The sequence below is a fragment of the Podarcis filfolensis genome (genome assembly GCF_964270895.1).
Source record: "Podarcis filfolensis genome assembly, chromosome: 1".
NCBI classification, from domain to species: domain Eukaryota; kingdom Metazoa; phylum Chordata; class Lepidosauria; order Squamata; family Lacertidae; genus Podarcis; species Podarcis filfolensis.
The window spans coordinates 115878558-115939505 of record NC_139604.1 but is presented as its reverse complement, the minus strand read 5'-3'; the positions used below and the strand labels follow the sequence as shown (position 1 = coordinate 115939505).

Sequence of the window (60948 nt, the reverse complement as noted above, 5' to 3'; positions counted from 1 at the left end):
GCAAGTCAAACTGAATGGTGGCAGATTCAGGGCAGAGCACATAGTCAAACTACAGCAATGCTTCCCAATAACTGCTGCTGGATGGAACAGGGTCCCGCTTGCGGGTTTTCCATCAGGGCTTCCCTTGCGCTCCCCTCATTAAGCCAGCGCTCTCGCAACCCGGCACCGCAGCCATCAGCGCACGCGAGCTTCTGCCCAAGCGAAGCCCCGCCCCCTGCCCGTTTACGCTGCCTCCCGCCACCCGATTGGTCCGCCCCTCCACCTTTCACCTCTCACCCGGCCCTCCTCTCCAATCGCGCCCGCCGTTTCATCGGCGCAAACTGAGGCGAGTGTGGTTTCTCTCCTTCTCCCTCTCTCCTGTGCGCTGGTCTACGTATAGCGAAGGCGGCGGCGAGTTCCGGATTCTCAGAACGCTTCTGCGCCAGCAGCGCAGAGTCGGGCCCTATAGGCGGAGGAGGGTGGAGCTCCTTTTGCGTAGGCAGGGGCGGGGAGGAGGCTTGTCCTAACCGGGCCCAGGTGAATGGAGGAGCCTGACAGTTAAAAGAGGCGGAGGCGGCGAAATGGCGGCGGCGGGGGAAGGAGCGGCAGCGGCATAATGAGGCGACGCCTGTAACCGGGGCAGCTCCAGGCTGGGTCCCGCCTGGCAGGTAGGAGGCTCCACCCGGCCCTTCTCCTTCCCTCACAACCCGCTCGCCTCCTGCGCTTGGCTGCTCCTCAACGGGCCTGCCCTGGAGCCCAGCACTTGCCGGGGGGGGGCTTCCCTTTCTTTCTCCCCTCAGCGGAGCTGTGGGCCGCCGCCGGGTGGGAGGAGGAGGAGGAGGAGGAGGAAGGGCGCCTTTGTCTTCCTCTCAGCCTCGCTTTCGCCCTCCCGGTGTCTGTCTTATGTCTCGCCCAGGCGGCGCGGTCGGGGCCTCCGCTCAGCTTAATCCGCCTCCTTTCCGTTTCCCTAAAGGGGGTGGGCGGCCGTGTCGCCTTTATTTCGCTTTATTTCCTCCTCCCCACGCGCAGCAAGCTTCCTCCCGCTGCTCTTTGTCTCCCCGGGGATATCCCGCTTTCTTCAGTTTGGCGAACTCCCAGGGGGGAAGTGGGGTTCAGAATTCCAACGTTTTCTCTATTTATTTATTTTTTAATCAAATGCTCTTCCCTCTCCGGCCACCCGCCCATGAATCTGAAATGCATCCCCCTTAAGGCTGCGTTCCTTCTCAAGAGTAGATCCACTGGTATTAACGGGGCCCATGTGAGCCATGTGCGCTGAGCGTGATGAACGTTGGATGCGGCTTATAAGTTTCACCCAGCAGTTCCGAGAAAGCACCCGTGCTACTGGCACATTTATGTCTTAAACACCCGCAGTAATGCCAAATAAAACATCCTGTGTCTTTATTGTTTTAAAAAGAATGGTGGTGCTCGATAAAGCATTTGCTTCCTGTGGAGACAAGTCTTGTTGGAGTCTGTGAGACTCTCTTTCTCTCTCTCCATTTTCTTTTTTTAAAAATGAGGTATGGATCAGGCTGTGGAGGGAAGGGATGTTCAGCGCCCATGTGTTCCTACGGGTATAATTCATGAGGCTGCCACACTTTGCATTAAGAGAGCAGCTAGATGTGCTTCCTTGTCTCCCACCTCAGCCAATTGTGTGGGCCATAGCAGGGCAGCAGCAGCAGAAATGGGCTTTCGCAGGCATGTTCTTTTTTCCTCCCAGTTCCTTGTCCTACTTCATCCATTGTCCTTTAGGATTACCAGAACACAATGTCCCAAGAAATAAGGGGTCTCACTATAACACTGTGGGCTTACAGGGGTTTGAATTGAAGTGACTGCCATTGATCCATGTCAACGAGGCTAGAATAAATAAGAGATGTCTGGTAACCTCGATTTTTCCTGTGCACGCTGCTGCCTCACGTCTGTTCCGGCTGTCTGTCTCTGGCATTGTTGGGATAACAGGAGGGTTCTTTCTTTTACACACACACACACACACACACACACTTTAAATTAACTCAGTTTTCTTGGAATAAATACATTTTCCCTTCTCATCCCTCTGTTTGCAACTGAGCAAAAGATGTGAATTTTATTCACTGCTGCTTCTAATGTTTCCCTCATGGCTCCATGAGAAGATTGGAATTGTAACTTCATAGTAAGGGCAAGGTGGTGGTGGGGATTTGTTTACTGTATCAATCAAGCTTTAAGCAACACCAAATAATAAACTGGATGTTTTACTGTGGTAGAGTAATCTTTTGAAAGGCATGATTTTTAAAGCAGAATTCCCTTGATGTATTGTAGCAAATTTTTTGCTCTTGATGAGCGTAAGAAGACACTAATCACATGATGCAGAGGTAGTATTTTATATTCTGTATAATCTTGGCCCATTACCGTCTCAGTAATGGGAAGAAGCTAGCTCTCTTCATGCTCATTATATTTGGGCTGTGCGTTCAATAGTTTGCTATGGAACAGTGATCCTACAGTTTATCCAGTAACATTTCATGAGGTTCTTTGTTCATCCAAGCAACAATAAAGCAATTTTGCCCCTTGGTAACACTCTACAAGTATTATCCTGATTCACTGCTAATTGTATGTTATGCATTCTCTTCAATATACAGTACCAGCTATCACCTTTAAAGAACTTAAGGGATAAGTGAAATTTCACAGCTTTAACAAAAGTGCCCATTGCTACTGCTGGGGAAGAGGAATTAATTCTTCAGGGGGTTGGACTAGATGATCCTCAGGGTCCCTTCCAACTCTACAGTTCTGATTCCCGTTAACTACAGTTTCTGACACTTGTTGCTGCTTCAAGACCTTTGTCTTTTCACCCTTTGCCTGATAAGAATCTCTGCACCATTATTTCTGCTGCTGCCACCCTGTATTCTTTTCCCATGGGGAAAAGAAGCTTGATTGGTGAGGCAATTTTGGGAAGGCAAAATTACTAGCAGAGAAAGGGTTAATTAATCCCCTTCTTTTTTCCTAACTGCAATTTCAAATGCTATGTTTGTTACAAAGGAAAGGAAAAAGTTGCAGGCAACTCTGTAAAGCAGTCATGGGGAACAGATGATCCTCCAGAAGTTGTTTGATTTCATCTTCCATCATCCTTGACTATTGACCATGCCAAGTGAAACTGATGGAAATGAGTCTGACAATATATTCAGGGCCACAGGTTCACCACTCTTGATGTTATGTGTAATTGGTCCCTCAGAGTACAGTGGTACCTCGGGTTACATACGCTTCAGGTTACAGACTCCGCTAACCCAGAAATAGTTCTTCAGGTTAAGAACTTTGCTTCAGGATTAGAACAGAAGTCGTGCTTCAGCGGCGCGGCAGCAGCAGGAGGCCCCATTAGCTAAAGTGGTGCTTCAGGTTAAGAGCAGTTTCAGGTTAAGAACAGACCTCCGGAACGAATGAAGTACGTAACCTGAGGTACTACTGTACAATTCTACACCTTGAAGGGCAAGTTGTGAAGGTTGGAAGAGGTTATAAAGCTTCTTTTTGAGGAAACTATCCAGAAGCCTACTTTCTATGCTGATATAATGCCCTGTCACTAGAACTGGCAACCCCATAAGAGCCATAGTATTTGAATGTAAACTGCAGAGAAGTGGATGTAATTGCTAGTGCTATGAATTGGTGGAGGTGGACAGGTGCTGTCAGGACTACAGTCAGAACTATCTATCAGGACTGTGTGATTGTATCCTCCCCAAATTGAAATAAGCCTTTTAGCATTTACTGAAAATATATTAAATGGAAGCTGATTCTTCAACAAGTCAAACTCTAAAACCATCAGAGATCAGTTATGACACTGCCACAATGTTAAGAATGCCAAAAGAATAATTGCTGAGCTGACTTCACAACCAGAAATGATTAGTCCTTTTAACTATTTCTTTGAACTCTGGTTTCTCTTCAGATCGTATAATTTTTTCACCTTTTATTAACTGTGTACCTTAGTTAGAAAGTTTGGGTATGAGAGTCAAATAATTTTTTTATTTTAAAAATCTGTATTCTACTTTTCTTCTGGAAGGAACTCAAGGCGACTCACAATGAAATAGGATATCTACTAGAAATTCAGTTACAACAAAAAGTATACCTGACACCAGAGAGCTTCAATATTCTAAGGGCTAGAACACTTGACCCATCTTATGACTATTATTTATTAAATTCATACCCTGCCCTTCCTTTGAATGAGCCCATAAATTATTTTGTGCTTTGAGCTACTTCCTGTGTATCTGAGAGTCCCTAGCTAGATTGGGGTGCATATTTATGGAAAATTACCTGAAATCTTGAGACTTTTATAACATTAGGGATTCTGACCATCTTCTTGTTCTAGGTATTGTGCAAGTTTTTCTTCGTTGCTGTTAAGTTATCGCTTATCCAAACCTTATTTTTATGCAGCACAGGGGATTCCACAATACTTTGGGCAATATATCCAACATCACTAGAATAATCAATATCCTGATATCTAAATAGCAGTTCTAATGCAACCTAGAACTACTTGTCTTCATGCTAATATTTTTAATATAACTTCCTTCGAGGGCATGTGCCCTCAGCCTTTTCACATGTTTCATCCAAAAAATTGATCATCCTTCCAGTTACGTTGTAATTTATAGGTATTATTCAGTTCTCTCCACTCCCTATGTCTTTATCTGAAAGGTTGATGAGATGAGGTGAGGCTGAACTGTTCAAACTTTGCCCTCACCTGCCATTCTTGACTGGAGGCAACTTCAGTTGGCCATCCCTTTCTCTGTAAGAGTGGCTCCTACTGCTCTGGGGAATCATGTGCAGCAGTTTCCCTGTCCATGCATTCAGTTTCCCCTCCAGCTTAGGATATGCATGAATATACCTGCTTCTCTGTCTGTATAGTCCCTTGCTGAATTGGGCACATGTTGCAAAGGATATCATTAAAAAAATAGTAATGCCTCAGAATGGCATATTAGACTTGATACAATTCTTTCTGATTGTTGATGCTCCTAGCCAAGAAGTATTCGCAGCAGTAGTAACTTGGTGAACATTACCATAGTCCTGTGATTAGTTTTAACTGTTTTTAATACTGAATTTTAAATAGTTGTAACCTGCACTGAGTCTTGGTGGTGAAGGGCAGGTAATAAATGTAATAATAAATGTAATCATTTATATAATAATCATACTGTCAAAGCAGGCATTTTTTTTAAAGGCAGGGATGGGGAACATGTGGCCCTCCATATGTTGCTGGTCTACACCCCCATCATCTTGGACCATTGGCCATGTTGGCTGTGACTGATGGAAGTCCAACAGCATATGGAGGGTCACAGGCTCCCCATTCCTCTTTCAAGGGGAAGTTAGAAATTCCACAAGATTGATCCTGTCACGAAGTGGACAGATCAATAAATTACGGTGGTGGTTTTAGAAGATGCTTTTATCTGAAGCAAAACAATGAATGTCATGACAAGTTCATGAACTCTGGTGGTTGCAATCTAGAACCCAAGAGATATATTGGAGAGAAGCAGAGAGCTAGTCAGTGTTTCCAAATTAGGAGTATTATTCACATGCTTCTAACCTTAGCTGAAACTACTTGAGTGGGTGATGGCAATGCAAAATTGGTATTCTGCATCCTGTATTTGGTTTCTGATAGTTTAGCTGTAAGTGGGCCCAGCTAAACTAAATCCGTGAGAGTGAGCTCGCTCTCTTCAATCATATGTAACCTTTACAGGGCAAGAGCCATTTAATACATTTCTTTTCTGATCTTGCTTAATTAGGCATGTGGAATAAACCTCCATCCAGTAATTGGAAGTGCTACAACAAACTTTCTGTATTCAAAGAAATTGTTTTAACAGCCTATAAGAGCACAGCTAGGAGTGCTTGAGAGGTATATAAAGTGAACGATGTGATTGCAACTGGAACCTAACAACACACATTTTCTTGAAACTAGGCTCTGGACTATAACTATTACATCAGTTCCAGCCAGGTTGGTAAAGGCTGCTTTAAATGCTACAGTTGAAACAAAAGTCTTCCCCTGTACCTTGAAAATTAACAACAGAATGGCCTGGCACCAAATATGCCAAACGTTGCTTTCACACATAAATGTATATAATTATATATAAATAATATAATTAATGCACTGGCAAAATTTCTGTAGGAAAGAAAATGTGGGGAAATAAACTTTAAAGCACATTTCCTTCAAATTGGCGCAAGGAAATGAACAGAGGTCTGAAGTCTATCCAACCATTTGGATAGATCTCCTGGATATGGAAAAAGGCTTCCACATGTAGACTGACCGTCCTTTCATGCAAGAAGTTTTCATGACTTATGCTCTTAAGGAGCATGCTGAACTCAGTTTTCAAATGTAAATGTATATGCTAAGGAGTTTAACAATAAAGTAGAGTGTTTTGAAAACTGAAGTAATATTTTTATTGTCAACATCAAATTAAACATGTATTAACAATTTCTGCTAAAAATGTGTGTTATCAATGTGTCACTTATGTGAAATGTGTATGAGTTCATGCTTATCAAAATAAGAAATAAAGTGTTGCTGACCTGCCCCCCTAGTGGCGACTAGACTGTTTTGGTGTTTCTATCCTAGTTTCTAGCACTTCACCATTTTATCTCAGGGAATGAATGACCGAGACACCATTGCTGCCCTGATATAACCAGTAGAATGGGAAATGGTGACAATATCTTTAGTCTCCAGACAAGATATGATTATAGCTCCTTTACGGTAAACTTTTGAAGTGCCTTATAAAATTGGGAGCCTTATGAGAATTACTCTAGTGACCCATGTGCTATATGTATGTTATTTCAGGCCTCAACAGTGGATATTGTTTCCCCTGTACAAGAAGATAATTTATAAGTTGCCTTTGGCCTCCAGAAGTTGCTAGATTTGCTCACATTAGCTGCCCAAGTGAGTTCACTCAGGGGAATTCTTCAGCATCCAGATTGCAGTTGATACAAGCTTCTCCAGCTATATGCAGAAGACTCTTGGTTTGAGCAGGAAACATCCATGAGCTATAACTGGCTTGATCTCTTGGAGGTTGTTCTGGAGCTGGAAGCTTTCCAGTTGGTGTAGGGGAGGGGTACTGTGTTCGGGGGGGGGGGGAGCTTCCTAAGTTTCAAGACCCATGCCATTCTACAGGTCTGGGACATTTAAGCCCATGTTTAAGAAAATTAGTTAGGGCTGATGATGTCTGCATAGAAAGTGCTTGTTTAAAGGGCTTCCTTGGTGAGAAATGTGGCACAGCCATTCCTTAATGAGTTGAACACACATTTCCTTTGAATAGTTTGGCAGTTTGCCAGCTCCAACTCAGTAGTGTAGAAAAGAGAAGTATATGATTTACATTTATGCAAATCTTGTGTCTGGAAACCACACATAGGCAGCTGCTATGCTCCCATGAAGTAAAAAATGGTTGAGGCTCTGAAAAGACCCCAGCTCTACTATTTGCCTTTAGTGTTGTTATGGAAAAGGAAGCTTATATCAGTGAGTCCTAAGTTTATAAAGTATGGAAAAAACTGACTCTGCAGACCTGACTGCAAGATTAGTCTCAGTTTGGTTTATCACCTTTTTTTTTTCTTAAGTGAATGATTTAGCAGTTGGAGGGAAAGTGTTAAAAGGTATTTCTAGATAGTTTTTGTGTTCAAAATCTCATATTTCGCATTATTATTTGAAAGTAATTGCATCCTGAAAAATCCGGTGCATTTTTTAAAAAAGCTTTTAATGTTAAACTTTGATAGCTTTGGAATTCTAAAATTTAAGTAGGTTTCATTATACTTCAAACTAAGGAGTTGCCAAATTTCAGTGTCTGCATTTTAAAAGACCAGCACTAAGAAGCAATATGGAGCCTTTAACTTTTACAATATTCTTAGAGCATAGGACTTAGTATTATTGGGCATGTATGCTAGGATTAAACTAGCAGTTGCACAAATAAAAACACATTTACATGACACACATGGCTTTGTACGTACTGTGGTCACACAATCTTTCTCCTTGCATAAAGAACTAAAATGGAAAACAGCATGCTCCGTACTTAGCACATATTCCTTTTCCTTACATTGGATCTTTATCTGTAAAGTAAATTTACTGGTGAGTGGTGCTGCTTTAGGACCAGGAGTATTCCTTCTGTGAGGCTATGCTTCCTGGCAAATGGTATATGACTTTGACCATCAAACAGAAGCTGGCTGGCTGCCTGCCTGCCTGCCTGCCTGCCTGCTGCAACAGGCCTTTTGTCCAGAGGAGAGCACCAACACAATCGACATGGTAATATGATGTAAGCTTGCACTTTCCTACTAGAACTTGGCTCAGTCTTTTGCATGAAGCCTGTCTAGCAGTATGTTAGCTTAGGAACTGAAAGGGCCTGCTGCACCGAGGGCAGCAGTATCCAGTTTATATTTTTCTGTCAGCTACACTTCTACTCTTCTGTTTACACCACTTTTGAGGAAAACTAATGGCCTCCATCTTAATCTTAAATATTTTGGCGATTGAAGTGATGAGTTACCAGTGTCAAGGTGGGATAGACCAATGAAATGTTTCTGTTCAAACAAATGTTCTGATTGTAATGAAAGGCAGCATTACCTTTTATCTTGCCAGGGAAGACTAAATTCTGTTTTAATTCAGTGAAATTTTACAGGATTGAAAGCAACCGCAGAGGTTCTGTGGAAAAAGGAAGCAGGTTTGTGTTCCTTGGCATAACCATACCTATTTATTACAGAAACATTGGGCAGAAACTACAGCTGAGATTCCTGTGGTTTCGCCATGGTTTTAGCAAGGGCAGCCATCTGCTGCAAACTTTTCAAGGTCTGGTATCTTTACTTGGTTTGCAGTGTGGAATAATCAGTTGTCCCACACAATCAGCATAGGATTAATCAGGATGGCAAATCTGTGGTCCTGCAGATATGGTTGGACTGTCATTTCCACGGTGGCTGGAGATGATGGGAGCTGGAGTCAAACAACATCTGGAGGGCCACAGGTTCCCCATCCTGCTTTAGCGGGAAGGGTATAATAAATTTATGAGGAAAGAAGATGGTGTAGTCTGACACAAAATAGTGTGTTATGCTGTGTGCTGAATTTCTGTCGCATATGGGGGATATGTTCATTGCAGAAGGACCATCTAAATTGTAATGGTGTTCCATGCCACCCCTTGGTCTGGGTTACAGCTGATAGGAAGATTAACAGTTCTGGCTGGATATTTTGTTTTGGTACTTTCCCAATGTGAACCTGAATACCCACACCCCAAAGCTGCTGTTGATAATAGCCTCAATATTCTTCACTGATAGTGAACTGCTTTTTCAACTCCTGTGGATGAATTTTGTCTTGCTCTTTGCTAAATAGGCTGTTTTTGGACTACACAGACTAGAAGCATGCTGTTAAGAATTTGATTTCACTTGGCTAAAATGCATGGGAAATAGAACAGTTAAACTGAAAAGCCTATTAACATTTAATTTTTAAAACCAATAAGTGTCCATTAATTTCTGCACCGTTCTCGTAGTGAAATGGGAAAAGGGTTGTTGATACACTGCCTTGTTTTACATGAAGACACACAAATGGGCAATGAGGACACACAAATGGGCAATGGTTATCTGTTTCACCATTTTTCTCAGTATGTATAATAAATAATGTGGTAGTTGTGTTTGAAATTTGCAATAAAATGGATGCCAGTCACTTCTGCCCTATAGCATAGGGCTGTTTTCAACTAATGAATCCCGTCAGTGGAATCCCTGCACAAGGAACTCGGCTTGCGTATCAGGGCCCCCCCCCGTGCCCCCCAAATGGCTTCGGTGGGTCAGGAGAAACCCCAGAACAGCAGATAGCGTGAAGTGGGGAAGACAGTAGGAATCGTTCTGTCTGGCAGAAGGATTGCCTTAGCACAACTTTGAATTCCTCCAAAGTGAATATTAAGTTTCCCTAAGATTTCATTTTCATAGTGACAGCAAGTGAAGTAGAACCAGTTGTAAGCCTAAGTGATGTTAGTGAACAATTATTTTAACAGGTAAAGTAGAAAATAAGCAAATATGTTCAGGCCCTTAAGCTGATCTTTCAGACACTCACTGTCTGCATCCTTGGCCAAAAAGGACTTTTGAAGGGTAATGTGCTGTTCCCCAGAGCTAAACATTAAAATGCAAGGATGAAGAGTATCACATGGTGTGGTTGGGTTTTATTAGTGTTTTTGAAAATGTGCTCTTTTTATTGCCTTCTAGGATATCTAGGTTTGAAACAAAGTTACAGTCTTGGAAACTCTGGATAAGCTCAATATCAAGATTCAAGGTAGAAAAATGCTAACGTGTGCTCCTTAATGCTATGGTGTTCCTTAACTTTTCAATGCTACTTGGGGTAGAAGTTCTCATTAAGATTGTTTCCTTTTATTCTGACCTAGTTTTAACTTTTAAAAATGACCTGCTATCAGCATACTATCCCCCCCCCCGAACAGTTCATTAGGAGTAGGAAATTGTCTTTCATTCAATACATAAAACGTAAAACTTTGACTCTATATTGTGGTTACCAAATCCTTGATGATTTTTACCAGTATGGATTTTATGTTTATTTTTTTACATTTATAATGTAATGTGGCATGCTGATCTTATTAAATTCTCAAGGATAATTATTTTAAAATGGCATCCATATTTTAGAAAATGATTATATGTATCTCCTACAATGGCTGGGAACCTTGCTGCTGTAGTCATTTTGATAAGTATAAATATACACGTTCTTATTCAACCTGTAGAAAGAGTGGAAGCCATCATCCCTGCTGCTTCATATGTAAAAAGAACTCTCTTTTAAAATTAATATTTGTCTTTATTTAATGAAGAATTATTATGCTGGTTTATTGTTGTATATTGGCCAGGTTCACCATTTTTGTATTACTCAATTTATTAACATTATAAAATAAAGCTTGAAGAGTTTATCCTTTTAATAACAACATTTTTCATTTTTATTGGGGTGGTGGAGGAAATATTTTTTCAGGAACTTCTATTATCCCAGGTTCTAGATACAAGGGATTTGTGGTGTAACACAGGGCTTACCCTGATAATTTTCTTTACTTAGCTTTAAAGCCCTCAAATCTAGCAAAAACTATTTAGGGTCAATATGGTCACTTAATGCATTATTTCCTCCCCTTCCTGCATATGTGGCTCCTTATACAGGAGTTCCTTTGGGTCTTTCCATCCTCTACCTTGTCAGCCCTCTCAAAAAATGACATTTTGGGTTGCAGGGACGGCTGGCACATCCAAAGATGGATTGAACTAACTCTTTTCTCTCCACCCCTTATTGTTTTTATAACGCTTTATTTCAAATTTAATTACACAGTTTATGTACACCAGTTATCTGAGTATCATAAATTGTTTGTTCTAAAGAGAAACTACAAATAGAAATCCACTTTTGACTGAAATCTTGAATGGAATCTTATTCTTAATATTTGTAACAGTATTTTAGCTCTTCACTAACAATTTTCTTATATTGAGCAGGAGCTGAGCAGCAATGTGGTTAGCCTCGAAGCAGATATAATGGTGTCAAAATGCAGTTCAGAGAACATATACTTAGAGGGCACAGAAACTAATATGGTAAGTCTGTATCTAATTCAATCAGAAATCACTATCTTTTTAAATAGTCTACGTAATGCCGGCATTTCTTTGGAAGAAAACTTCAAATCACATTGCTCAATTTCTCTTACGACTATTGGGAGGGATTCACCATTGGGCTCTTCTGATTGTTCCATCAGCACAAACATTTCAGCTTGCCATCAGAACCAGAGGCGTCGCTCAACAGCAGTAGCGAGTAGACCCCCATCGCACCCGTGCCTCCATCCCCTCAAGCTTCCAAACCCTTTTATGGGATCGTTTGCCTTTGGGGAGATATGCCAGGGGTGCCGCTGAGTCCCCAGCACCCAAAACTTCCTTTTGGGGTTTTTTTCCGGAGCTCACAGCACCTTTGTGAAGCCCAATCTCCTGTTGAGCTCGGATTTCCCCGGAGAGGTTAAATCCGCGTACGAAATGGCCCATGCAGCACCCATATTTTTTGGAATTGCTGTATATTGCTAATAATTCTAAAACAAAACTTTTTGGGTTTATGAAAAAGCAATCTATATTGTGTTAAATTGAGGAGTTTAGTTTTGAAACTTTATATACGACTTATTATTAAAGTGGTGATAGTACTTTTTGTGGTTATGTTTATTGGTTCATAGCTTTTTCATTATCTAGGTTTTCTTTTCTGTACAGAGGAAACTGGTATAATTAAGTACTTGCAACATACTTGTTTGGAGTTAATGCCCCCTTAAAATAAAATCAAAACCGGTATAGAGAGAATTGAACTAATGCAAAGCACAAAATATATGTATGACTTTATATTGAGCTTTGTCCATGAACTCTATTCTTGTGGCAGCTGGAAGTTAATATCACTATTTACCAGTGTGTGGCCTATATCTTAACAATGGTTAAGGGATCAGGTAGGGTAAAGCAATTGCAAACTATCTTCCCCTGTCAAGCATTATTTCTCTCAATACCTTCACATAGAATTTGCACTCTAGGCAGAGATTGGATAAGGTGGTGATGTGGCTTATCCTGCAATTTCACCAATGCAGTTAGAGGTGATACCTATTTTGATCTTGTTTGTGGACATTTCTATTTAAAATAAGTTCTCAAATCACTTCACAATTGTTTAGTTATTGTTTGACATTAATAATAGTAACTACTTATAGCAGTGGTTCCCAATCAGCTAAGTACTGTGGACCCCCTGTTTTTCAAAAACCAAGTCGTGGAACCACGACTTTTGAAAATGTTGATATCTCTGTGGTGGTTTTTGTTATGTTAATTTTGCCACACACCTCCTGGGTGGGTAATGCAGAGCCTCTGAGGTCCGCAGACCACCAGTTGGGAATCACTGGCTTATAGCATTAGTATCTTTTCAAAGTGCAATTAAATGGAGGCTATCCCCCCACACCGCCCATAGCAATCTACAGTGAGAACGTAGTGGAATAATTGCTGTTAAGTGCTATAGGTTGAGAGAACATTCCAGTTTAATTTGGAGAATAACAAGGACAGGTATAACTCAGGATTACAAGTATTTTCATCATCTGAGTTCCTCTTCATTTAACTTCACTGAATGAGCATATTATAGGGAAAGTGGGTACTGCCTTGTTTGCTGGGTATATCTGTGGTGCTTTCCATTACTTGTTTGGTCTCAATTTTCCAACCATGGCATGTGGAAATAAACTTTCAATTATTTACGGATTTTTAAAAACGTTATATGATATTCTTTGGTGTACTGCACAAGACCATAAGGAGGTAGGTATGCAAAATTCAAGTTGAAAGTCCATGAAATATAGTTGAGTTAGTCCTTAAGTGATTAATATAATCTATCCAGGATGGAGAGCTCATATAATGTAGTGGTGAAAGAGCAATGATCTGGAAGGTTGCCAGTTTAATCTTATATTTGCTACTAACTCCCTAAGTTACTTTAGGCAAGCCACTTTTAGGCATTACCTAGTGCCCATTTGCACTACTTACATAGCTGTTGTGAGTATTTACATAGCACTTGCAGTGAGATATGATTTATATGACTCGTTTTGAACATTGAGAACAATGCAGATACTCCTTTTATTCTATTATTACTACTGATAGCATTCCTGCCTGTATTCAGCTGAATTTTATCATACGTTAAGTCTGGAATATTGCCTGTAGTTTGTCTTTAAAGATTCCATGGGCATATTTAAAAATGTAAAACCTGAGTGGAAAAGTCATACTGTAAAAGTTGTAATTTTTATTTTGTAAGATATGATTAGTAACTGGTTTTAACGCTCTTTCCCCCCGTCACAGTAAGCTGTGTTGGAACAAAAATGCAATGAAAGAAACACTGGATGAATGAATGAAAAGCCCTGCTTTGCAGTTCCTCAGCATGGCAGGACTACAACTCATGACCCCGGCTTCCTCACCAATGGGTCCTTTTTTTGGACTTCCATGGCAACAAGAAGCAATTCATGATAATATTTACACACCAAGAAAATACCAGGTACTAATGACAATGTTAATATTCGTTAAGCAAAATGAAATCTGGCTGCTTCCTGGAGACTGACCATGAGGCTGGTATCCGTCTTACATGCATTTCCATTAGAATGAACCACAGTGAAAAGAGACCCTTTTCTCTTCTTCGCTAACACTAGAAGCAGTGAAGATATCAGCACTAGCGTCTTTGGCTTACTGAGATAATTTATTATAGCGCCAGCAATTAGCTTGTCACACTTGAGGGATATTTGACTAAACAGAAGAGTATTTGATTAAAGTGCTCATGGTCTTACCATGAAGTTGCTACTTTGATGAAGATTAAATAAATAAGAGTGAATAAAAAAATGTGAGGAAACATCCGTGACAATCAGCAGTCTTCCTCTTTGCATAAATGAAACTGCTTTCTTTTCTATTATCATTGTTATTTGTCACCTATGTCTTGCCTTTGTCATGGGCTGAATGATTCCAGCTGCTCAGCCCCTCCCCTGCCTCAGAGGACTTCTCTGGTCTCTACTGCCTAGTAGACAGGGACTATGTGGAAACACCAAGAAAAAACAAAGATGAGCGTAGGAAATGCCACTTGTATAATCCTGCCATCATATAATGTTTCTGTTCCTGATATCAGACTTAAGTATGTTTTTTATTTTGCAAGTCTTAAAATAACTTTGAGAGCCTCTAAGGCAGGCATTCCCAAACTCGGCCCTCTAGATGTTTTGGGACTACAACTCCAAACATCCCTAGCTTACAGGACCAGTGGTCAGGGATGATGGGGATATATGGGGATATAAAGTGGAACATAAGCATTCTAAATAAATAAGAGCTCTGTAAAACTTTCAGAACTGCATGTTTCAAGAACACTGCTCTGCATTTTAAAGTGATTCTGGCAAATTACAACTTTTATGAAAAATTCACACAACGTCAGTTGTTTTAAAGGTTTGAATACTAAATATTTTAGAGCTGATTTAGGTAAGCCATTTGTTGCTCATACTGAAATCTTTATGTAACTACTCCTGTAAGCTCATCCATGCAACAAAGTTATATTAGAATAGGATTTCAGGGGATAAGGATCTTAAGGTCCTGATGAAAACTTTACATGACAGTTTGCTGTACTGCAACTATTCCATGTGTAAAGCGTTCACAGAAAAATTCCAAAAGGTATATCACAGGGTGGAAGGAGAAATGTCAGATAGACTTTTAGATGTTTTAGGTATGCAGTTCATTGACTTTCTTTGGCTGATACATCAGAGAGACATCTATGTCTTGGATTGTCTTTCATTGAGTCAGCTGAAACCTGTCTACATGTAATTTTAAGGATTCTTTTTTTTAAAAAAAAAAAAACGTTTTGTATTTGCCAATACAGGTTGAACTGCTGGAAGCAGCTCTGGATCATAATACAATAGTCTGTTTAAACACTGGCTCAGGGAAGACTTTTATTGCAGTACTACTCATTAAAGAACTGTCTTACCAGATCAGGGGAGATTTTAACAAAAATGGAAAAAGAACAGTATTCTTGGTCAACTCTGGTAAGGAAGTAATACACATTTTTGTACGGGACATAATTGATAAGGATTGGATAAGTGTTCAAACTGTACCATAAAATTTGTGGGCAATACTACTAACATTTTCAAATTAAGTAGTACCATAATTTTATAATGTTAATTTTGTATTAAGGTGTTATAGTGCTATACTACAGTTAACACTGTACTACAGGAATGTTAACCAGTTTCTTTAATTAAAAAAAGAAAGCATGGCCACCTAGCACTAATTAAAAGCTTGTTTAACACCCCCCCCATGCCAAAACTTTCTTTTGAAAGTAAAATGTTTTGTTGGGTAAAAATAGAAGAATTACAGAGAAAATAAAGATGACAATGATTGGTTGACTGCATTTTATGGATGCTCAGTAAAATGTGAGTGAATGAAGCATGACAATCCCACACTAAATGCTTGCTATGGAATCACCCCTATGATTGCATGTACACAGTTAGAATCCCATTACAAAGTAGTTGCTTTGCTGCCTAAATTCCACTTTTTCTTTCCTATACAGCAAACCAAGTTGCTCAGCAAGTGTCAACTGTTAGGACGCATTCAGATCTCAAAGTGGGAGAGTATTCAAGTTTGGAAATAACTGAAGCATGGACAAAAGAGAAATGGAACCAAGAATTTGCTAAGTATCAGGTAATGCAAATTAATATACCATGTTGTTGTTGTTGTTCAGTCATTTAGTCATGTCCAACTCTTCCACTGCCTCCCGCAGTTTGGTCAAACTTATGCTGGTAGCTTCGAGAACACTGTCCAACCATCTCGTTCTCTGTCGTCCCCTTCTCCTTGTGCCCTCAATCTTTCCCAACATCAGGGTCTTTTCCAGGGAGTCTTCTCTTCTCATGAGGTGGCCAAAGCATTGGAGCCTCAGCTTCAGGATCTGTACTTCCAGTGAGCACTCAGGGCTGATTTCCTTAAGAATGGATCGGTTTGATCTTCTTGCAGTCCATGGGACTCTCAAGAGCTCCTCCAGCACCATAATTCAAAAGCATCAATTCTTCGACGATCAGCCTTCTTTATGGTCTAGCTCTCACTTCCATACATCACTACAGGGAAAACCATAGCTTTAATATATCATAAGCCCCTGCAAATTATAATCATAGTTTAAGGTTTTATTGTTTTTAGGATGATTTGCAAAGTCTCCACCCCCATCGTTCTGCCTGGACACTGAGGTCCAGCACCGAGGGCCTTCTGGTGGTTCCCTCGCTGCAAGAAGCCAAGTTACAGGGAACCAGGCAGAGGACCTTCTCAGTAGTGGCACCTGCCCTGTGGAATGCCCTCCCCCCAGATGTCAAAGAGAAAAACAACTACCAGACTTTTAGAAGACATCTGAAGGCAGCCCTGTTTAGGGAATCTTTTAATGTTTAACAGACCACTGTATTTTAATATTTTGTTGGACGCTGCCCAGAGTGGCTGGGGAAACCCAGCCAGATGGGCGGGGTATAAAATGCTATGGAGGTCATCTGTAGGCATTTCATACCTATATTCCAGTACTACCCCAGCCCACTAAAAGATGAGCACAACAGTAGAGACTACTTAACCACTAAAAACCTGGGTAGATAAAAATGTTTAGCATGGCTCCTAAAAACCAGTACCAGATGTGTTTTCCTGGGGAGAGCATTCCACAGATGGGGAGTCACTACTGAGCAGCATGCTCAAAAGATTTATACCCCACTCTTTAGCCATAAAAGCTCCCGGAGAGGCTTTGGAAATGGTCCCGGAGAGTAGATGGAAATGGAATATTTTATTTCAGTTGAGTGGCCTTTGGGCAGAATTAAAATGCACTTCACTTAATGTTGTCTCAGGTACAAGTGAATGGTCAATTGTTTGTTTTAACCTACATTTTGTATAGAGGGAAGAATGAATGCTTAATTTTTATTAATGCTGATTAAAAATCTTATAAAATAACATTCAGTTTTTTTCTTGCATCTCTTCATATTTCAGGTTCTGGTAATGACCTGTCGTGTCGCTTTGAATATTTTAAAAAATGACCATTTATCCCTGTCAAACATTAATCTTCTTATTTTTGATGAGTGCCATCTTGCAATTCAGGATCACCCCTATCGAGAAATTATGCAGGTAGGTTGTGACCCATCTATATAGCTTTAACCACTGACAAAACAAATAAGTAGGCAAACTGAAGAGTTTGCATATTACACATTAATATTTAACTTGGCATTTATTTTGATCTGTTTTTGGACTGGCCTTCAGATTACTCTCTTAATTGGGGATATCCACCTCCGCCTTGTTTCTAGAATAAATGAACAGACCATAATAGGCAGCGCTGGTTGAAATGTGTGCTTTCCTGTCGCCTTGACTTGCATTCCTACCCCCATGTGGGCACTGTGGCTCACTCAGTGTGCACCAAGCCTCCTTCTCTGTATTTCTCTCATTCTCGTGCCAGCTGCTTTCCCTTGAGGAAATAGTTCTCCCACTTGCCAAGGATTGGGGTGGAGGGATTGCATTTCTTTGCTCATCAGATGCTGCAAAGTGACTGGGAAAGGAAAGGAACGGAGCCAGTGCAGCCAGAATGGTCAATAATAAACTATTTTTGTCCTCAGTGTTCAAGGATAGTTGTGCCTGTTACATTTCGAAGTTCTCTTCAGTCACCGCCGACTGTAATGGTTAACAGAGTCAGAAGCCTGCTCCATGTTTTGGGAGGCTAATGAAGGTGGAAATGGCCTGATTAAACATGTTCCATCAAGGAGGTCTAACAGTGGAGTGCTAGATGCTGTTTTAAATGTTGGCAGCCTTCCTTGAAACTATCCAGTGAACGAGTTGGCAGAAAATTTGTGGTGACCTCTCATTGCCAAATGTTAAATCAGAAACATCAGGAGAGCTTACTAAGTAGCCATTACATTGCACAAATCAATGAACCTGGGCTTGCACCTGATTCTGCAGAGTTCTTGGGCTTCCTCCTTTGGAAGCATGCAGTTGAGGGATTGAAGCTACATTAATATTATTATTAAGCATCACATGACCTATAGGACTTCAAAACTGTTACCCTACTGCACTAACTTGAAAAGTTGTTGTTTAAAACAAAAGTCCTGTTACTTTTAAATATCAAAATATTAGAAGGATCAATTCCACTTCTGGGGTCAGCAGGTTTATGTGTGTGAGGCATGAACTCTTTTTTCCATCCCCTCTGCAGGAGTTCAGTAAGCCTCTTCTCTCTTTCATTCTGCTCCTCTAGGATTTGTGTCATGCTGGAAAAGAAGGTGCAGAACGCCACTGTTCGCCACTGGGATCCTTTTCTTGATTTGGATCCCTCCCACCCTACTTAAGAGCAAACTTAACCTTGTGGGTTATTCTGGTTTATTTTTCAGCTTTGTGAGAGTTGTCCATCATGCCCCCGGATTTTAGGATTAACAGCTTCCATTTTAAATGGGAAATGTGATCCAGCAGAGTTGGAAGAGAAGATTCAGAAATTGGAGAACATTCTAAAGAGTAGTGCGGAAACTGCAACTGATTTAGTGGTTTTGGACAGGTACATTTTGTTATTTTTGAATTTTGTGTTAAATACCATTCATAAAAAAATTACATTGGAAGAGGTGACTTGATATCTACATGCTTGGTGTGCTGCTGTTGTTGTTTTAAATAAAAATCTAAACACTCAATGGCATTCTTTAAACCTATTTCGATAAAGTAAGGCCAGGTTGAATTTGTATTCTGCTGTGCAGCCCATATAACTTTTTAGAATTGCCAAATCTGTAATTGTGCCATTTAAACAGCAGTTTAAAATGTGGCTGACAAGCTTGTTTGTTTGTGTTAAAGGTATACTTCTCAGCCTTGTGAGATTGTGGTAGATTGTGGACCATATGCTGACAAAAGTGGGCTCTATGAAAGGTTGTTAACGGAGCTGGATGATGCACTTCACTTTCTGAATGATTGCAACATATCTGTACTGTGTAGAGAGAGAGATTCTACCTTAATTTCTAAACAGGTATGGGCACATGATTTATCACTGTTCCTGCATTGCTTAACTGCAGTTTGGTGTAGCCTCTTAATAGAAATATTTACTGCTTTCTTCCAGAAATACTGCCACTTTTAAATTATTCGTACTCATTATTAAGACAACCAGTTTGGCAAGGTAGCATACATTTTCAGCTACTTCTCCAGAAGATCAGACTTTAGTACTTCAGCCAAGTATGGGAAAGAAAGTGCACTTCAAATAATGACCAAGTGATAGGCAGGGGACTGAGGTCACTCTTGAAGCTAATTTGCTCAGTACCACAAAATTTTACATGTCTCAGAATCTGTCCCTTGTTTTACCTAGTCTGAGATTATTTTATGACATCTGAACAAATATACAGTAGAAACTGCAAGATTTCCCCTACAAGCAGCTTGTACTTGAGCGAGAAAAAATAGTTCAGACAGTGATCTGTTTCAGTCATGAACTTGCTTTATGGACTTGTATACTTCTAATCTACACACCATCCCGGGTGTTCCAATTCCCTCCCTCACATCCTTGTTCATGGTAACTACAGTTTTCCTTGGCATATTGAACCAGTGTGACACAATGAGTTTCTGGTTCTGTTATGGAGGCATGCTATAGTTTGCAGTAATGATAATTTGTGCAGTTTGGACATCAAGACAAATTACGGTTAGCGCATAATATCCTTAGATCATACTGCAGGTATACTGATTTGTTTTATCCCACTTCACCCACATGGTGTTTCCACAATATTGCTTACGAAACTAACAAAATTGTGAAAGCTATTTTTAACTAGCAAAGTGAAAACACAGGGGAACAAATTTAAGAATCTAGATGAACCCTCCTTTGTGTGTCTTACCTAGAACTGCAGGTTCTTCACAAAGTATGGTAACAAGTATAGATGCACAATTCTGTAATTGGTGCCATGTCTCTCTGCTAAACCTTTAGCATTCAGAATCTGGTCAGCTATCAAACCAGACCAGTGTGTGATTTTAAAAAACAAAACCCCGGGAAAATGTAGCTGAGCAGTTCATTCCCTTCCTTTGTTGCCTTCTGAAATGATACTTATTTGGAACAGTAATCCCTTTACAGTGGTACCTCGGGTTAAGAACTTAATTCGTTCTGGAGGTCCGTTCTTAACCTGAAACTGTTCTTAACCTGAAGCACCACTTTAGCTAATGGGGCCTCCTGCTGCCGCTGCGCCACCAGAGCACGGTTTCTGTTCTCATCCTGAAGCAAAGTTCTTAACCCGAGGTACTATTTCTGGGTTAGCGGAGTCTGTAACCTGAAGCATATGTAACCCGAGGTACCACTGTATATATCATTAGTTTATCTACAAAGAAGCAAATGTGCATTGCGGTTCTCCCCCCACCCTCTAAATCAGAGGTTGGCAACCTAAGGCCCATGGGCTGGTTCCAAACTATGAGTTTCCTGGCGTGGGGATTCTGTGCCATTTTTTTTCTTGCCGTGGGGACCGACTTCTGGGTTGGAAGAGCGCTGGAAATATCGTGTGCACATGTGCACAGGCGCTTCTCTGTCCCGGAAGTGCACCGGAAATAGCGAGTGCGCACTCGCACAGGTGCTCCTCACCCGGAGGAGTGCCCATATACGTTATTTCCGGCTCACTTCCGGGACGGAGGAGCGCCTGTGCACATGCGCACACTCTATTTCCAGTGCTCTTCCAACCCAGAAAAGCACTGGAGATAGCTTGGGCGCGGGCATGGATGCTCCAGCCCACCAAGAGGTCTGCCGGGGAGTGGACCGGACTGGCCTCAAAGTTGCCGATCCCTGCTCTAAATAATGGTTTGCGGGCTCAGTGTAAGCTGTGTCGACTGCTACAGTGCCACACCAAACTGATGAATTTAATTTGTTTGCAGATACTGTCAGACTGCCGAGCAGTGTTGCTTGTTCTGGGACCCTGGTGTGCTGATAAAGTAGCTGGGATGATGGTGAGAGAGCTACAGAAGTACATAAAGCACGAGCAAGAGGAGCTGCACAGGAAATTTTTATTGTTTACAGATACTTTCCTAAGGAAAATACATGCACTCTGTGAAGAGCACTTCTCACCTGCCTCACTTGACCTGAAATTTGTAACCCCAAAAGTAATAAAACTGCTTGAAATTTTGCGTAAATACAAGCCCTATGAACGGCAACAGTTTGAAAGTGTTGAGTGGTATAATAATCGGAATCAGGATAATTATGTGTCCTGGAGTGATTCTGAAGATGAGGACGAAGATGAAGAAATAGAGGAGAAAGAGAAAACGGAAACTAATTTTCCTTCTCCCTTTACTAATATTTTATGTGGAATTATTTTTGTGGAAAGAAGATACACAGCAGTTGTTTTGAACAGGTATGATTTCTTTAAAAAAATAATAATTGTGAATTGCAAAAGAGCTAATTGAATGCTAATCCGGAATTATTATAGAAGAAATACGTCCAAATGCTCATGAAGCCTGCTAGTTTTTGCAAATCTCTGCAAACCACACTTCATAAAAAAAGAGAAGAAGATGGTTGATATTAGCCACAACATCACATAAAAACCCTTAAGAATTAGCAAAAACAACTTCTAAATATATTTAAATGATTTAAATGTAGTAAGGCTATGTGGAATATGCAGTTATCAACTGTTTAAAAGCTTAGGATAATTTTTTAATCGAATTCAGAAGTTTTTTTTACCACAAATACCAGGCACACAAGCAAAGGTGATAATATACAGAGTAATAAGAGAAAGGCACTAATATATGGATGGATGGATGGATGGATGGATATAGAGATAAAATAACTTCCCCTTTTCTGTTTAAAAGTATCCTGACTAGTTTTGTGTATTGCCACAATTCATGTCCTCTTTTCTTTCATTCTTGAACCAAAGGCCACTGCAAGGGAGAAAAAAGAGCAGTAGAAAATTCCACTGTGTGTGTGGGGGGGGGGGTAGGAATGACAAACTTTTCATTTAGCAGCTCTGTTTTAGCAATCGCTTCTTATAAAATGCTTCTCAAGATATGAGGATTCCATATTATATACATGCATACATGCCATCTTTATAGACATACAAAGCCATCTGATTGGCTATATAGCAAACCATGTGACCGTATGTGTTCTGGTACTTCCCAGTGAGGGAGAAAATTAGTTGCTGGCAGAGAGAGCAAGAAAGGAAAACACTTGTAATTTCCTTGATTTCTCTGCCAAAGAAAAGAGAAGCACTGCTGTGAGTGAATATACAGCAGCAGTCTCCTTCATAGAAATGTAGGGCAGGGCAAGGTCTGGCCATGGCTACTTGTAGAGGCTGTTAGAACCGCAGGCCACTTAAAGCATGAGGGATTTTAAAACATAATCTTCCCTTGTCAAGTGGGTAATGTGTAAATTAAGCCAGTGGAAGCTTATCATCGGAATGACTAAATCCATGAACAGGTTTCCAAAAAATAGGAATTTCCTATGGATTGCTTTTCTCAGAAATAAGAACCTTGGTTTTGCTGCATGGTGGGGTTATGTGATGATCAGTCCCTACTAAATTGGCATTCACTATTGGGACTTGTTAGATATAATATTTTCTATTCTAGACTTTGAGACCATTAAGAATACATGAACTAAATGTTCTTGATGTTCTTTTATTCTTCAAAAGTAATGCTGTCTTTCTCTGTGTCGGGTATAGAACCACTGGAGGAATTTATTTTAAGAATTTTAAATGCAAATGCCACCTTGATATCAAGAAGATGATTAGCTTACATTTTCTCAACTATTCTCTCAACTACTTCCAAAATGTGTATAATGTGTTTAGGTTGATAAAAGAAGCTGGCAAACAAGACCCAGAGCTGGCTTACATCAGCAGCAATTTTATAACTGGACATGGCATTGGAAAGAATCAACCCCGTAGTAAACAGATGGAAGTAGAATTCCGAAAGCAGGAAGAGGTAACTTTAATGAAAATAATTGTACAAAAATGCTGTATAGTTGCTTAACCTTTAGAACCTTTGCAAAGTCCAGAGATTCTGCATCTTACAAATTCTGTATAGTTCTTATAGATCAATATGTAGAAGCACACAAGTTTCTGAAGCAAACCTGAATTTTAAAACAAAAATGACAAACAACAGCTGGCTGAAATTGTACTGCTTATGAGCTAAGGTTTATGTTGAAAATACTACAGAATGAAAAATTTTATTCCTGGTTTAAAACTTTAGCTATTTTTCAAAATGTTACTTTGATATCAGATTTGCAGTCTCCGTGAAGGCACTGTAAATGCCCTGTTTCTGAAATACTGATACAGTTTTAGTTCTTTTTGTGTGAGTGACACACACAAAATGAAATGCAAAGAAAAATGCAACTTTTTAAACAAAATCATTTTTTTTCCTAAAAGCAGCGATAAAATTTAACAGACTGGGTCCCTCCTCCCCAGAAAAATATAACGGGCTTTAGTTTTACACTTTGGCAAAAGTGTGCCAGCCTGCTTTCAAAGGTGAATAATACCTTTTTTTAAGAAGGAATAGAACAGCACATCATCATGGAATTCTTTGGTGTCCCCCACCTCCGTAAGACCATAGTCGCTGTGTGATCTGATTTCCATTGTCTGCATCAAAGACTTCAAAACCAGTGGGTTTCTATCAAAGGCCTCTTTGGTGATAAAAATAGTGCTTTGCTTATAGAGCTGTTATAATATTTACCTTGTTAGTATGAAGAAGAGCTGAAAGTATTCAAATCCCCCTTTTTTCTAGTAAGCTGTTTTTGTAATTACAAAATTATTTTCTGGTTAAAACCTGTCTTTGCTAACTGATGGCTTGTGAACGAATTTGTACACTTGATTATTGAATTCTGAAGTATGTATTAAACTTTTGTCAAGCTAATGATTTAATAACTGATTGGTCTTAGATATGTATCTTCTTGGTTGCTTTTGTAGGTACTTAGAAAATTTCGAGCACACGAGACCAACTTACTAATTGCAACTAGTATTGTAGAAGAGGGTGTTGACATACCAAAATGCAATTTGGTGGTTCGTTTTGATTTGCCCACAGAATATCGTTCCTATGTGCAGTCCAAAGGAAGGGCCAGGGCACCTATCTCGAATTACATCATGTTAGCAGATTCAGACAAAATCAAATGTTTTGAAGAAGATCTTAAAACATACAAGGCAATTGAGAAGGTATGTGGCAAAAGAGAATGAGTAACAAAAATAAAAATTGCTAGACACTCAAGCAGGAAAAAAAAATGGGGGAAAGGGTCCTTGGCCCCAATCAAAACACTGTTCTTAGAAGAAATATGGTGAACCTGGGCTGAAGCAGATTTAAGGGCTGGAGACTGGGGAATCCAAGCTTAATTGAAAATTATGCCTTGAAAAATGATAGGAGGAAGTGACTAGGGCAGAAGGTTTGAATATCAATTGTTTGGAAGGGGAAGCTTCAGGAAGGACTATGTAGGGCCTAGTGAGTAAAGTGGGAGGGGTGGGTTAAATAAAAATTCAGTCCCTGGGTGCCTCAGGGTCTGAAAAAGGATCTGGCCCGCCTTTCCCCCCAGGCCTACTACATAGCAGATGAGTAAAAGGATGGAAGACTTTCCCCCCCTCTTTCCTTAATTTAGACAAATATTCCAGGTATGAATATTCATTTGAGACTCCCACCTCCATTTCTGTTTTCACTACACCCTGTAACAGGTTGCAAACTTCCTACAAAATGTACTGTTGGCCAATACTGATTCAGCCCCTTCCATTTGTGATGCCCAGGGCAAGTGCCCTCTTTAAAGGTGGTGGGGGTAGCTAAAAGTGGCAAATCAGTTATTGGAGCTAGTCAGAAGATACAGTATGAGGAGGTTGTAACATAGGCTAGGGCTTAGCCGCAGCTGCTTAATACAGCTCTAGGTAGTTTCTCTCTTCATTTCCCCACATTCTTATACTTATTTATTTAAGTGTCTGGAAAAAAATCATTGCAGTTTTGAAAGGTTTAGTCTGCCATCTTGATTCAAAGTCATGTCTAATTGTATAGACAGAATCCAGCTTCTTGATATTGGGAACCCATTGATATTGCAAAATTTGGCTATATTATAAGAGGTATCGAAATGCATGGAGAACAGGAAAAAAGAGACATTAAACTTTGCAAAATACATAGATCAGTTCTGAGTTGCATAGAATTATCATTCTGTCATATGTATATTTTAAAGATCCTGAGGAACAAATGTTCAAAGTCTGTGGATACTAGTGAAACCGAAAATGAACCCATTATAGATGACGATGATATATTTCCACCATATGTGCTAAGACCAGAAGACGGCGGTCCAAGAGTCACAATAAACACTGCTATTGGGCACATTAATAGGTATGAAATCTATTGGTGTTTCAGTTTTGACACAATTTGCTGAATTTCTAAGACAGCCTGCTTTAGCCTGAGGGGAACTGTCTTTAGATCTGAGGAAATTGTTCTGGTAGTGCTATGGATTCCCTTTATTAAAAAAACATAAGGCAATCAAATCTTTAAAAATATTGATTTCTATCATCATTAGGATACTCGTGCAGAAGAATGTTTTAATGGTACAGAAGAATCTGCTTATGTTTTAAATCCCCCTATAAGGATAAACAAGTATTGTTCCATGAACTTGAAATTGTTCCCCTGAGGGAAGCAACTAATCATACCAGTTACCAGTTACCCTGCTCTCTTGCTATGTAATCCTCCACTCAGCGTGGCTCACTGGCATAAATAAATGCTGACCAGTGTGTGTCTTACACAGCAATCCAAAACCCCTTTGTGCTGGGTTGGAGTTAGAGCCAAGCACTGGTGGGTGGAAGTTCTGCTGGCAGGATCCTTTTTGGCTGCAGACAGTGGACAGACCTCAAATTTGATTAATCACCGCATTTCACCCACCTTACCCATGCATGGTGCTCCCTTACAGTTAAAGGTAAAGGGACCCCTGACCATTAGGTCCAGTCGTGGCTGACTGGGGTTGCGGTGCTCATCTCGCTTTATTGGCTGAGGGAGCCGGCGTACAGCTTCCGGGTCATGTGGCCAACATGACTAAGCCACTTCTGACAAACCAGAGCAGCACACGGAAACGCTGTTTACCTTCCCGCTGGAGCAGTATCTATTTATCTACTTGCACTTTGACGTGCTTTTGAACTGCTAGGTTGGCAGGAGCAGGGACTGAGCAATGGGAGCTCACCCCGTTGCGGGGATTCGAACCGCTGACCTTCTGATCGGCAAGTCTTAGGCTCTGTGGTTTAACCCACAGCGCCACCTGCGCCCCCCTTACTCTTAGGACACTGTTTATTTCTGTAACACTTTCTGGTGTACAAATGTTCTACTAAATCTCATTTTTAACTGAAATTGTAAGCAGAGAATCCAGTTTAATTCCTTTGTTAAAGCTAAAGTAATTGTTCTCACTGTGTATTAGAACTTCTCTGCCCTTAAGCTCAATTTGTTCCCACTCGATGGCTGTCAGATAGTTAATTACTGTTCATCCTTAACAGCAATTCCAGTTGAGGACTCTGAGCCTTGACTTTTAAAATATTGGCTCCTCCTTCCCCATTCATTTCTAGTGTCTGATTTTAAAAATGTCCACTCAATCCCTGACCTTTCCTTGTTTAGCAAGAAGGTCTGAAAGGGGCTTATAAGTACATTCAGCCTCAATTGTGTTCAGCTGAACATTCAGGTTTCCTGTAGACTTTTCAAGAAGATCAGAGGTGGAGCAGCTGCAGGGATGTTGGAAGCAGGGCTAGCATGAGATGCTCACTTTCCCCTTCCCAGAGTAAGCCCAATGCATTATTTTAAATTCTTCAGTGGCATGGCTCTTTCCTAGAATAACTTAATTATCTTTAATCTTGTGTTACATAGGTACTGTGCTAGACTGCCAAGTGACCCGTTTACTCATCTAGCTCCCAAGTGTAAAACTAGAGAACTCCCTGATAACACATTTTATTCAACTCTTTATCTACCTATCAATTCTCCTCTACGAGCATCAATAGTTGTAAGTATTTCAGTTTATTTAGGTTACTTTATGCTTGGAATATGTTCAAAGTTCTACTTTTTTCCATTGGCACTGGTTTAAGATAACGTTTTGCTGTAGTGCTTATTTTGCAGCCCTGCTCTGCTTGGCAGCTTGATCCCATGGATTTGCCATAAGCTCGATAATTGGTGCAAGCAGCGAATTATGCTGCATCAGCTAAAACTATCAAATGGGGCACAGTTGACTGTTCTAAACACTGTAGAGCATAGAGCCCAAAATAGGAAGTGAGAGAAGATAATCTTAATCTTTCTCATCATCCTGACTAGACTAGCATATTAAGACTTGAATGAACTCATTGGAAATTGCATAGGAAGTGCTTCATTGAGCTGGGTCTGGGCCCAGTTTCTGTTAGCAGCTGTCTCAGCACAGAGCTTTTGGAATCTAAAGGAAAATATATTATTCCTTCATGTTCAGTGTTCACTTGAAATAATCATCTGTGGTTTGGTATTTATTATACAGTAAGATCCCATGTATCTTATTTGCTGCTGCATGAGAAAAAAATTAACAACTTGTGCTGGTAATCAAATTTTTATCTATTCTATTTAGGGCTATGTGTTTTTAATGTGATTTCATTATTATTTAAAGTGTCCTTTGCATAGGAGCTGTTCTTGTGTGTGACTTGTGCACGCACACACACACACACAAACACGTATGAGAACATATTCTTCCTTTAATATAATTGGTTCAAATTTTATTTCTAGGGTCCTCCAATGAATTGTACAAGATTGGCAGAGAGAGTTGTTGCTCTAATTTGCTGTGAAAAATTGCATAAGATTGGTAAGCATATTTGAAAGCGAGGAACATTTATTTAGTCATGAAAACCTAAAGGATACAATTTTATACTTTTTTATTGATATGCTTGTCAATGCCTACATATTTGCTGCCAAAAACATTTCATGCAATTGTGGAAAGCTACATCATTGGCTGCAGGGAAATAGGATTTGGAGCCAAAAACATGTGAGTGGAAGTCCACTCATACAATGCTGGTTTCCCACCTCCTCCTTTATGCAGTCCCCATGTGCCCACCCCTAACTCCTGAGGGTTACTTGTAAGGTATCTCAGCTTGATTTTCCGCAATTCTTTCCACCAGTTGAAACTCCTCTCATCTCACCCCCGCTGTTACGGAGATCCTCTGCAGCTTTTTTGTTGTTGTAGTAAATATTTTTTATTGATTTTCATAGATGTCACTACATTTTTAATATATACAACTAAACATAATTATAACTCTTCTACCCTACCCCATTTTTGCCAGCTGTTGCAGCTTTTTTGAGACTATTGGGGTTATCGTCAAGACGAGAGGCCATGCCATTTGCATGAGTGGACTTCCACCTTTACAAGTCTGGATCCCAGTCAATATGTTTGGGAATAATGCAAACATGTGTATTGGAAATAAAGCCCAATGAACTTGGTGGGACTTCGTTCTGAGTAAACATGAATAGGATCATGCTGAATATATTACTTTTAGATGCTTAGCGTTATAGATTGGTCTCTAAACAATAGCATTTAACAAAAATAGTGTAGCATCTGAGAACGTTTAAAAGCTTTTTGTCGGTTATTTAAATTTAGGCAGCTTTCACCAAGCCATTGGTGCAGGAAATTAAGTTCTCTGTCACTTCCAACAAAGGATTATTTTTAATTTTTTTGCATGTACTTGGAAAGGTTTTTAAAAAAGCAACCAAAAAACTACATTGCCTTAAACGAATGAGGAATTTAAGGCCTTTCATTGGCAAAGAATATAAGGTGCACGTGGACTGACTGCTGATGCTTTGTTACTGAGTTCACTGAAATGTCACAGTTCCTCAACATTTTTATCATAGGTCTTATAAAAGTTCCCCCGGCCCCAAAGGGATAGATATTTCCACATTTTATGAAATATAATTGGATTTATAACTTGTTCTTTATCAATGCATTTTAGGTGAACTGGATGATCACTTGATGCCTGTTGGGAAAGAGACAGTGAAATATGAGGAGGAACTTGATTTGCATGATGAAGAAGAAACCAGTGTTCCAGGAAGGCCAGGCTCTACAAAACGAAGGCAATGCTACCCTAAAGCTGTTAGTATAGTTCTGTGCCCTCACTATGTGTGACTGTGCTGTGGTGTTGAACCATGTTTGCTTAAGATTCTTCTAAGTTGCATAGCAGAGGCAGGATATGAATAGACTAACCCCAAGGTCCTACAGGAATGTTTTGCAAACAATAATTCCCATATGTTTGGGGAAAGGAGTCTTGATACTCTACCATGGAGTAATGGATACTATGATCACATAGGCTCAGACAGACTTTTTCCATTCAGATCTGGGGGGTGGCGGGTGGAGAAGGAGATTGAGGGAGGAAATAATTTTGTATAAAGTTTTGTGTTGTGGACGCTAATCTGACATTGTGGAAAATTAATACTTTTTGCTTCATTTAAGAATGTATAGTACTTTTTATATTTAAACGACAGCAGAGTAACTAAAGGCAGGCTGCTACTTCAGGTTTTTGCTTGTGTGATTCAAGACAGGGTTTGATGGCACATGTTGGAGCCTCCTCATTTAAGCCAAGTAGATGTAGGACTAATTAGTGCCTGTGTGAAAGTCTGCAGAAAGCCAGAGAATGAAGCTCTGACTTCTGGCGTGCAAAATACGTGCTTTAGCACTGTGCTACAGCCCTACCCATAAGTTTTATGATGTAGTAAAGTCATGTAGCCTTTAATGCTTAACAAGTCCATCTTTTAAATGGCTGCTAATGAACTTCTTTATTACAAGAACAAATGTATTCATACACTGCTTTTTATGCCCCCGTGTGCAGCTAGAGTCCTTGCAAAGACTCACCAGTTGTTTGGATCATGTTCATTTTGCATGAACATGCAAAATGCCTAGAGTTCATTCCATGAGTTATTTGTTCCATTCTGCTGCGGTTTATTTGCAGATTTATTATTTTACTGTTGTTGTGGCAGAACACTTGTAAGGGTAGAAATTATGCACGTTGTGGAGCAGAGATGTCTGATCTTCTTGTTTTGCTTAAACTCAGGATGCAGACTGAAATGTCCTAATGTCTTTTCCATTTTAAACTACTTGTGTACAAAGATAAATTTATAAGTAAAAAAATAAGTACAAAAGTAATTCATAAGGGAACTTTTGATTTGAAAATAAATTCAATTTATTCTATACCTATAGATTCCAGAATGTTTGACGGATAGTTATCCCAAACCTGACCAACCCTGTTACCTTTATGTAATTGGAATGGTATTAACTACCCCTCTACCTGATGAGCTCAACTTCAGGCGGCGAAAGCTATATCCTCCTGAAGATACTGCAAGATGTTTTGGAATACTGACAGCCAAACCTATACCTCAGGTAGTAAACTTGTGCTTGTAGTCTATCTAGTCTGCTTTGAGATGTTGCAGATTTGGAAGCAGGTCATTGTGTCACATAACACATTCATATTCATGAAACAAACTTAATCATTTCAGTTTAGTTCACTACAAATAGTTTCCTCAATCATTCCAGCATAATTTATCCTTTCAAAGCAGTAGCTCAGAGCTTTTTGGTATCTGTGGCTTTGCATGTCGCAATCCAGTGGCTTATAAAAATGACTTGGAAATAGACAGTAGTGGATTTATTAAAGGTAAAGAACCCCTGGATGGTTAAGTACAGTCAAAGGCGACTGGGGTGTGGTGCTCATCTCGCTTTTCAGACCAAGGGAGCTAGTATTTGTCCACAGACAGTTTTCCAGGTCATGTGGCCAGCATGACTAAACCGTTTTTCGCACAACAAGACACCATGACGAGTGGCAGAGTGCACGGAAACGCCGTTTACCTTCCCTCTGCAGTGGTACCTATTTATCTACTTGCACTGGTGTGCTTTCAAACTGCTAGGTTGGCAGAAGCTGGGACAGAGCAACGGGAGCTCATCCCATTGCACAGATTCAAACTGCTGACCTTCCGATCGGCAAGCCCAAGAGGCTCAGTGGTTTAGACCACAGAGCCACCCACATTCCAGGTGGTGGATTTATAGGTATGCTCTACTGAGCCTCCCCGCCCCCAACTTATTTAGTTTATATTGTTAGCTGAGAGGATACCTTTGAAACATGACTACAAGCAATTAATGGTGCTCAATGAATTTTGGTATTTTAGCTTGTTGCATTATTTCCACTCTTCATTTCTCCTACTTAATGATTAAAGTCAGTGGAGGCTGGTCCATTAGGTAGCCAGGGCATAGCCCTACAAGTGATATGCCAAGCAATTAAAAAAAAAGTTTTCCCCAAAATCTCAAAGCCACACATACCCTTCCATAATCCATTTGAATTTAGAGATGCTTGGAGAGACATTTCTGTCCATCAGTTCTCTGCACCACTTGTCTTCGGGTAGAAAAACTATGCATAAATAGTTGCACATTAGCACTTTGGCCAGTTCTTTGTTGGAACAATCTCATATTGACTTGTCTCCCCCCCCCCCTTTCTTCACTCAGATTCCTCACTTTCCTGTGTATACCCGCTCGGGAGAAGTGACCATATCTATTGAGCTAAAGAAATCAGGATTCACTTTGTCTTTACAAATGCTTGAGTTGATCACAAGACTTCACCAGTACATTTTCTCTCACATTCTTCGGCTTGAGAAACCTGCACTAGAATTCAGACCTACCGATGCTGATTCAGCCTATTGTGTTCTACCTCTTAATGTTGGTGAGGAGAAGACTGTTGCAAATATTAATTTGCTATTATCCTTTTTGTCATTATTATGCATCCCAGAAGATCCCATGGAAATTTAAAAATCATTATTAAAAACAGTTAAAACAAATTATACTCAGAGGAATTGGGTGGGTCTTGAAAACACACACCTCAGGTATCAAAGGACAGGGTAAAGAAGTATGTTTTGAGAGTTCATTGAAAGCTGTATAGTGAAGGTGCTTGGCGCACCTCTAAGGGTAGGGAATTCCACAACTAGGGTTTTTTATATGTATATACAATGGGTTGGATCCATCTGCATGCAGAAGGGGTTTTCTGCTCAAGTGAGGGGCATTGTACAAGAAAAATGAAATAAATCCAGCTTTGTTCTTCCACTTGCACTTAAAAACAGGATATTTAGAACTTTTGTAGAAGCTACCCCTTACATCACTTCAGGCACTCCTTTGCAGAATCTTGTGCATATGTTTGCATTGGCTAATTTCTATTCATTCTTCTTTGTATCCAGTGAATTGTTCTGTTTATTTTAGATTCACAGTTTGAGAAAAGGGTAATGGTTATAGCAGGGATAACCAGCTTGGTGCTCTCTTAGAAGTTGTGGGCTGCAGAATGCCCTCCAGATGCTGTGGATTACAACTATAGTTCAGCAAGAGTCCTGCGATACTAACAGATCTATTGCAGCATTAAGACTTAGTAGGTTTTGCTACAATAGGTAAATGGATGATGTTTGGGAATGTACACAAGGGGGTTTGTTTTTTTAAAAAAATCTGTTTTGACAGCTAAAACAAATATTTTTTTCTTTCTTTCAAGTTGATGGCTCCAGCACTTTGGACATTGATTTTAAATTTATGGAAGATATTGAAAAATCTGAAGCACGTACAGGCATTCCCAGTACACAGTATACAAAAGAGACACCTTTTATTTTCAAATTAGAAGATTACCAGGATGCAGTTATCATTCCAAGGTGATTATACTGTGTGTGAGAGAGAAACCAGTATTTGTCAGCTGCTAATATTTCATAGATATAAACATGGTTAAAGATGCGTAACCCTGGCTTACAGGAGCTCACCTCCTGATATGCAGGAGAGTCTACAAGTAAAAAATAATATGGTTAATGAAATAATAAAATAAAATTAAAACCAATAAAATTCTCATTGGCACAGATTACTGGATGTGCCCAGAGTAGCCTTTGTGTCCTGGCCAGTGCTTAACTATTTTGATAAATCCAGTTATTCCACTCAGCATTAATGGAAATAACTTACATTTTATTTTGGACTTGCTTGTGGTTGCATAGTAGGACTTCTTTTCTAATGTGTAACTTCAGGTCATGTTAGGGAACCTGTTCAGCAGAACATTTGACATTGCAACCCAAATATCTGCTTCTGTCTAGGTATCGAAATTTTGATCAGCCTCATCGATTTTATGTTGCTGATGTCTACACAGATCTTACTCCACTGAGCAAATTTCCTTCCCCAGAATATGAAACTTTTGCTGAATATTATAAAACCAAGTATAACCTTGACCTGACCAATCTCAACCAGCCATTGCTGGATGTGGACCACACATCTTCAAGGTAAAGAGGGTTTTGATAGCTTAAAATAGTTCTACTTTGTATTGTTTCAATATAGTCAACGTGGGATCTCCCAAGGTTTGCAGAAGTGGAAAAAATTGGCTGCAGAATGCCATATGTTTGAGAGAGGGTGGGGAGAGAGAGAGATGGGCTGGAAAATGGGAAGGGGAAGAATAGAATGTAATGCTTGGAATCCAGAACAGCTGCTCTCCGTGCTGCAATATTTTGCTGCAGGCCCCACTTGTTAAATAAAATTGAAATTACTTTTTGCCTGAAATGCATTTGGTGGTTCCTGCTCAGGAGAAACATCTGGGGAATTTCAAGGGAAACAAAAATAATTTCTCTTAAGTCTGGTAACATATCTAATATTATTTTCCCACATCCCTGGTTTTGACATCTTTTAATCAAGCTTTTCCTCGCACCACCTTCCAGGGTGAAATGCAAAGTTATACTGCATATTTTAAAGAACAGCCCTTCCCATTTTCTCTTTAGACTTAATCTTTTGACTCCTCGTCATCTGAATCAGAAGGGGAAAGCTCTCCCATTGAGTAGTGCTGAGAAGAGGAAAGCTAAGTGGGAAAGTCTACAGAACAAGCAGGTAATGATGAATTTCCTATTTTATGGTGTTCAGCACCTCTTTAGTACCCTAAAATGGGCTGACTAACCACTTTTGGTCTGAGGACAGTATTCACTTTCGCTCCAACCCTCTGGAAGCTGCATCTCACGCATGCTTTTGCACGTCCCGCCTCCCCCCCCCCCCCAGCCAAGGTATGCACTCTTCCACTTAGATTATCTGAAGAGAGGCTGTTTCCCACTCCAGACTCATCAAATGTTCGATCTGATGAGTGGAGGGTGGAGTGGGAGTCTGCAACTCTATCAAGGTGTTGGGCTTTTATCCTTCCCAGTGCTGTATATTCTCCCTTTTTTCCTTTCCCTTTTGGCTGCTGTTGTCAAAATTAGTTTGGTCTTGGGGAAGGGGGTAGGAAAAAAACCTTGGTGGGAAATCAGGCCCTCGAACTGTGGGTTGCAACCTGTGCTCTGAAATATTGAGAGACTAAAGGCAAATTTTATTCTTTATTAAAGATTCTGGTTCCAGAACTCTGTGCTATCCATCCTATTCCAGCATCACTGTGGAGAAAAGCAGTTTGCCTCCCCAGCATTCTTTATCGTCTTCACTGCCTTTTGACAGCCGAGGAACTCAGATCCCAAACCGCCATTGATGCTGGTGTAGGAGTTAAGTCACTTCCTTCAGATTTCAGGTATTGGAATACTATAGTTTATCTCTATAAAGTTATGTTGCATAGTAGTCTGATATTTTGCCGTTGCAATGTCCTCTGGTAGCTTCTCATTTGCCAAAGGTGTGCCTTCCATATGTAGAAACCATCTTCTGTTCTTGGAAGGGCTATTAATACACTTCGCACCAAATATGTTGTGCAATAATTGAAGCTAAATTCAAACATAATGCTCTCCATGCGCAAGCATGAGATGTATTATATAGCATGCCTCTTATAGCACTATGCAAACTCTTCCTCTGTAGTTGTGTCTTTGAAGGATTTTTATCCCATGCATCCACCAAAAAAGTATTCCAGAGCAGCTTACCAGGATCAATAAAAAGGCTATTCCTAATCCCAGGCTTTATCATCCATCTAAAAGGCATGGCAGAAGGAAAAGGAATTGGGTGGCAGGGAACTAACTTAGGCACTTAGTTTCAGAATTCTTATAGTAGCATGTGGCTCACGTATTTGTAGAACAGTGCAAGCAACTATATTGTTCCACTTGTGGTTCTTTGGATTTTATAATCAGCATCTATCAAAAAATGTAGATACCAAACTGTTATACTATGGCCACTGACCAGCATAATGAAGTGTTACAGCAGGATCAGGGGTGCCAACTTGAATAAAAAATTGGGGTGGGGGGGAGGTAAGCCCCGCCCCACATAATCACAAGATGCAGCATACACACACCATTTGAATTGCAATGCCCATCAACTTTGCGGGGGTCTGCCCTCCTCAAATATTTTATGGGGGGGAGGGTCATTAGCCCCTAGAAGTTGGCTCCTATGAGTGGGATCTTCCTCTTTTGCTACTAGGAGTGGCTCAATTCCTGTTCAGGAGCTGACTTGGAATGTGAGTTCCCAAAGCAGTTTTCAGTTTGGGCTATTTGGGTGTGTGATTGTTTTAGGTAGATGGAAAGCACCAATGTTGTGGCCCTGTGCCTTATTTATTTAGTTAACAAAATTTATATACTGCTTGATTGTCATAAAACGTCTAAACTGTTTACAAGAACAGTTAACATTATCACTAAAAACAAAATCAATGAAAACGCTTTCAGATAATTAACATTTACAGTAAAAAATAATAATCACATCAGCATCTATCTGCATGATTAATCAGTTAATTTATTTTACAGATATCCTAACCTGGACTTTGGGTGGAAAAAGTCTATTGACAGCAAATCCTTCATCTCTGCTTCTAGCTCTTCTGTAGCAGAGAATGAAAATTATTTTAAGCACAGCGCAATTGTAGTCCCTGAAAATGCTGCATATCAAGGTGCTAATAAAACCTCTTCTGCAGATAAGCATGACCAAATGTCTGTGAGCAACAGAACATTGATTGAGTCACCTAGTAAACTCCAAAATGACGTCTCGGTAGAACTGGCAACAGTTAATGGTGTTTCTTACAATAAAAATCTTGCCAACGGCAATTTTGACTTAGCTAGCCGAGACTTTTGCCAAGGAAATCAGCTAAATTACTCCAGGCAGGAAATACCTGTACAACCAACTACCTCGTATCCTATTCAGAATTTATACAACAGTGAGAACCAGCTCAAGCCCAGCAATGAATGTACTCTACTGAGTAATAAATATCTTGATGGAAATGCTAACAAATCTACCTCAGATGGATGTCCCAGAATGGCCCTGAACACCAGTGCTTCAGATGCTTGTGATCTTTCAAAGGAAAGAATGGATTCTGTAACAAGCCCTTCCAAGGGATACTCCTCAAAAACCCTTGGCCCAAACCCTGGTCTCATTCTTCAGGCTTTGACTCTCTCAAATGCTAGCGATGGATTTAATCTGGAGCGTCTTGAAATGCTTGGTGATTCATTTCTAAAGCATGCCATCACTACATATTTGTTTTGCACTTACCCTGATGCTCATGAGGGACGCCTGTCATATATGAGAAGCAAAAAAGTGAGTAATGCTTCCATGATCCTTAACTGTTCCAAAAATAATAAGTCCACATAGAGGATGGAAATGGATGGGTATGCCAGTAGCACTGTAATGCACAGTTTTCTTAAGAACTTTAGCCTCTGAATTTATTTGTTTGTTAGCATGATTTATGTATTTTTGTGGTTTTATATTACAAACCACCCTGTGATCCTGGGATGAAGGGCAGGATAGAAATATGCTGTGTGGAAGGACCATAGCTCAATGGAAGAACACCTGCTTTGCATGCAAAAATTCCTACATTTCAATCCCTAGCATTTCTACCTTGGGAGAGACAAAAACCTGGAGATCAGCTGCCAGTCTGTGTAGACAGTATTTAACTAGATAGACCCAGTGGTCTGACTCCACAAGGCAGCTTTTGATGTTGCATAACCAATGCTAGTATAAATTAATAGGGATTTCTAAAGGCAAGCAGCTTTATCATCACTGAGAAGGGATGGCTGAATATATCTGACTAGGGGCAGCTGACCTTTCCCCACACCTGAACAACTCTCCCTCCCTTTAAACTCCCCCCCACCCCCTGCTGCTCACCCCAATCTGCAGAAGCACTTCACACAGTGATTTGCATGATTAGGGATTGCCCAAATTCTTAGATTAGAACTACAGAGGGAAATAGACTTATCTATCCACTTTCTCCACACCATACATAATTTCACACACCTCAGTCGTGTCCCTTACTCTCCTTCTTTTTCCCTAAGCTAAAAATCTCCAGATGCTGTAAACCCTCATGGATAAATTGCTCCAGCCCCTTGACCGTTTTGGCTGCCCTTTCCTCAACTTTTCCCATTTCTAAAATATCCTTGTTCACCAAGAGTGTTTCTTGTTGAATCGAGTGTGAAACATGATAGCTTACTGTTCCTGATTTCAATAAAAGATACAATGCAAATATTAGGAGCATGGGATTTTGTCTTATATCATGTCACCCTAAACTTAAGAGCAGCTTTGTTTTGTCCTAATTCCTTGTCCTTCACACGGACTGTATATTAACTTTTTTTGGATAAACCATGAATAGTAGGTAACAGCCCATATCTGAGCATAGTTGGATAACAATTATGTAGGGGTGGGTGTGGGTGTGTATTTATATGGGGGAAATTTTACCACAAAATTAAGCTTATAAATGGAAGTTTTAAATCAAAGTTTGTGTTTACTGTGTTCTCAGAATTATTGATTGCCTATAGATTATGATAAATTATTTTTCTTTAAAGGTCAGCAATTGTAACTTGTATCGTCTTGGAAAAAAGAAAGGGCTTCCTAGTCGCATGGTGGTATCTATTTTTGACCCGCCTGTCAACTGGCTTCCTCCTGGTTACATAGTAAACCAAGACAAGAGTAATACAGACAAATGGGAAAAAGATGAAATGGTAAGCCTTTGTTGAAATACATGTAAAATTGAATGTCTTGGTGTATAAGTATATCATTACAAGTGAAACAGGCAAATGGGGTTTCTGCTTCTTATCATACTTCAGCAGAATATCACCTATTACATCTTTGTGTTTAACTCCTCTTAAACCACTGCTTTAATTAATAAAAATAGAGAGCAAAGTCATGTCGGAAGACTAACAAAGGGCAATTTGTGGAAATTGGTTCACTAATAAAGTGGAAAAGAACAGAAATACTTGCAGTGAAAATATACTGTTAATATTTTCCTTGGCCTGCTGTTAGGAAACTCTTAATGTCCCTCAGGAACATTTATCTCTTTGCTATGAATGAACATGAATACTCATGAAAAATAAGGGTTTTTTAAAATCTAGATGGCCTTTTTACCTTGGTGCTAGCACCTATTATGGAAATTGATAAAGAATGTGTTTTCAGCAATTCTAGCCTCATGTGACCAAAAGAGCAAGATTGTCTGGGTTAAAGATGTGTGTATGCAGCTTTTAATATGTCTCACTGCAGAGGGTTGTCTTTTAAGAACCCTTCTCTGCCCCATGCACTTGCTGCAATGTCGAACACAAGGTGGTTCAGATGTAGCCCTGACCATGGTTTGGTGTTACATGAACTACCAGCCAGTATCCTCAGGTTCACATGCTTCTCCCCTCCTCTCAGGAGCAGTAATTATCTGCTTCTACAGATATATAAATATGCATGGAAATGTTTGTAAGACTGCAGGTACAGATTTGCATGTTGTTTACTGGACCTAAGCAATCCTCTTCTCCTTCCAAGAGGGGATGTAAGGAAAACTGTGAGTCTACATTTATCTTTTCATATGCTTGGTTCATATGCGACTTGCATTATGTTGTGGCTGGTGTGTTTATCCCAGGGAGTACAAAAGTAAAGGTTTTACTTGTAGTGCTTTCAGAGTGGGGTGTCATCTTGCTGGCATTTTGCAATGGGACTGTTAGCTCGTTAACATTCATTAAACCTTCATTAAGGATCAAAAACATAATATTTGTCTTGCTTTGCCAAAACTCACTGCATAGTGGGATTTACTGGGGTTCTGAAGCCGTCGCTCAATTTACTGGAAACACTGACACAGATAGTGTTTGGACAAAGTCCAGATGTGTCTAGTACTATGAGTTGTTTCACTGTTGAGTAAAGAATATTGACTGGTAAAAATAATCAGATGTCAAATTGCTAGAAAGATTGCTAGACTTCTGCTGATTCATTGGTAATATAACTTCCTGAATAATAGCCTTGTTTCTATTTTATTATTTCTTTTTCATTATTTATATAAAACAGCTCAATATGGGAGGGGGCTACAGTGGTCCTTTGCTTTATGATTAGCTTTCCTCCATAAAAAGTTAATATTTTGATTAGAAAAAGCAAATAATGCTTTATTTGAGCTCATCAGTTTTCTGAAATTCATATTTTGACTACAGAGCCACCAGAGGGCACACTGAAAGACTGTTAATGTTTGCACTGTGAAATATTTATTGTAGAGTAAAACATTTCAAGTGTACTCACTTCAAACAGTATTATTTTATTATGCTCTTAAAATAGAATGGTTTTAATGATATAGCTCGCGCACGTAACATGTAATATAGTTTGTATGTTATAATCTCTTAGCAGCACGTGAGCTGTTATAGAAAGGGAGGGTACACGAATTGAGAGGGGGGCATGAAGGTGGGGGGATGCTTCTGCCAACACCATGAAACAACTTGAAGGTATATGGATAGGACAAGCACTAGCACACAGGGAATCCATTACACTCTAGCTGTATAGATTGAATGCACTGATCATGGGAATTCCTCAGGAAAAAAGGGAAGAAGCTGTCCTGTCCATCTGAGTCTTGTTCACTCACTCTGCAATAATAATAAAATAAAAATCTGGGAATTCTGAGCTTGTCAAATAAGAACTGTATTTCTTTCTCTCTCTCTCTCTCTCTCTCTCTCTCTCTCTCTCTCTCTCTCTCTGTGTGTGTGTGTGTGTGAGTGATGTCATCTTGGCCAATGGTAAGGGGTGATGGGAGTTGTAGTCCAACAGTATCAGGCTATGCTTGGTATATTTCAAATGTGACGATGCTAAAATTGAACCCTAACATTATTATTTTCCCTGTCACTATTTTCTACATTGGCATCTTCTTCATCCATCAAGACATAGCATCTCTTTCATAGTCACAGCCTTTTAAGGTCCTGTCAGTTGATGTTTTTGCTGCAAGATGGGAGTCATTCTACACTTACATTAAACTTGATCGTCTTTGATTGTATGGATTGTTTGGAAGGGCTCTTTGGAACTCTTCAGTTTTCACCTCCTGAATAGTTTGGTGTCATCCACAAACTTGACCATCTCAGCACTCACACGACTCCTCATTGCTCATGAGCACGTTAAAATAACACTAACCCTAGTAAAGATCATTGTGATAATCCACTGATTCCCTCCATTGTGAAAATGTTCTTTAACCAGTTACTGATCCATAAGAAAACTTGTCCTCTTGCCTCACTATTGCAGTCAGGAGCCTGTGGTGAGGGTTCCTGATGCCCAGCTGAGCCATCCCCAGTGCTCTTCCCGCTCGTGGATGAGAGGAGAGAGCAGCGGGGATCCTTTTTGCGGCTCTGCCGAGGGTGGGGAGGGCTCCCCGTCCCCGGTGCTCTTCCCACTTGTGGGGGAGCCAGCGCCGGGCTGGGGGATCCTTTAACTGCTCAGCTGAAGGGGGCAGCAACCGCATACTCCTCAGCCGACCAGTTAAAAGATGCAGAGGGAGGAACAAGCTGTATCGGCACCTCACCAATGCAGCTTTTTTCTCTCTGTACGCAGTATGAGGGCAGGTATATTGCTGGTGAAACCGCCACTGCTCCTGTCCTGAGTCCCTCTGCTAGCAACACTCACTGGAGGAAGTTGCTAGCAGAGGGACTTAGGAGCAGTGGCAGTTTCACCAGTGATATACTACTCAGTGAAGCTGACATCGTGGTCTGCTCCTCATACCAATCCTGGCGCTGTGGACTAAAGCACTGAGCCTCTTTGGGCTCGCCGATCAAAAGGTTGGTGGTTCAAATCCCTGCAGCGGAGTGAGCTCCCGTTGCTCTGTCCCAGCTCCTGCCAACCAGTGCAAGTAGATAAATAGGTACTGCTGTGGCAGGAAGGTAAACGGTGTTTCCCTGCACTCTGGTTTCCTTCACAGTGTTTCATGTTGGTTTTTCTTTATCTTAAAGTGGTCAATGATGCTACGCAGGAACGGGGTTGGTTAATTGAAGCTCACAGGTGTATGTTTGCAGTTTGACCTACTTAGCTGCACACCTGTGGTCTCTTGACTTTTTCCCTAATTAGAAAGAGGAGTTACTTTCTGCACCAGATGCAGGAAGGGATGTGATAGGGTAATTGATTATTTGAAATTGTATTTAAGTTGATCAAATGTTTTGTAAGCTGCTGGTGAGGACTGGTGATAGCTTGCAGCTTTTGACTGTTACGTTTTCGAAAATAAAAATAAGCAAAGATATTGCGGACAGCCTTTTATTTCTATGCTCCAGTCGCTGCGCACACTGTGTTGACGAAAAAGTCCAATATTCCTTTGTGCCAGTAGCAGTTTAGTCATGCTAGCCACATGAGCCGGAAAGCTGTCTGCGGACAAACACTGGCTCCCTCGGCCTGAAAGTGAGATGAGCGCTGCAACCCCATAGCTGACTGGACTTAACCGTCCAGGGGTCCTTTACCTTTACCTTTTATTGATATGTTGCCCAGGCCTATTGCTCAGGTCACCTAACCGTCCAAAGCAGATTTGGGAGGCATACAAGGGACTGCAGGGATCAGAAAACCCAATGTTCAATTGTCCATTCATATTACTGGTACACAGGCACAATTGGATGTCCCTCATTGTCTCTTCTTACTCTATTGTAAAAACGAGAGAGCATTGGAAAGGAAATGGCTTGATTGTATCAATGTGGCTTGTTTCTGTTTGGATGTATTTCAGTCTTAGCTTCGTTTACTTTGCAGATTTGAATACAGTATGATTCTTGTCCTAAATCATAATTGAAAAACAATGTGTTGGCAGAATATCCAAAATGTTATGTATTAAAACTAAAAAAAATCACAATTTGTTGTGATCCCCCCCACCCCAAATATAATATGTATCTGAAAGCTAAAACTTTCTTTAAACCTATGGCATTTACCAAGCTATCAAATTCCTAGCATGGTGTTTCAGTACTATCCGAGTAATTGTTTACATCAGTGTCAACCCCTGCTTAAAATATTTGGTCTACAGCTCTTGTATCTGTTTATAGATATAATTTAACAATAGTCTAAACTGGTTTCATTCATGCTGAGCAAATCGGCTTCTCACTGATTTGCAAAAAGCTCTATTTACTAAAGTGAGAAATTGACATTTTTCTGCTTAAGCACAATATAATTGCAGTAGTCCAAGATAATAGAGATTTTTGTTTTCTCTATAGTTTTGCTGTGCCACATTCTGAGACAAACTTTCCAAAAAGGACTGAAAGCACTGTAGAACAGTGTCTCCCAGTGCCTAGTATTGTTTCTAGGTGGTTCAGGCATCTATAGTTCTTAGACAGCATAAATAATAATGTATTTAGATCTAATGTAAGAAAGAAAGAAAGAAAGAAAGAAAGAAAGAAAGAAAGAAAGAAAGAAAGGCATAGTTAATACTGTCCATAACCATTTTATTGTGATGCTGTGGAATTATTTTTGTAATTAAACTAAGTGGCCCTTCCTGTTTTATTTTTTTCCTACTTTCAGGCAAAAGAGGGATTGATGTCTAATGGAAAACTTGATGATGATTATGATGATGACGATGACGACGACTTAATGTGGCGAGTACCCAAGGAGGAAGCTGACTTTGAGGATGACTTTATGGAATACGATCAGGAGCATATCAAATTCATTGACAATATGTTAATGGGTTCTGGAGCATTTGTGAAGAAAATATCCCTTTCCCCATTTTCACCCACTGATAACAGTTATGAATGGAAAGCACCCAAAAAATCAACCTTGACTAATGTCCAGTTTGCATCAGATTTTGATGATTTTGATTACAGCTCCTGGGATGCAATGTGCTATCTAGACCCTAGCAAGGCTGTTGAAGAGGATGACTTTGTAGTGGGTTTCTGGAATCCATCAGAGGAAAATTGTGGTATTGATGCTGGAAAACAGTCCATCTCCTATGACTTACATACAGAACAATGCATTGCTGACAAAAGCATTGCAGACTGTGTGGAAGCCCTTCTGGGCTGCTATCTGACCAGCTGCGGTGAAAGAGCTGCCCAGCTTTTCCTCTGTTCACTGGGGCTAAAAGTGCTTCCGGTTATTAAGAAAACTGATTGGGAGAGTGCTCTGTATTCCTACAGAGAGCATTTTAACCACCAGCAGAAACATTCTTCAGCAATCTGTGTTTCTGCCTCTCTAGCCAATCAAGAGTCTTCTCTGTATAAAGACTTGATGTATGGCTGTTTAAAGATTCCTCCAAGATGTATGTTTGATCATCCAGATGCTGAGCGAACCTTACATCACCTTATATCTGGCTTTGAAAACTTCGAGAAGAAAATTAGCTACAGTTTTAAGAATAAGGCTTATCTACTTCAGGCATTTACTCATGCCTCCTATCATTACAACACCATTACTGGTAAGTCATGTGAAAAATCCCCTTTTTGCATTAAGCTTACATGCCTGAAGAGATGCAGATTATCTGGGAGGATTGTTAATTATATTGCTATCTATTTCTTGCCAATCCCTCAACCCTTGTATGTTAAGATTGTTACCAGCGGTTGGAATTCCTGGGAGATGCAATTTTGGACTACCTCATAACCAAGCACCTTTACGAAGACCCACGGCAGCACTCTCCTGGAGTTCTAACGGACCTGCGATCTGCTCTTGTTAACAATACCATCTTTGCCTCATTGGCTGTAAAGTACGACTACCACAAATACTTCAAAGCTGTCTCTCCCGAGCTGTTTCATGTTATTGATGACTTTGTGCAGTTTCAGATGGAAAAAAATGAAATGCAAGGAATGGATTCCGAGGTTAGTGGCACCGGAAAATCATTTGTGTGTGTTGAAGCTCATTTTAGTGTGAGTTTATATTGAAGAATTTAAACATCTAGCACAACATGGCAAGATCAAGTAGAGGCTTTCTACTGAATAGGACATTGTGAACAGCAACTAGTTATCAGATTCTGGCTGCATTCTAAATTTCATCCTTGTCTGTGCTGCATACAAGCAAGGACTTTTGTCACACTACTTCAGAATTATTGTGAACTACTGACTCTATGACCAGGGCTGTGTGTTGCATATTTTTTTTAAAAAAATTAAACTTTGTGGTCAAGTAGTTCAAATTCTGTGCCAATGAAAACAGAGTTCTGAGACCAGTATAAATTACTTAAATGGAGCATATTTACACCATTTCTGTTTCGCATAATACTGCAATTTTGCATATAATTCTTGGAGGTTTTTTTAGTTGGGAATGGGGGACACTGAAGCCTATTCCCACTCACTGATATCTTAGTCACCCTCTTGCTTCTCAGACTTTAACAGGCATCGCTCAAACATTTCTTCACAGCTGTGAGAACAGAAAACTTTTAAGAAAAAGAAGGCTGATCTCAAGGAACTTGAATAGCACACAGAAGGAGGACTAGATATCGAAGCTAGCTTAATACCAGTTTAATGTCAGACTTTTGTTTAATCCATTCTTGCTCGTCTAGAAGTTGAAAATTTGCAGTTCTGAGTGAATAAATCCTTTTTAATTGAAAATTTGCAACAATTTTGTAACACAGTTTTGTTTTGGTATTTGCTTTAGCTCCGAAGATCTGAAGAAGATGAAGAAAAAGAGGAGGACATAGAAGTACCAAAGGCCATGGGGGATATATTTGAGTCACTCGCTGGTGCCATTTACATGGATAGTGGAATGTCTCTTGAAATGGTTTGGCAAGTGTACTATCCAATGATGAGGCCATTAATAGGTAACATTGGAGCTCTCGGAAGAAATGTTCAGTAATTCATTGTTTGTCGTTAAGAGGGTTTACAAACATGGTGTTGTTGTTTTTAATCACAGAGAAATTCTCTGCAAATGTGCCCCGTTCCCCAGTACGAGAGCTGCTGGAAATGGAGCCAGAGACAGCTAAATTTAGGTAAGAATTAATCTGCTTAATATTTCTGTAAAATATTCCTGAAGTCATGCACCTTGCAATGGATTATAATTGTGTTTTACTGTATAATAGGAATTATATTTGTATTATTAAAAAAAACCCTGTATTTTAAAATTGCTGCATTTTTAAATTGTTTGTGACCTTATATTGAAGGGCAGGTAAGAAATTGAGTTAATAGTAATATGTGATGTCTAGCTAAACAGCTCTGCTGGCACAAGCTTTTTTTTTCTTCTTTTTTTTGGGGGGGGGCCTAACAGTGGGCCTCCTCCTCTTGCTGTACACCCCTTTAATATGTTCTGGGGTTTCCTCCAGTACTTTGGAGCAGATTTAGGGACCGGAGGGGAGAAGGAGTGGGATGTTCTGCTGCACAGTTAGAAGTGCGTCTGCTAGTAGAACTGCTTAGCTGGGTGCCACCCAGTGTCCTTGTAATAATTTTAATGACATACTCTTCTGGAAAAGAAATCTCAAAACTGAGGAAAAACAGTAACGAACTTCCAACTACACTTTTGCTTCCATTTGAAGTATGTGAAGGGCTTTTGTTTCCTCCCATTGGATGCATGTGTGTATATGTACACAATGTCTTTATACTTCATGCATCCCTGCAGTAGGCTGTTGCTTCTACAAAAGCTCATGTTGCAATAAATTGTGTTTCACGGGACAGTACACTGTTTCAGATTAACATGGTTATTCTTCCGGAATTGATTCCACTTTGAGTATCTTTGTTTTAATTGGCATATGTGTTTATTTCTGTTTTTCCTGCTTCCCCCTCCACTCACGCAGTCCTGCGGAAAGAACCTACGATGGAAAGGTCAGAGTAACTGTGGAAGTTGTAGGAAAGGGAAAGTTCAAAGGTGTTGGAAGAAGCTATCGGATCGCCAAATCTGCTGCAGCAAGAAGAGCTCTACGAAGCCTCAAAGCAAATCAACCTCAGGTTCCAAATAGCTGAGACACCTCTTAAAAACAACAACAACCACACACTCAATAGAGAAATTTAAAAGATATATGTTGAGAGGAACAAACTGAAGACAGCATTTAAAGTTTGATAACAAATAGCTAACAACATTTAACATGTACACATAATTTTGGAACGAAATGTAGTTATAGGGTTTTTTTGCGCAAACACAATCTTGTCTTCTTTCCTCACTTCTGCTTTGTTTAATCACAAGAGTGCTTTAATGATGACATTTAGCAAGTGTTCAAAATAATTGTTGTCAGGTATCTTTGGTTTACTTTGTCAGTACAGCTTTGCTTAGTGTTTAAAGGCCAGGGAGCTTATGCCTATTGCAGTTACTAGATTTATATATATATGTATATATATATATAGTAATCTTGAAATTCCTCAAATCTGTGCACTAGTGCCAGTCACGAAGCAGTTTATAAACTGCACCGGATGATTTGGTGTAAGGATTAAGTGTGCCAGTATTGTCCTTGTTCTTTCCATGCCATCTTTGCATTAAGATGGCATTCCCAATCATTATTGCACTTGTTTGTTAGGGACAGGTTTAAATTGAAATGTCTGGCATCAGATAGATTTTAAAACTGATGCCGCATAGTCTTGCATCAAAAGGTTCTTGCCTTAAAAGTACATAAGCCCTCACTAATGCAACCTTTCATTTCTGAACTCCTTGGAGCAAACTGTATTACATTCCCTTCATTTTTAGAACGCATTTTACAATGATGAAGCTCCATATTTACAGTACAACATGTTAGTTTAGCTGTGACCTAACTTATTACAGGACTGTAATAGAAATCGTATTCATATATATGTAGTGAGGTTATTTTTTAACAATTCAGAGGAAATGGTTAGTACAGATCTTATTTGTTATTGCAAACAGAAAAGTCTCTCGCTGATTTCCATTGTTACAGAAACCGAGACTGAGCACAGTCCATCACTCTTGTGGAACCTCCTTTCCCTTCAAGGGACTTGTGCAAGAGATTTTCTTGGTGGATTGCAGGCATTGCTTCCAGTATTGGAACTTTGTAATAATAGCTAACTGCACAGTGCAAACTGTTGCTTTAAAAAGAACTTTTGACATATCGCACCTAAAATATGCTGCAGATTTTATATTGGATACATATTTAACAAACGGAGCACCTTTACACCTTTAAGAGCGATTTCCACGTAAATTTCTTACTGTACTTTTCAGAATTGCATGCATATTTCACCTACCAAAGCTGTGCTGTTAAATGCCATGGAAGTTGTTGTGTGAGAGAAATTGCCATACTTTTGATACATCTGTGATTTAGGTCCTTTACCTTAGAATAACTAGCTCATTATTGTTGTTTCAGTTGATATGAAAGCATACTTTTTAGGCTATGCCTAAGTTTCTTTAGATATTTGTAGGCACCCTTCACTTAAATACCTCAGTTCTTCTTTGTTCTTTTTGTGTCCTTTTTCCCTTTTGCATGCATTTTTGTTTGTTTTTGGTGCTATGTGTATGTATTATGCTTGAAATTTTAATTTTTGCACTGTAACTATAATACCTCTTAATTTTACCTTGTTTAAAAAGCTGTGGGTCGTCTTGCACTCCCACCAATATCAATAGAGGTTTGCTGCAATTTTACCCCATTAATTATGCTTGAAGTTTGAGAGAGCTGAGCAAGTTTTTTTTAGTGTTTTCCAGCACAGTGGTCTGCTCTTGATGCTGTTTTATGTGTTAAATTACAGATAATACTGTGTTCTGTGTTAAAGACACCCCCCTTCTTCACACATGTGCATTCAAAATTTAGAGGGGAAAACATCTGGCTTACCTTTCTAAAAGAGAAGGATCATACCTTAGTGGCAGAAGACATTAAACTTTTTCTGAAATACAGAATTTAGTTTAACAAATCTTTCTAACGGTGACAGTGAAATGAAAGATTTTTGTGTGACTTCAGTCACAGTGAGCAAGTAAAATGTCATGGTAGGATTAAAAGACAAGCTCATGTGCAAGGATGAACTACACACATGGCTCAAAAGTTTCTTTGTTTTTTTGCTGCAGACACCCCACCCCCACCCCCCCTGGATGAGGAAGCAAGCCTCATTTTCAGTTTGGAAAATGACCGTTCTTCCGTGCTGGCACACTGGATCCAGGTAGGTTAGTGCTGCCTAGAGCTCGAAGACGGGAATGTCATTAGAGTCACAGGATGTTTTAACTGTTCCTGGAATCGGTCTTCAAATACGTTCCTCGAGAGCAGCAGCTTAGGAAGGTCTCTGATTTCTCCTCTGCTTCAGGCTTGCATTTTCTACTTTCACCTGCTTATTTCTTTACTTGCTCTTTTTGTACTGTGTACTTGGCCAGGATCCTTCTAATTTCCTTTCTTCTTGCATGCTTTGATCTGTTTGTATTTTTCACTGATTGCTTTTTGTGTTCCATGGGGGATATTCTCATCTGCCCAAGTCCTGGTCAGAGTTCAGCATCCTAGTTTTTAGCTCACCATGGCTACCTCAGATAGCTTTATTTTTCTCTTACAACTTGTGTTGTCTGTGTGTGAGAGAGGTTTGATTGTTAAAATCATTTTTATTCTGAAGAAAAATATCTTCTGCAATGGATTCTACCCCTCCCACTGTTGATTTTCCCAGGTTTTCCCTCTCTGATTAAACTCCCTAGCTATTGAGTCAAATAATTTTCCCTATTCATGCAGCTACAATTAACTAACGACATGCAATTTTTGTTAGCAGAAATTGCAAATTTCTTTTCCCCCAACTTAACCTATTCAGCAGCAGCCTACTGCAGCACCTGTTGCACAACAGCCAGGGCCTGGGTCTGCTCTACTTATGGCACTGCGGCCTGCCCTTGTATGTCATGACTACCCTGATTTGCACTCAAGTCTCTGTATGAATGAATCAAAAGCAGTGTTGGGCAAAGTTATGGGAAGCAGGTCCACTGTGTCCAAATGTTGGGCATCCAAGTATTTTCTGGAGCCTTGCAAGACACCCAAGTCTCTATTGACAAGACTAGTGGCTTCATTGGCCAAACATTTGTGCACCTTCCCAGACACGTGGATCCCTTCTTCATCCCAAAAGCCAACTTGACCTTCTACTGATACCAAGAGGTCATTCTGCCTATTTTCTGCAGCTCCCCACTCCTCCCCAAGGTGTGGCACTCCCTAAGATGCCTTAAAGCGCTACATCTCTCAGACTCAAACATAAAAAGACTCCTTGTTGTTATCTTTTCTGCCCTCAACCCGGGCAAAGCAGATTAAGGCTGGCATTTCCCTGGCTTGTGACTTCCTAAAGTTGCCCACCACAATAAATTTACCACTCGCTCCAGCAGCATTTGTCAACCAACACACCTCTTTAGGAGGTATGCCAGGGAGCCACGGGGTCATTTGTCATTATAAGGTAGACCTGTTTGCTTCAGCTGAAGTGGCCTTTGGAAGATGAGTCTTACAAAGTGTGCTTCCTCCACCCTAGGCAGCCACCAATAACCCTATTGATATTGGTCAGCTTTCAAACATCCCATCTGGGTCCAGTATGCCAGTACAGGAGAAGGGTCTGTTAAGCTCACCTGAAGGGTGTTTCTCCTTGCTGGCACCCAGGGCCGCATCCTGCTTTTTCCATGAATGGCTGCCTACAGATCAAACTTTTGGGGAGTGATTATATGCACACACAGAGATGTTTAACTGAGTTCAACCTGTCTGCATGTGGTATACGTGGTCTTCTGTCTGTCTCTGCTTCTTAGCTTGGCAAAACTGTACCTGGAGACTGCTCATGGGAACGCAGAGGTTAAAACTTCCTGTGAACCTATTGATATTCCTGCCTTTGACTTCTAGGCAGCACTAACCTACCTGGGTCCAGGATGGCACAGAGAAACACCTTTCAGGTGATTCCAGCTGATTCCAGTGGGCCCTTTTCAGCTTCAGTATGAGCAGCTGCTGTGAAAATGTCTGTGAAAATGCCCACTACATGCATAGTATTCCCGAAATTTAGCTTTGTATTGTGACATTTGTTACAACGTTTAGGTAAAGTTGTAGTCCTCAAACCACTAATCTGAGGTGCTGTAAAAGTATTCTTACAAACAGAGTTTAACAAGACTTTTCAGTGGTAAGTGGATTGAGGATTACTATCTAAATTCTATTCATGCATAGGTAGTTTATTAATAAACACTGTTAAATCTACAATTGCAGCCCAAAGCAAGGATTTTGCAGCTCTAGTAAATAATAGCTACTAATGTTGATAGTTTTCTTTGCTGATGCCCAGATCAGCATTTAAAAACTCGCAAGTTTCTGTAATTCAAAAAAAGGGCATGTATTATCCCAATCAAATATATAAGCTTTGGTTTTTCTTTTCTTTTTGTGAAATGCCATATGTAAAATCAGAACCAATCTCATGAGACTGAAAGATAGCAAATGCTTCACATAAATGTTTCATACTTGGATAATTTCAAAGGTTAAGAGTGTAGCCTGATGGCAATAGGAATAATTACACTCTCTAATCAGAAGTATTCAATGCCTCCCTGTTGAAGAAAGCTAATGAACTGAAACTGAAAATATTGAGTAGGGGCCAATGGTAAATGTAGGTCCTGCTGCTGTTTGTGTGTGTGCGTGTTTAATGCAACAACCTTTTTGCTGTATGATTTAATTCAAATATTACATAATGCTGTTAGAATGCAAAAACACACTAGTTTCCATGCTGTGCAACTGCTTTACCCACGTCCCCTTTTTAGTACAGTTGGAGTATTGGAAAATGTATGCTATTTAGACCTACATCTCACCCTTTGAAGGTTGGGATCGAAATCCCTTGACATGCTACAAGCATGAGAGGAAATGGACTGTTGCAAGCCTGTCTTCACAATGTATCACACAGACCCCTCATGTAGACAGCAGAGGGGTTAATTGGCATGAACCTAATTTTGGATTTGTGTGTGTGTTTGTGTGTTCTGTTACACTGTATACTTAAAACAGTCCTCCTAACTATGCTGCATTTTTATTTTTGTTATGGCTTTGTTTTGTGCTGTTCTGTTCATGTAGCACAAATAAGCATTGCACTTGGTACCGTGCTTTACCTCATTTCAAGGAGAAAGATACTTAATTAGAGGAATTAATGTGGTTTGGGCCTTGCTGCTGCTTTGATTTACTGAATTTGAAAAAAAAGATGATTAGAATACCTGCAATGTGTCACTTAAATTGCACAACTGAAATAGGCTATTTGTTGGTTTTTTGTCTGTAACTTTTTCTATATTTTAAGGAAGAAAGACTTTGGTCTAGGATCCAGAGAGCCCCTTGCATGACTGGAAGGTGCTTCTGCAAGTGGGAAGGGAGGGGGTGTTCTCCAATTTCCAATGAGTCTTCTCTCCCAGATGCAGCTACCCACACCGTGTCCCATTTCCTTCTGGAGATCCATTAACCCAGACATAGGGAGCCTATGACCTTTGGATGTTGCTGGGTTACAATTCCCATTATCTTTGACCATTGGCATTTGGCTGGCCACCAGTCCCAGTCCCTGTCCCTCCCCTATCTTTTCAGTGGATGCAAAGGGCTGCAAAAAGGAGGCGTGAGATCCACACTGCACAAGCAGAACACTGCCCAGGGACTATCGGGGTCCTAGCAGTGTCTCTTTTTGCCATCCTTTTACTGTCTTGTGAAACGGTTAATATTTAAAATGGACTCTTTCGAGCTCCCCTTCCCTTACCCTGCCTTGCTGTAAATTCACTGAACATGCATACATTCATTTTGAATATGAAGGGATCTATCTGTAGGTATCATCTTGTCAAGTCCAGAGGGCAGAATTTTTAACCAGATTGAACTGTGAGAAGTCCTGTAAGGGGTAAGGCCACATCTGCAAGTGGCATAAACTGGCAGTCCCCAAAGTCACAGCCTTTTCTAACTGAAAAAAAAAAGTTATTTGACAATATTTGAGCCATGCGCTGTTCTACCTTCCTCATTGAATGTAATGGAATTAGTTGTGTGTGAGTAATTAAAGAGACTGAACCTAGGGCAATGCTACACTATTAATGGCAAATATTTTCACTTTCAGTGAAGCGAAGATGTGTTAATATTTATAAGACTGTGTCTTTAAATCCTTAAGACTTTACAACCATGAAATGTAACTGAAACCTACATTTTCACCAGCAGAAGTCTGATAACAGATATCCATAAAGTCAGGTAGAATACAAAGGGTTGGATCTAGACTAAGTGAGTTGAGCTTAGTTCCCATAGATATCAGTGAGACTTATGACTAGCTTGATTCATTGCTTTCAGTGGAACTTAAGTTCAACTATCTTAGTTTTGATCCAGCCCAAAACCATTAATTGCAACTTCCAAGAGTAACTCAACATTAATCTATCAGTTTTATTTCCTAAGTCCTTTTATAGCTTCCCCACTTGCATATGTTTAATTTGGATAACCACAGACTGTTTAAATTGATATGATTGATGCACTCAGTTTTACTACAGCAGCAAGTTATCTAGAGAAACAGAAGTTGAACAAGCATTGAAAATTGCAGGCTTTTTTATTGTAAATAGTTTGACTGTAAAGATGGTTAAAATCAAGTAGAATGAATAACATAATTTGATGGACAATAAAATATTTCCCATCACATGCTGCAGCTGTCTAAGGGACATAAAATGTAATTCATTCATACTGTAATCATGCTGCAGAAATTTGCAGTCTGCACCTTATGGATCACAATTACCTTTAATAGATTTTTTTGTAATAATTGTAGCTGAATATATCTCCAATAAAGTTATGGTCTGTTCATTTTTGTGTTTACTGTTTTCCTTAAAGCCTTATGTAATGCATGTAAATGTAGAAGTGTTAGTATTAACATGAATATTGATCACGTTTTACCTTGCCCTTCAAATAGCCTGGGGCAGTGTACATAATTCTCTGCCTCCTCCATTTTATCTGCACAACACACTTGAGAGATTGGTTAGACTGACAGCTAATGCCTGTGCTGAGGTCATCCAGTTATTTCCTAAACATGGCTGAATGGGGTGAAGTTGGTCCTTTCACTACAATTTTAGGGCAAAAAAGTTGTAATTGTATGAAAACCCACAACAGTGACTAGGATATCATATAAGTGACTGCATTTCTTGGTTTGAAACCAGTTTGGGAGGGGGGATATCTATTTTCAAATATTCACAAAATGTATTTGGTATCGTAACTTGACACTCAGATCTTATGGAGTCATATACTTTAAAAACAACAGCACTCCAGGTAACTGTCTTCATTGCATTTGAGCATTAGTAGTGTGGAAGTGAAGAGCTAGTAGCTGAGTGATCAAGGTTGCCTTACTGCTCTTTCCAAAACTGCATGTTAAATTAATGGGCTCTTACCCAGTAGATAATAGCAAGAATAAGAGGAAAATGCCATCAGTGAGCTAATCTTACTGACTTGTGATTTCCAGCAGCTCTGACCCTGGAGATGGAACGTAGCTCACATGGCTAGTAGTTTTTGATATCCTTGTTGTTGTTTAGTCATGTCCGACTCTTTGTGACCCCATGGACCAGAGCAGCCTTATTTTCCCTGAATTTCTCTAATCTTTCAAAGCTATCCAATTTTAGCTATGCACTGTGTGAAGAACTTTCTTTTGTATTCGTGGTGAGACTGAGATTTCTACGAATGGATCCCCGGATTGTGGCCATAGAAGCAAAATTGTATGTGATCAAATCTAGCTTTGTGAGGTCTAATCACGTGCTTGAGGGGCAGAACCACTGTTCTCTGCTCCTTCCCCACTCCTCTGTCAAAGTTGACTTGACATCCATTTATTCAGCACGAGAGATTCTCCTGCCCAGCAACACGTGCACAGCTTTTTATGGTGTGAGAGCATCTGGGGGCTGGGGCCATGGTTGTAAAATGCCGACCTGAGATTTGCTGCTTTAAAATAGAAACTGCAAGTTTAAAAGCCGGGGGAGATTGGAGGGGAAAGAGAATAAGACTTCTGCAGAATTTCTCCACACAGCCTTCTAATTCATTACATTAAGGTTCATTATATACCGTTAGTGAACAAATCCCAGTGAAAATATTTTAAGGTCTAATCATGCTGCATGAATCCAGCATCAATTCTTGCCATAAGCTGTCATAAAACTACTTTTTGTGTGAGAAAGAACTGTAAAAGCAATTCATAAACACTCTTCATAACCAATCTCTGCAGTAACTCAATGGAGTCGCAACTGCCTATTCAAAATTCACAAAGTCAGAATTCATCACCTATGATGAATGGAGTTTCGTTGATTTAATAGCATATATATGATTCTTTCTTTCACATACAGTCTTGCCTCCTATCCCAAACCACTTTTAGCAACAGGGCATTCAGGCTAGAATCATTTCACTCAGTAATGAAATGGCCCCTTGAAAAAGGACCACAGCTCAGGGTCAGAGCACCTCTAGTTATAAGGATCCGAGAACCAGCAAGCTGGCGAGGCAGCTAAATGGCAAATAGACCAGCAAAGCAGTTTCCTATGTGCCTATGCGCCATTAGGCAGGGTGAAGCTGCTGCCTCAGGGACTGGGAGCTCCCAAAACATAGTTGACTTCCTTCCATTGGCAGGTGAAAACCATTAGGCAGGTTAAGGTAGCTGTCTCAGACATCAGATATCAAGGAGTGTGGTGATCAGAGTTGGTAGCCTTGGCTGTTCCTCCTGAAAGCTGCTCCTGGGGTATTCTCTGTTGGAGGACAGAGCTATTTAGGCCACACAGCCAGTCTGCTGCCCTAAGGTTCAGCCCCACAACCTGTTATGAAGGACCATTCAAGTACCTTCCTGCAGAAGTGTCAACCTGAATAAAGTATTGGGGTGGGGGTGAGTAAGCCCTGCCCTACATAACTGATCACAAGATATGGCACATGTACACCATTTTAATAGCAATGCCCATCAACTTCGGAAGCCCCACCCCACCCCCTGCCCAGTTGGAACAGTGTATAGGAGGCCTTCTTTTCCTTTGCCTCCAGCCCCAAAATGTCCTGGGCTGGCCTTGTGTGTTGAGGTTAATTTAAAACTAGAGTTGATATATTAGAGGACAATTATATATTTCTATTATAGCATTCCCTAGTCTTTTTCAAGTGGTGTGGTGCAGGCTGCTTTGGAGTGAATGAATACAGCATATAGTAGGGTTACCATATATTGCCAAACTTGTTGAGCTTCTTGGGCAAAATCACCACATGTCAGGATTTTCATGGACATTTCTGCAATTTCTCCCTGGACTGCTTCCAACTGCAGTATTCCGGCTATGTCCCGGAAATTCTAGACATGTGGCAACCCTAGCATATAGCAACTGGAATACAGTCTTCATCAAAGTGTTTGGTGTGTCTGGAGGGCTTGGCCAGCGATCCTTGGAATGAGACTATACATTAGGCTAGAGCTTTCCAAACTTTTCATGTTGGTGACATGCTTTTTAGACATGCATCATTTTGCAACACAGTAATTCAGTTTTTACTAGCAAACGAGGTTCAACTAACTCCTTTCCAGCCCCAGGAGGATTGCAGGGAGCGTTCACACGACACACCTGCACACTGCAGCTGACACACCTACGTGTGCGACACACAATGTGGAAAGCTTTGCATTAGGAAGAACATTCTGACAGTGGAGGCGGGAAAGGAATACCTTAGAACAGGGTTTCCCAGGCTTGCATCTCCAGCTGGTTTTGGAGTACAGTTCCCATCATCCCTGGTCACTGGTCCTGCTAGCTAGGGATAGTGGCAGTTGTAGTCCGACAACTGCTGGAGACCCAAGTTTGGGAAACTCTGCCTTAGAAGGTGGTAGACTCTACTGCATTGGAGGTTTTTGAACAGAGGTTGGAAGGCCATTTGTCAGGGATTCTTTAGCTGTGATTCCAACATTGGATGACACCTGGGTTTGGATTTGATATCCCGCTTTATCACTACCCGAAGGAGTCTCAAAGCAGCTAACAATCTCCTTTCCCTTCCTCCCCCACAACAAACACTCTGTGAGGTGAGTGGGGCTGAGAGACTTCAAAGAAGTGTGACTGGCCCAAGGTCACCCAGCAGCTGCATGTGGAGGAGCGGGGACGCGAACCCGGTTCCCCAGATTACGAGACTACCGCTCTTAACCACTACACCACACTGGCTCTCAGTTGTAGGGTTCCCTTTCAACCCTACAATTCTGTGATACTATAATTCTAGGAGACTTAAGGGCATCACCAAGGTGTGTCTGTTTTCACCTGTGAAATATGGAAGTGTAATCATGGATGCTGGGACGCGGGTGGCGCTGTGGGTTAAACCACAGAGCCTAGGGCTTGGCGATCAGAAGGTTGGCGGTTCAAATCCCCGCGATGGGGTGAGCTCCCGTTGCTCAGTCCCTGCTCCTGCCAACCTAGCAGTTCGGAAGCACGCCAGTGCAAGTAGATAAATAGGTACCGCTGCGGTGGGAAGGTAAACGGCGTTTCCGTGCGCTGCTCTGGTTCGCCAGAAGCAGCTTAGTCATACTGGTCGCACGACCCGGAAGTTGTACGCTGGCTACCTTGGCCAATAAAGCGAGATGAGTGCCGCAACCCCAGAGTCGTCCGCGACTGGACCTAATGGCCAGGGGTCCCTTTACGTTTACCTAGTCATGGATGCTAATCATGTTCTGATCATGGATGACAATCCTTTTATGTTTTAATTATGGATGCTCACCTTTTAATGTTTTGGTAAAATTGTTTTATTGGATATGTTAATGTGGATTTTTATACTTCAATGCTTGTGTTATTGGTTTTTAAACTTGCAAGCCACTCAGAAGCCAATTTTGGCATTGCAAAATAAAGCACAAAAGAACAACGAGATACATAGATCTTATCACCAGATCTCAAATTGGGGAAAATACAGGAGGGCATTGCTAAACATCTTGCAGTTGACAGGTATGTATGCAACAAGCAGGGGGAGCCTCATACAGTGATACCTCGAGTTACAAACGCCTCAGGTTACAAACACTTCAGGTTACAAACTCCACTAACCTGGAAGAGTTACCTCAAGTTGAGAACTTTGCCCCAAGATGAGAATGGAAATTGTGTGCTGGCGGCGCAGCGGCAGCAAGAGGCCCTATTAGCGAAAGCACGCCTCTAGTTAAGAATAGTTTCAGGTTAAGAACGGATCTCCAGAACGAATTAAGTTCGTAACTAGAGGTACCACTGTATTGGGTTCATCCAGGGCTTACTTTATAGGGCGGGTGGGGAACTTGCGGCACTCCAAGATAATGCTGAACTTCAACTCCCATCATCCCTGGCTATTGGCAACACTGTCCAAGGCTTATGGGAGTTGGAGTCCAATAATCTCCAGTAGGCCATGTGTTCTCTAGCCCATTGGCAAGGTATGAAAGGACCGTGGAGGGGATTGCAGGTATTGACTTGGGATTTGGGAGAAGGTGAAAGGGCAAGAGGAGAGGTCATTTAAGTCCTTGACTCAGAGATGCTGCTTTTGCCATTGGAAGGAAAAGGCACTTAACCGCTCCAGCATAATTACAAACCCAGGGAAGCACAAGGGAAATCCATCTTCTTTAATAGCACTTGCTCGTCACCGACCAGCCGGCCCTGCCATTAGGTGACGTTTGCTCAGACACCTTTAGCCTCAGGTTTTTAATTTTGTGCGACGCATCCCCCCCCCAAAAAAAACCCCAGAAAGGAAGGTTTGGGGTTTACACAAAGCCAGAGAATGACATGAAAAGTTTTAACTTAAGCAGCAAAATAGAAAGGCTAATCTTATTTAAAAGTAATATGTGTTTCTTGATTGAGTGCCCAGATACACTCAACTGGGACATTTTAGTGGAATCGGTTCTAAGCTGTTACACTGAGTTATACAGAGTAAGGTTTCCTGAGCTCACGTTGCCAGACCTGAAATACTCTTGTGGCTGCATTTAATAAAGAAACGAAAGTCTCGGGGTAAGGGGATATGATTTTTTATGACAGAAGGAATGCAAATAACTTTTAGTCTCGTTGCCTAGACCAGGTTGGGTCTGATTTGATGGAGTTTAATAATGACTTATAACCTGTGCTGACAATGTGCAGGCCCCCGCAACGTCATTTAACTCATTTATTCTGCTTGCTGTAAAAACAAAGAGATGGCAAATAAATATATGGAAAGTTCATTGTTTGTCAGAGGGCCCAAGCCAAAAGTTTTCAGTGACCTTTTAAAATATGGTCCCTTGCTAGTACTAAAATGTCTGTCACTCAACGCACACACTTGCACGCTCTGGCCTTTTAACCCGTGCATCTTGTTTTTCTCTCTTTCAACTGGTTGTATGAATTTCAAATCAGCTGCAGCTCTTTAAGTCGAACCCCCCCTTCTTCTCTCCCCCCCCCCTGCATCGGAGGATTACTGTAAATTGCAGCCTGACAATTACAATGTACAGCGCACTGGAGAGTTATTAATGGATAGGCCTACTGATGGCCTTTCAGCACAAACCCGGGCCTGGTATTCCTCACTCCTAATTGGATCCAGGGCTAGAGGCCTAGGTGGATGAGGCTGGGGGGGGGGACCGTGGGGGGGGAGCGGGTGTCTTCTGCGGAGCCCCACTTTATCAGAGGAAGGTATCAATTGATCATAGATAGCTCCTATTGGCAACGTCAAGATCTCTAATTCACCTCCGTCCTAATGACTTGTATTGGCTTAAGCAGGACCATTATTTGACAGCCTTCGCCTCAGCTGACAAAGCCCTGCAGGTGGTTTTAATAGAAGATTTCGATTGCGGGAGATTGTACTAAAGACAGAGCAGCAGTTCAACAGACACAATAGAGGCTAGTAAAATATCCCCCCCCCATTTTTTTAAATGCTAAGTCTGTTTTACAGTACTCCCAGAGAATGGAATGGAACTGAAGTTAACCACAACTTCCATTTACTTGGCACTTTTTTTTTGGGTGTGCGTTTCTGTTTTAACGTTACAAATCCTGCACAGAGCTTTCCTCTTGGGCTTCAATATTTATTTTAAGCAATGAATTATGCAGGGGCATAAATTATGGTTGACAAATGTAAACTGGAATGGGGGTAACATGCGCAGAGAGAAGGGATGGGCGAATCTGTCAAGTTTGCTTTCTCTCAATTTCTCCTTTTCCCACTCTTATGTTTGGCTCTCCAGCTTTCCACGCCAGTTTGCAATTTCTTTTCTTCTTTTTCTAAAGCCCTCACAAAAATTCATCAGCATTTCATGACGAATTTTACTAACGTAAAATTTTGGTATGCAACTTTCCCTCATGTACATAATTTCGCAATGCAAGTTTCCCCTAATATAATGCATTCTTGTATCCATCAGCGATTCTTTAGCTGTGATTCCTGCTTTGCAGGGAGTTGGAATAGATGACGCTTGGGGTCCCTTCCAACTCAATGATTCTATGATTTTAACCATTAATATCCAAAATGCACTGATCTTTCGTTCTTTTGTAGCATTCCTGAGCCACTGGGTACGAGGTTGCTGATATATATATAGTATTCAAAACAAATAAATAACACAAGACAAAGAAACAAAATTAAAACCTGAAAAACTAAACTGCAAAATATTTATTTGCACGTTATCTTCTGGGCCTGCACTTCTGTGTAAGTCATGTGACCCGTGCAAGATCATAACCCCCCCCCCCAAAAGCACCTTTTGGGGGCACATTGCCCCAAAATGTTTGTTTTTGGGTGCTGTGCCCGAAAAAGTGCAACCTTAAATTGCGTGGGATAGCAGTGGCCATTTTGCACCATTGTCCTACAACAAAAAACGGATGCCCTGGTTTTTCTGGGGCAGTTGATGGGTATGGTGTAGTGGTTAGAGTACTGAACTTGGACCTGGGATACCAGGGTACAAATTCCTACTCGGCTGCGAAGCCGAGGCAAAAACCACATTGAGGTCCCTGGAGGAAAAGTGGGATACAAATCAAATAAATGAAGAAATATAAGGGTATGCATATGTGACCTTCTCACTCCCTTTTTTGCTCTCTGCCCTTACTTGTGGGAAGCACTTTTTTTTTTTAAAAAAAACCCTGACCATATCTGTGCCCAATTTAAATCAGCTTTTGCCAACCTGGTACCTTGCAGAATTTTGGGTCTGCAACTCCCATCAGATTCATCGGGTTGGCCACTGTGAGAACAGGATGCTGGTCTATTTGTGCTACTGCCCTGGTCCAGCAGGCTCATCTTACATCCTTAATGTGCCAAGCAACTCTGCTCCACTTGCCAGACAAATATAATGCAGAGCCTAAGCAAAGGCTTAGCCTTTGCTAAGCCTTTATGTTTTAGCCTTTATGGAATAGGCCCTTAAGTCCTGATTCAAAGCCAGTAATATGCCATTCAGCCCTTACCTAATGGGTAGTGTGGGAGTAGCGTTGCTTCAGGGGATTGTGTCTACCGCTTAAAATAAAAACAAAACAATGGAAAATTGTGTGCAATCCTGTGTGCAATCCAGAGAAACCCAGAGAGGGCACATAAAACCGGCAGAGAGCAAATCAGAATGAATAATAAATTGTCCAGTTCATTTTTTTGTTGTCATTCTAAAGGGATTTTGAATTATACTGCTTTAGAGCTGTGGACAATTTTTCTTTTTCTTTTTGATGGTCCTGGTTTTTTCTTCATACTGTGAGCCGTGTTACATAGCTGGGATGGGAGCAGTAGAGCAGAAATGATATAAGCAAATGCATAACCTCCTTAATTAAAGGTTTTTAAATAAGAGGTTGGATGGCTATCTGCAAGGGTTTCTTTA

At 40.5% G+C, this 60948-nt stretch overlaps 1 protein-coding gene across 3 annotated transcripts; it reads left to right on the top strand.

The window, feature by feature from the left end:
- The first annotated feature begins 296 nt into the window (after positions 1-296).
- On the top strand, positions 297-53045 carry DICER1 (dicer 1, ribonuclease III). Of its 3 annotated transcripts, XM_083609359.1 has the most exons (29): positions 297-647; positions 10135-10201; positions 11398-11493; positions 13744-13936; positions 15290-15452; positions 15974-16104; positions 17413-17547; positions 18795-18955; positions 19243-19411; positions 21280-21752; positions 23178-23310; positions 24291-24533; positions 25544-25698; positions 27208-27340; positions 28081-28156; positions 29295-29434; positions 30536-30715; positions 31829-32042; positions 32853-33006; positions 33433-33615; positions 34105-34210; positions 34696-34871; positions 36022-36802; positions 38044-38199; positions 42965-43847; positions 43976-44244; positions 45017-45179; positions 45272-45347; positions 46146-53045. In XM_083609359.1, exons 4-29 carry the CDS (start codon positions 13793-13795, stop codon positions 46309-46311), a joined length of 5763 nt encoding a protein of 1920 aa, XP_083465485.1. In that variant the 5' UTR covers positions 297-647; positions 10135-10201; positions 11398-11493; positions 13744-13792; the 3' UTR covers positions 46312-53045. The 3 variants fall into 3 exon arrangements, 2 of the variants coding, with proteins under 2 accessions (XP_083465485.1, XP_083465486.1); XR_014547064.1 differs by lacking the exons at positions 34696-34871; positions 36022-36802; positions 38044-38199; ... (3 more) ...; positions 45272-45347; positions 46146-53045 and having other exon boundaries at positions 333-647; positions 29295-29415; XM_083609360.1 differs by lacking the exons at positions 297-647; positions 10135-10201; positions 11398-11493; ... (5 more) ...; positions 19243-19411; positions 21280-21752 and having other exon boundaries at positions 23181-23310; positions 24406-24533.
- The last annotated feature ends 7903 nt before the right edge of the window (positions 53046-60948 follow it).

What these genes read in the sequence shown, in the direction of transcription:
- DICER1 (XM_083609359.1), top strand. Translation starts at nt 13,793, where the DNA reads ATGAAAAGCCCTGCTTTGCAGTTCCTCAGCATGGCAGGACTACAACTC. An exon ending in CAGCCAAACCTATACCTCAG is followed by an intron (nt 30,716 to 31,828) that starts GTAGTAAACTTG and finishes TTCTTCACTCAG; the next exon opens with ATTCCTCACTTTCCTGTGTA. An exon ending in AAAGTCTACAGAACAAGCAG is followed by an intron (nt 34,211 to 34,695) that starts GTAATGATGAAT and finishes TCTTTATTAAAG; the next exon opens with ATTCTGGTTCCAGAACTCTG.